Genomic DNA, 72,089 nt, shown 5'->3' on the forward strand with positions numbered 1-72,089 from the left:
GTCCCCCGGTTCACTGCCATCCCTACTTGTCAGGACTCGGAAGAACATTTTAGTCCTAAGATAATAAAGGCCATTTTTTTCCTTCTTTTGAGACAGGAGGGGCCATTCAGTGATTTGCTTAGTGGCAATATGGTAATAAAAGTAGCCAGAGATGTCTTTCCCTAACCGCGGACTCCAAACTTTCATCAAATCTGGTTCAGTATAAGGGGAAAACGAATAAATGGTTGCCGCGTGGCAAGTGCGACCCTCACTTCCGAATCAATTACCGCGAAGAGCCATAACTTCAGTGTAGGAAAATACCAAAGTTGCCCTCTTGCGTTGGCACAATGAATGAACAAAAGAGGGGCCCTGATCTGACAATGATCCCTCACCCTTCAGGTGAATCAGGTGTGCTGCAAATGGGTCGGTATGAGTCCCGTCTCTGGTGAACTTTCACATAACTATATCATTAGTAAAAATAATCTGGTTTAGGTTTAGTTGCCCTGCTGTTAAAATCTCTGTGAATTTTCTCTCTCTCTCTCTCTCTCTCTCTCTCTCTCTCTATATATATATATATATATATATATATATATATATATATATATATATATATGAAAAAGTGGTAGCTGCCTACTGTCATGCCTACTACGATAGAACAGGTGTTTTGGGGTTGTTTTTAGTAAGTCTGATTATGCAAATGTGTTCTACATGATCGATTTGCTAGAAAATGATATTTGAATAATAATAAAAAATATGATTTTTAAGCATTAAATATTTATAAAAATCTTATACCAATAATTTTTAAAACTTATAAAAACCTACCTGTGTATCAGAATATGAATACCATGATTCAAAGAGTTGATTGCTATAAAATCAAACATGTAAAACACATTTGTACAGTTAGATTTAAGAAAAACATAAAAAAAAAACTTTCAAAATCCAATGAGATGGTGATAGGCAGCTACCACCATAGTGACAAATATCGCAAGATTTATGAAAATCTCTTGATAATATTTCAATAAATTACTTAAACATTTTAAATGGTAATTTCTCGTGATATATTCAAAATATCATGATTTTTTCATCAAAACATAATTATTGTGATCTAAACACGGTATTTACATTTTTAATGGCTATTTAACATGAAAATTTGTGAGGTTTTTATTTTTTTATATTTTTAATTATATTTTATTATAAAATTTATTATATTTTTTTATATTTTTTATTGTTGAGATTTTGCCAAAATGCAAGATTTTGAAAAAACATTTAAATTCTAGCGAGGTTTTGACTATTTTGTCATTTTTAACTTTTGTCATTGTGGCTACCACCCAACGTCTCTCTCTCTCTCTCTCTAAAACCTACAAAACCCAAACCTACTAAATAAAACATCTATTGAATTTTCATGAATTTTTTGGTATTTTTCTAAATTCTGACCATACATATGTGATCTATATGCTTGTTTTTATAAAAAACACTTAGAACAATTTTATTTTGATGTATGGATATGTTTTTATAAGGTTTCAAAATTCAACAGACTACCATTTTTATAAATTTTTGAAGCTCTAAATACTATGTTTTCATTCAAAATGCATTATCCAAGTGTCAATTTCTAGTAAATCAATATTGCTGAACACATATATGAGTTCAGAATTTCTAAAAAAAATGCCAAAAATCCACTATCATGTATTATTTAGTAGGCTTTGTATTTTATAGCTTTCCATTTCCCTATTTATACACACGCTAGAGAGGATGTAAGGTTGAACATCAGACACGTGCACTAAATAGGCAGAAAATAAGGCTTTAGCAGCGGTCGCTAAAACGGACATGGGTGCGTGACTGAGGGTGGTTGATGCCTCAGGTGTTCGATGAGACTTGTCTGTGTGTGTTAATTCTTCCTAAACGGTGCTGACTTTTGATATTTCATCAGGCCATGCTTGGTAATTATGTTCTTACATATGTGTTTAGTAGGATACTTTTAGGAATTGATTGTTAGATCATGTTTATTTCAATGAAAAATATGATTTTGTGAGCCTTTAAAATTATGAAAATTTTGAGTTGATTTTTGAAGCCTTGTAAAAGCCTATTGCTACTAAAATAAGACCATGCAGATCACATTGCATGGATTCTTAGAAAAAAATAACACTATCCACACCCTCTTATTGTAAGGAGGAACCACTATATATATATATACACACACGAGAACTGCACATATTAGGTCCCATTTTTCGTTCTGCCTCATAGTTTTGAAGTATTTGATGGTATATCTCAACCATTAGATGTGTTTTAGCATGCTCTATTTAGTGAGAATTGACTCTTGAATCATGTATTTTTTATGAAAAACATGATTTTATAAAAAAATTGATACCTTAATGGCTAGTGATTTTGGATCACCCAAATCTAACATATATATATATATATATATATATATATATATATATATATATATATATATATATATATATATATATATATATATATATATATATATATATATATATATGTTAGATTTGGGTGATCCAAAAGCTGGTTCCCACTAAACAAAACCTCATAGATCACATCTACGGTGTTAGATATGAGAAAAAAATACCAAAAACAATGACTTTTGAGGGGTAGAACGAGAAGGTGAAAGAACTCATCTCTCTCTCTCTCTCTCTCTCTCTCTCTCTATATATATATATATATATATATATATATATATATATATATATATATATATATATAACTCATAATAGTGGATGAGCAAATCGTCTGCTGAACGTGCGGACAAGTTTTAACAGCATTTGCAACAGCCACTAAAACCTAATTTTTCTGCTCAGAGCATTAGTGGCGGTCAAAGACCATGCTAATCCCTCTTTTTAGCTCAAATTCAACATGCCGGGCGCGTTCAACGATAATCCACCCACTGTTTCGTGTGTGTGTATATATATATATATATAAAATGTCAAAAGGCATTCTTTAATTACCATGCTAAAATGAATTGCTAGTTGGTTTACAGGCCATATTTATTAGATGCTGTTATGCTCTTACAAATATGTGGGAAAAAAAACATAGGCTTTTTACTGCAACTGCCTCATCTTACTCTGAATTACACTGCTGTTACAATACTTGGTAACTACAGTCTCCAGTCTGAACCACCTGCAGTACAAGTAGCTATAGATGCCATTCAACCTGACCTTGTAAGCACATTGTACCTACTAAGCCCACAGTGGGTCCAGTTCTGGAATTGTCTACATGGTCTCTGACTGAGGTATGGATTCATAGATACTTTTGTCATACTTCACATGATGCACAGATGTACCCTGAGAGAATAATGCTATTAGTGTCATCAGTGGGGCCCAAGTGTTGGAGTTCATGAACTTGGGCAACCTTCGTTTGGGCACTGATATATTGGATTAGACCGTAGCCCTACTAGAGAAACCGTAGTTAAAGGGATACAACTACATTGCAAAAAGACCACCGTGGGGGTTCCCCAGTGGCGGGGTGGGGGGGTTTGCCAAGGTGTTGGATTTATGATCCTTGATCGAATCCCGCCGATGCATGGGTGTGTCTGTAGCTTTCAGAGGTGCGCCATGTAAAGCAGGGTGGTCGTCGGGCTCACCTAAAGGTTTTCGGCTTCGGTGAGGGTTCCTCATCATAAAAAAAAAACTAAAATGCAAAAATTGATGAATGAGCCAACCATTCCGGCAAATATCACAATATTTATCAAAATTTTGCAGAAAAAAAAATATTTGGATATGTAGTTACTATAATATAAAATGAATACATAAAGCGACCCATGAATTTAAAAATATGTGAAGCAAGAAAGGGGAAAAATTTAAAAAGCCTTAAGAAAAAAACTAGAAATCAAGGATGCATGCAAATGTGAAGGGAGATGTCAATGAATCGGATTTTATCTTATATCCGTTCTAATTTGATTTTATTTAGTTGCATTTGGTAAGCCAAAGGCGTATCCTATTATAATTGAATGTAGATATGGTTTTGATTTTTTGTTATCAAATCTGACAAATATGTTAAATTTGACAGATATTCAAATCAGTGTAGATGTAAAAAAGCCAATCTGGTATGAGCTTTTCACCATTCAAATCCAAATCCAAATCTGAATTCAAATTTGTTTAGCCAATATTGGAGGTATTGGCTACATCTGATCCGAATCTGAACTGTTTACATACCCAAGTGGAAGCAACAAGGATGAGGCAACCCAGACGAAAAAAAAAAGGTCTACCAATCAAAGTTAGACATCTCCAAAGGGGTTTTGGGTAGTGGGATGGGGCTTAGGCCTGCCTAGGCAGGCGGTCTACGTTCAAATATCATGAGCGTCATCCCTTGCACAAGCTGAAGTGTGGTGACTCCTTGGGGAAACGCCCACTGAGTCAGGACAGTTAGCTTAAGTAAGGCAGGCAAAGCCAGCTGACTAGGACTGTTAAATATATAAAAAAAAAATGATGCAAGGATTTGATGAAACTGGCTTCCAATTCGGTAAATCCAAACACAAGACTAGTTGGGACTTTTTTACTCGGTAATAAGTTTTTTTTATGTAATTATTCCATAATACATTACGGTTTTTTGGACCAACAAGTGGATCAAATATATCGGTCAGGATTATGACCCGAGAGGGCTTACCCATCGACCCCAGGGAGTTGCCAAGCTTCGGCTTATGCAGAGGTGGGGTGACGCCCATGGGATTTGAACCAATTTCAATACTTTTGTTAATGGAAACGAAGATAAGTGTGCTTTGGTCCGGCTCCTAGACGCCATTGACTGAAACTGGGTCAATCCTATTCCCTGACCAAAACTTGATAATATCTGAACGATTGATCCTTGAATTTTTCTAGAGGGAAATTTATTTGCTTGTCTTCCCAGAGGGAGAGCCGAACTAAACTGTCTGACTTTTTTTCTTAAGATTTATAACAAAATGATGAATATTATTTCATTGACATTTTGCTAATGATAATCAGTTTATTAATCTTACATAAGATGATTATGTTTCAACAATAAATGTTTTTCAGTAACAAATCCATTTTTTTTGTCTTCTTTGTAACGTCCCAAAATCCTCGAACTTATAAATTTTAAGAAAATTTTAAAATTTTAAAATTTTAATAGTCAATCATTTTTTAAAGTTAAAACATTAGTTCAGCGAAAATAATAATTGCAAAAAACAAGTCGGCAAATCCTAAGCAGATTACAGGCAAAATTTTCAACAACGAATTGGGTCTCCAAATGTCTTAGATTTAAGTCCACATTTTTGTACATAAAAAAAAAACTAGGAAAACATTCAAAGCAAGATTTTATATAAAAATGGATACAAAAATTCTTATACAAAATGTCAAAATGTGCTCAGGAGCAAACAATAGAGAGAGTAGATTCTTGATATCATTATGTCATCATCTGCAACATTCATCTAATTATCACTTGTATCCCATAAAATAAGTCAGACTCATGAAAGCCTGGTAGGTACAATGATATCAGACAAGAGAACAAGACTAATATATGCATTATCATATTTCAAAACATTAGATCATATATGAACGAATTGTAAATTGGTGTAAGTGATGTATCATTCTTAGATTGGAAAAGCCAAGTGAACATCATAACTTTATTTTGATAATTATCTACCTGTGGATACTCACAGGGTAAAATAGTAGAAACAACTTAGTTATTCGAAGGTTTATTATTCTATGTGAATTGATAACTCGAATGGCTAGCTAAGTTTGATCGAAAAGAAACAGTTTTATCGATTTATTTCTTGTTGATGAATATATTATAAAAAATACCTGAAATAATTTTGTATCAATTATGATAAATTCAGAAAATTTGGGGACTTTATATTCTTTGCTCTAGCAAACAAAACCAATCAATTCTTACTTTTCACTTAATAAAGGCCAATTTCCCTTTGTTCTTTATCATGGTTTTGCTAAGGGTAACTCAAATACGTTTACTAGCCAAATTTGTTTATAGGTATGAACGAAAATTTTCATAGGTTTTTTTTTACTTCTTTTTTTTTTGAAAATTTCACTATACAGATGTGATCTAGATGTTTCTTTTTATAGAAATGGTCTCTTGGATCATCCAATTAAGATGTATAAGAATGATATTTTAAGGGTTGAAAATCAATGGCTTAGATTTTTTATAAATATTCGAGCATAAAAAATCACATTTCTTGATCCAACAGTTGATTCCTAAAAAATGGACCATACCCAATGCATCTATAGGACTAGATTTGCAAAAAAAATTATTAAAACATATTCCAATTTCTCGTTTGGTTTATACTATGTTGAGTTAACTTACTGAAAACCGATTGACTTATCATCTATTTACAAAAAAACACCCAACTTTATCAGAATGCATTTTAAATACCCCCTTGAGGAACAAAAGACATTTAAGATGATTACAGAAAAGCTCATCTGATTATATTATGTTATGGTTTCCTGTAAAGCAAATTAACAAATGAGGGCATTTTAATCACTTTATTTGACAAAACTAAAGGTCAGCCGAACGGTTTTAAGACCAAAGGTTGTATTTGAAACATAAATTATAAAAGCAGGCAGCTACACGTAATTGCCAACATATTAAGCAGCTTTTCTGTAATATATGTATGCAGTGTCAATTTTTAAACGCATTAGGTGTAGTTTCGATGTGTTTGTTTATTGTGGTAGAATATAGCAAGGGGATTATGTAATATATTAGGGCTGTCAGCGGGTCGGGTACTCGACCCATTAGGGAATTATGTGAATCCGCCCAAATAATAAATCACTGGGTTTGGGTTTTATTGGGTCATGAAAATGGAATACCAGACCTGGGCCCGCATAATTAAAGAATTTTTAATTAAAAATACATATAAAATATTTGAGTCGGATCAGGTACCCGGTAAAGAAAATGGGTCAAATCGTGTACCTGGAAAAATCATGACCCAAACCTGGCCCACATATTGCTTGGGTGAGGTTCGGGTCGATTGGAGACGTTATTTTTCATGCCGATACCCGAGAATTCGGGTTAAGCTCGATTGGGGTACCCAATACAAATCCGACCCATTGACAGCCCTAAATATATATTATATTTATAGGCATTCCCTTTATGAACTCACAATCGAAAAGCTGTAGGTAAGGTTAATCTTGAAGCTGAGGCATTGATAGATCCCACTCATCCATGCTGAAGATTAGGGCCCACTTTATAAAATGGCCATTAAATAATGTATAACATGTTGGGGAACATAAACTAAGACATAACATGTGGCCTAAACTGGCATTAGGTAAACCAATTGTCTAGATCTAATTCTATAAAAATTTGGTTAACAGTTGAATATAAACAATAGTAATAGATTCAATAAAAAAAGTTTGAATAGGCCCTGCCAGTTATCCACTGATCTAAGACTCTGTTTGGCAGCCGGGCATTGGGATGAAGACACCGTTTCTATGTATTCTCAAAACGGGGACAAAACCTACCCAATAGAAAACCTCCCAAAGCTACCCAATAAAAACTTTTATCTGATTTTCATTGTTCTTTCAAAATTCTGACCTTACAGATGTAATCTGTGCCTTAGTTTTTATAGAAATCAGTTCTTGGAGCATTTGATTCCGATGCATGGATATGTTTTTATAAAGTTTCAAAAATCAATGTTCTACAATAGGTTAGGGTGGTTTTCTATTAAGTTTTCATTTTCCTTGCAAAAACATGGTTTTGCCGCAATGTGGTGTTGAGGATGGAGTTGCCAAAAATATCCTCTTGTGAATGGTGTTGAAATGTGGTGTTGGGGCTGCCACATTTGTTTAAATATCAAGACATAACTCTTTAAATAAACGAAAGTGTGATAATTTTATAACAATATTTTTACATTTTTTATTAGGAAAATTTGGGGAAAATATGGACATTTTAACACTTTGCATAAGTTTGGCATTTTTTTTCTTTTTCTTATATACACATTTGTAATTAATTCGTTTCTGCCAATATTTTCTTGATAAAAACATTTAAAATCTCACATTTTCTTCTCCGAGAAGTTGCCTATCAAAACGTTTGTCACAGTGGTTATATACTTGGGCTTTCCCATATCACAAATTTCTGGTACCTTGTATGCATTTTTCTTTTTCCTTTAATTTTATTGGTTGGAGAGAATAATGTTGTGCACCGCCATATCTTCAATTAGCTAACCACAAACTTGGTGCCAAGTGGGCACAGTGCTACCCACTTCATCTTCACATGAAACTTCATCACATCTTCTTCCCTGTTGCTATAACTTTCTCTCTCAACTCTACTACACTTTGAGAGTAAAAAACAGAGAGAAAGTTAGAGAGAGAGAGAGAGCATAGCAGACAGGCAAATGGCCTCCTCCCTTCTCCCCTCACTGACCCTTAAGCCTTCACCTCTCTCACAGAAGTCCTCCATCAAGGGGCAGCCCTCTCTTGCTAGGGCCCCCTCTTCCTTCAGGGTTGAAGCCAGTGGTGTCAAGAAGATCAAGACTGACACACCATATGGTTTGTCAAAATTTCACATCATCCTTCATTTTTGTTTTCAGAACTATATTCATTAATACATCCATACACATAAAACATATAGGGTTCTCATGGAAAAATACCATGTAGATATGTACATTCATGTATTATATAGGCATAAGCAAGTGGATACATACATTTATGGGCTATACAGATGTAAACAAGTATATACAATAGGATTACACACATATACATACTGGTGGATCTAAGCATATACATTGACCATTATAGTTCAACTAGGCATAGATACAATTGCATGTACATCACATGCATGTTATAACATCCATATATAAAGACGTGTATATGTGAAGGTATGCACATAATTGGTGGAGAGAGAGTTTAAAACTTTAAAACATAAAGAGTTCAAAATGTAAATTAAAGCATACATACATAACTTTATGCACGTAGATAAGGGAAGCAAACGGTTCAGATTCGGATCGGAAGTGGCCAATACTATATTCGATTAATCAGATGTTGGCTAAACAGAGTCGAATTCGGATGGTGAAAATCTCATACCAGATCTACTTTTTTACATATAAACGGATTCGGATATCCATCAAATTTGGATATTTCTCATATTCCGTAGCGAAAAATCAAAACCATATCTGCATATGATTATAGAATTGGATATGGTTTTGGCTTACCAAATGAAACTAAACTAAATCAAATTCTGTCGGATATCCGATAAAATCGGATTCATTGACATCCCTAGATAAAAGACAAGAATAAGATCCATGCAGCACATGCATAGAAAGGCAAGGCAATCAAGCTCCAAACATGTGTACTTTTGCAATTATATAAGTGCGTACATGAATATAAATGCCCATACTGCATGTGTGAGCATTAATTTGCTGTCTGAAATTATGCAGGAATTAGTGGGAGCATGAATTTGAGGGATGGACTGGATGCATCAGGAAGGAAACCAAAGGTTAACATAGTTTCTAAATGGCAATTTCCATTTACATGTATGTAAAACTTTCAATTAACAATGATATACTGAGACTTTTTGAATACTCAGGGAAAGGGAGTATACCAATTTGTCGACAAATATGGTGCCAACGTCGATGGATACAGGTATGTTGTTGTTTCAGATTATAACTGCAGATTTTTAGTGTGTATAAATGCTAGCGATTTTATATGTATTTTGTGCATGTATGATGAATCAATTTATCTATATCTGTAATTATGCATGCACATAAGCATATAGATATGTACTTGTGTGTGCATAAGTATGTTTCTGATTATGCTTTAAATTTTACTGAAATGTATTGCAGTCCTATCTTCACACCAGATGAATGGTCTCCCAGTGGCGATGTATACGTCGGAGGTGAGAATTCTGATACTTAAATTACTTGAGAAAAACAGCATCCTGCTGTTCTTGCTTCCTGTGAAAGATGTTCCCAACTTCCTGATACGTTTACAATATCTAACATACCCGTTGAAATTAGCAATATTTTCATTATTAGGGATGCTATAGTCCTTGGGAAATCATCCTTTGTTGCCATTTGAAATTATTATGTTGGCCATAAAAAGTCTCTCTCTCTCTCTCTCTCTCTCTCTCTCTCTCTCTCTCTCTCTCTCTCTCTCTCTCTCTCTCTCTCTCTCTCACTTGATTTTAAAATGGGTTGCAGGAACCACAGGGCTGTTGATCTGGGCCATAACGCTTGGTGCCCTTCTCCTGGGAGGAGCCCTCCTTGTCTACTACACAAGTGCTCTGGCTTCTTAAATTTCTCAATCTCTTTATTCTTGTTGCCTTCTCTGTGTTAAATTTACATACTTGTAATATTATGGCATTATCCTTAAGTTTATATGTAGATCAACTGATGCATATCTTTTGTGGTTGTAAACATGATTTTGGTTACTGCTGGCTATGGACTTATATAACTTGGGTTGTGGTCATTAAGTTATGCATAGTTCTGTCTTAACCAAAGGATCTTGGATTAAATCCTGAATTCCTTCAAGCCAATATAAACCTTGACCAATTATTCATATCACTGTGATGACTTCCCAAAGTTGACCGAAAAAATGACCATATTATACCACAAATATGACACATTTCTCCAAATTAATGCCTTTAAATTTCAGAAATCTGCCGCTATCCAAACAGCAAATATGCAACTTAATGCAAGATTCTCGCACAGACTTTGCGCTGACCTGACTTAGCTAACCATCCTGATCCTTGGCTTATTTGCCCATCTAATATAATACAACTTAGATTCAAATTGTTGATAGAATCAATAAAAAGAGTCCAAGGAAATTTCAAATATAATTATAATTCAAGTTTTTGAAATCAGGACCAATATGCAAAGAAATGTAACAGGGATCATTTATATGTTCTTTATATGATACTGTAATTTTTTAGGAAAAGCAAATAATATATGATTTATATGATTGGTTACAACGAGTGACCTCCCTCAGTAACGAATGTGTACAATGCATAAGGTACATAAGCGTATCCAGCCCAGCCTAATCTGCTACTGTTTTGATGCCCATATGCGCGACTAGGGATGTAAATGGTTCAGATTCGGATAGGACGTGGCCAATACCATATCCAACTCATCAGATGTTGGCTAACGGAATTCGAATTCAGATGCAGATTCGGATGGTGAAATGCTCATACCAAATCCAGTTTTTTACATGTAAACATATTCTGATATCCATCAAATCTGAATATCTATCAGATTATCAGAGTCGGTAGCAAAAAATCAAAACCATATCCACATCCAAAAATAATCGGATATGATTTCATCTAGCAAATCCGAGTGAATGGAGTTGGATTCAATTGGATATCAGATAAAATCCGATTCATTGGCATCGCTATGCACGATGGCTTAACCATGCCTCAGAAAAGGCGAATCCACATGCGGCTAACATAATGCATGAATGTGGACGTACCACACATTTACTGAACAAAATTGTTCCAAACCAGCATCTATTGGACCAGGTTCTCTTTTGATAAGAAAAAGAATAACGATAAGCCTGGCCAGTGATGCCTTTCATGATTCTATTGTTTGCCAAACGCCATGAGAAAAAATGGCTTTCATGATTCCATGGTTCCTTCTGCAGACAGATCCAACAAGGCCTAATTTTCAATGAGTGCATCAACAGGGTTTGAAAGATTTACAAAGGCTGGTGTGTGTGTGCGCGCGCAACATGGGTTGGATGATCATGAGCAGTCTTTTTTTATTTTTGCTGAAGCGAGGAAAACCCCGAGTGGAGCCCCATGACCACCCTGCCTACATAGCCCACCTCTGAAAGCTACGGACACACCCATGCGCCAGTGGGGTTTGATCCTGTGCCTTCATCTCAGCACCTTAACAACCACCCCACTGGCCACGCTGGCGACCAGGCTGTGGTGATGACCATGAGCAGTCAGCCAAGCTAGTGTGTTGAAAAGATAAATCATCGCATAATATGGATTTGAGGAAGAAGTGATCAGGTAGAACTCCAGAACCAAATCTGGTTAGGTGGTTTTATTTATTTATTTATTTATTTATTTATTTGAAAGGAAAGCTGGGGTTAGGCAGACGGCTACCAGTACATTGATCAATCTGGTTAGGTGATGCCTTTCTGCTGTGCCTCCTGCTCGTCCCTAAGGGGGAGGGGGGGTTCCTGCTGCCTGCAACTCCCCTTCATGCTGTTGCTGCTGCACGGTCCCTTGATTCTGGCTGGCTACATCGTCAATGTCGTTCGAGAGTAGTATCAAGCTATTCACAGACCTCTGCTTTGCCCCCATCCTTCCTTGGCCTTGTGGATTTCCGGGTGACTTTAACCTGGTGCCACCCCTCGGCGTCTATCGGGCCGTTTTCTTCCATCACCGTCGGACGGGTTCGACAACGATCTGATGAGTGGGAGATTGCACCACAATGCGAAGTAGACGTGGCCCCATAACCCAATGTTGGGCGAAAACCCTGTAAATACAACAAGACAGGGAGCGTACCTGGATTCGCCATTGATCGTGTAGGAAGTTCGGCGTTCTCCTCAGCCGGTCGACGCCCACAATGAGCCCAGGCCTAATGTCGACGGTGAGCAGGACCCATTCTGCTGCGCCTGAATGCAGAACAATATTATGGCAGGGAATTGTTACAAAATCTCATCATTTTCGTAACCCCAAACCTCTTTATATAATGGAGAATTGGGCAGTTACGTGAATGTGGTCTCTCCACATTCACGTAACTCCCACCCACTACCTCCATTATTCAGTCACTTACGTGACCCACTAATAGGGTGTCAAACCGGGTCAGACTATGGGTTGGACCCGAAAACCCAAAATGTCCAATAGTGCATGCTACACTCATACACTACCTCTTGATGAATCAATCTCCCATTTTCGACTTCTATATCGGCCATCGGGGTTGGCCGGAAGTTCAGTGGCACTTCAAACTTCATCCGAGCGTATTCAAACGCTCTCTGGTCCTGGTGAACTAATCGATTTCCAAGAAATCCCCTCCCAGCGCATTAGCTATGCCCTCGAAAATGCCCGACGACCACAGCTCTGGGGAGAGCTCCGGTAATCAAATCCAGATCGGCACTGTTGAACAAACCTCTAACTTCACCGGCATGCTTGGTTTCCAGGGGTTCGTGACAAGCGTTCGGCTCTCCAACCTCCATGCTCCCTTTTTTGTTATAAACCATAATTGATCCTCATTTCTAGCCGTAATAAGGAACAAGCCATCCCAGGGTTGAGAACGTCATCCTCTCTTGCTTTTGAGGCCTTAGTGTTGGATTCAAAATCCATCGAAAACTAAAACAAGATTGAATACATATTCTCTTTAAGCCGTAGAAATCAAAACAAAAGCGGAGGTGATACCTGAATCCATAATGCTCTGATTGATATGATCTTTGATAACCTATATATTTGGCTATTTTTTTCTCTAAACCTAATAAGAGGGACTGAATTTTTTTCTAACTTACGGTGAATATGAAGAGTAAGGTTTAGGAGTTTGTCTCCAACTCAACCCATTACAGAGTTGTAGGTAGGGCAAGTTTCTCCACATAGTGTACCATACCATATGAGATATCACAGGGCCCATCTGGATTAGATCACATGAACCAGGTCTGAACCTAGGACAACCTTACAATATGTGGTTCAACGTATGTAAGCCCACACAATTTTCTAACAATCTCCCACTTGGGCCCCATACGTAACCTTATAATCACATTGTAATTGTATGAGCTCAAAAATATTGTCTTATCAATTGATATCTCTACCAATCCGGTCTGTTGATTATATCAACATAGAACCAAAGCAATCTTCATTACAAATAACGTAATTGGACCCATCAATGATCATGCATATTAACACAACCAAATTACATGGATAAAATATGAATGTGAAGCATGAAAATTATATGCAATGTGATCAAACATGTCTATTTCCAACTGGTCCTTCTTGAAAACTTTAGTGAGATCACAACATAATGAGTATAGAATGAAACTAAAACTTTAACTTTATACCAAAGTGGTAAAATAAACTTTATTATATCATAGAATGTCTAAATACAAACTCCCACTAAACCAGTATATCATAAAATGATAAAACACCCATGCGAGCAGTATGCTCGTGAAAGACCTTGTGTGGCAAACCTTTAGTAAGTGGATCCGCAATCATGAAGTTTGTGCCAATATGTTCTATCGATATCTGATTATTTTTCACTCTTTCTTTAACAACAAAGAACTTAATGTCAATATGTTTTGACTTTGAGGAACTCATGTTGTTATTGAAATATGCATTGTTGAATTATTGTCACAAAATAACTTTAGTGATATTTCAATATTATCTAAAATCTGAAGCCCTGTGACAAAATTATGTAGCCATATCTCATGGTTGAATGTCTCATAACAAGCCACGAATTCTGCTGCCATGGTGAAAGAAGCAATGACTCTCTGCTTAGCACTTCTCCAAAAAATAGCTTCCCCGACCAACAGAAAAACATAGCCTGACATGGATCTACGACTGTTTTGGCTTCCCGCAAAGCCAGAATCAGAATACCCAATGATCTCCAACTGACCTGACTTTCTGTATGTGAGCATGTAACCTTTTGTTCTTTACAAATATCGCATAACCCGTTTGGCTGCTTTCCAATGATGCATTCCTAGGTTATTAAGATATTTGCCTAACATCCCAACAATGTACCCTAAATTCGGATGCATACATACTTGAGCATACATGATAGTCCGTACAACAAATGCATAGGGAATGTGTTTCATAACCTTAATTTCATATTGTTGTTTGGGGCATTGAGCGAGGCTAAACTTGTCTCCTTTAGCAACGGGAGTAAACCTTGGTTTGCAATCCTTCATGTCATACAATTCCAGAATCCTTTTGATATAGCTCTTTTGTGATAATCCAGGAATACCCCGAAAATGGTCTCGATGCATTTGGATTCTTAATATAAAAAAGGCATCCCCAAGATCTTTCATTTCAAATTTCTTTATCAGAAATCTCTTGGTTTCGTGCAGTATGCCTATATCATTACTGTCAAGCAATATGTCATCCACATACAAAATCAGAAAAATAAATTTACTCCCACTGAACTTATGGTATATGCATTCATCAATTATATTCGTCTCAAAACCAAATGAGAGGACAACTTAATGAAATTTATGATACCACTGACGAGAAGCTTGCTTAAGTCCGTAGATGAATTTCTTTAGTTTGCAAATTATTTTTTTGGTATCGCTTGAGACAAAATATTTTGGTTGGACCATGTATATTGTCTCATCGATGTTCTCATTAAGGAATAGAATTTTAACATCCATCTAATATAGCTCTAAGTCATAATGAGTCACAAGTGCCATCATAATTCTAAAAGAGTCTTTCGTAGAAACCGAAGACAAAGTCTTTATACAGTCAATGTCTTCCCTTTGAGTAAACCCTTTTTCAACAAGACGGGCTTTATATCTTTTTACATTACCCTTTGAATCTCTTTTTGTTTTAAATATCTATTTGCAACCAATGGGTTTCACACCTTCAGGTAATAGGACAAGATCCCACGCGTCATGCATTGCTTTAATCTACTTTTGAGAATTAGAACTTTGTGTAGCTTAATAGAGGTTGATTGGATGATCTTTCATTAGGCCAGTATCACCCTCATATTTTTGTCGAAAGACAATATCATAATCTAAAATTGTCCTTTTTCTCTCTTTGGTGGATTTCCTTAATGACACTGGTTCTTGATGTGTTTCTTGAGGTTGTTGAGTTTGAACTCTAGAAGTAAAATTCTGATTTTAGATAGGGAGATCTAAAGCATTACTTTGATCCGAATTTGTGAGAACAATGTCTAGAATAAAAATTTGATCATTGTCATTCATACCTGTAGGAAGAGAAAGAGACTCTTCTTTAAAAGTAATGTCTTTTACTTTATCACTCCCCCCAAACTTAGTACCCTCAAAGAAACAAGTATTTTTTATTTTAAAAAATGACTTATTCGCAAGGTCATAAAATTTATAGTCCCTGAACCTTTCAGAATACTCAACAAAATAGCAACTAATCGTTCTGAAATCTAGTTTCTTTTCATATGGCCTATAGGGCCTAGCCTTAGCTGGACATCCCCAAATATGAAAATATTTTAAACTAGGCTTTCGGTCTCTCAACAATTCATATAGGGTCGTAGTTACTGCTTTAGAGGGTACCATGTTCAAAACATAGGTTGCAGCCTTTAATTCTTTTCCTCAGAGAGACTCTGTTATGGTAGAATGAGAAATCATACTCCTTACCATATCTTTAAGAGTTATGTTTCATCTTTCAGCAACATCATTCATGCTAGGAGTATCTGACATGGTATACTGATGGATGATCCCACATTCCTCTAAGAATTTTGCAAAAGGCCCTGGACGTTGTTCACCTGATCTATCATATATGCCATAATACTCACCACCACGATCAGATCTGACAGCCTTAATCCTTTTGCCAAGTTGGTTTTCAACTTCGACCTTATACGATTTGAACACATCGAGGGACTGAGACTTTTTATGAATCAAATATAGGTACCTATAACGAAAATAGTCATCTATAAATATAATAAAATATTGTTGATCATTCCAAGAAGTTGTAGAGAAGGGTCAACAAATATTTGTATGAATTAGTTCTAAGACGTTTGTTCTTCTTTGGGCACCTAATTTCCTTATGTTTGTTCGTTTCTCTTTTATACACTCAACACAAACCTGAAAGTCAGTGAAATCAAGAAAACCAAGAATCACATTTGACACAAGCCTTTCAATTCTTTGTTTAGAAATATGACATAAACGCTTATGCCATAACAAAGCAGAATTCTCATTTATTAATTTTTTTTTTGTACCATGAAAACTTATTTGCAAGGTTTCATTAAATGAGGCAATAGTATCAAGCAAATAAAGGTTATCAACTATAGATAAAGAACTGGTCTCAATAAGATTTGAATCAAGAAATAATTTAAATTCATTATTTTCAAATAAACAAGAATAATTGTATTTGTTCGAAATAAAAATAGAAACCAAATTCTGCTTAAAATACGTCATAATAAATGTTTCTTTCAAATCTAAATAATTTTCAGTCTTTAATAACAACCTAAATATCCCTATTACATCGACTTCAACTATTTTATCATCGTCCACATAGATGAATCTTTCAGCATCAATTGGCAGTCGACAACTTAAGCAACCCTACATAGACACACTTATGTGAATGGTAGCACCAGAATCCATCCACAAAGTGTTTTCGAGCATAGAAGTTAAATTAACTTCAGAACAAACCAAAGTATGGAGCGTATTTTTCTTCTCACTCTAGACATGATACTTGGTACAATCCTTCTTCATGTGACCTCCCATTTACAAAAGAAACAACTAGACTTTGGGTCCTAATGTCTTTTCTGTTTCTTCTATGATTGAGGGTCAACTGAAGCTTCCTTAGTCTTTTTCTTTTTTTTAAACCTATCCTTAGAGGTTACTGTCAGATGAGTACTTTTAGTCTTCTCTTGCTTCATCCTATCATCTTCTTGCACACAGTATGAAATGAGCTCATTAAGAGTTCATTTTTCCTTCTGTCAGTTATAACTGACCTTAAACTGGTTATACTGTGTAGGAAGGGATATCAAAACCAAGTGCACAAGTAAATCCTGAGACAACTCTAACCTTAGTGCCTTGAGTTTTGAAGTAAGATGAGACATCTCCATGATATACTCCTGAATGTTTTCTTTGCCCTTATACCTCATGGAGACAAGACTCAAAAGAATAGTATTTGTCTCAGCCTTTTCATTTTTCGTAAAATATTTTATATTTCTTCAAGAAAATGTTGGCATTTTCCTCTTCAGACATGGTACCCCTGAAGGATTCAGAAATTGCAGATTTTATGATCATGAAACTCATGTGATTAGATCGATCCCACCGCTTGGAGTTCTTTTTATCCTCAACAAAACTTTTATCTGTAAGGGCGGGTGGTTGATTTTCTCGTAGTGCACGATCCAGATTCATACAACCAAGCACAATCATAACAATTTTTTTTCATTTCTTGAAATTAGAATCGCTCAAAGTAGAGATAGAATTAATGTTTGTAAATATCATAGAAGCAGAGGTATTAACTAAATAAAGAACAAACAAACTCACAATTAACATTCATATTTACATGTAATAACATAATATATATATATATATATATATATATTTAAACAATGGTAAACCCCATTACAAGATACTCAGCACAACATTGACACTTAGTCTTTAGAGAGAAGTATCAACTTGTAAGTAGACTCTCAATACAGTAATCAAAATATAGACAGTCAGTCATGTCAAACATTAAGTCTTTCTTTGAACCGACTCGTTATTCACATGAAAAACTGAATGATTGTCCCATATTCATTACTAAAAGTATACATTTGGGTTCGACCAATTAGTAATCTTCCTTTGATCCGATCACTATTTGCATGAACCATAAACATATAATCATCATAATATTCTAAAATAAATTAACCTACACAACAGAGGTTACTTCGACAACATATTGATTCAATTTAAAATATTGGACCCAGAATCAGAAATAATAACAACGTTCAAATATGTCAATGGATGCACATGAACAATAAAACAAGCATAATAATACACATGAGCTGAAAAGTAACCGAATATCGACCCACTTAAGTGACCCATAATGCACACGAAATAGCCCTATAAAATCCTTATTTTTTTTCTTTTTAGGGCTAGAGCACGGGTCTGGCCAATCGGGCCTGACCGAACTCACCAGTAGGGCCCCGAAGTTGATCTGACTCAAAATGGGTCAGACTCAGTATCGCTTCAGTCGGGTTTGAAACTACGTTGTTGGGTCAGGTCCGTATAGGCTGGATCCAAACAGGGCCCCTACATGACTCAATTTAGCCCCTCAACCCGATGGAGTTGAATCAGGTCAGCGAGACCCTTCACTCCTAATGTCGCCTTGGTCGGTCTGGTCCCTTGACTGGGCACCGAACCGACTTAGGTAGCTAGTAAAGACATGGCTCAGCAAGCACAGGACTGATCTGGTCCTGTGCACTGGGACTGAAATATTTAAGCTCGGCTAAAACTGGCTATGTGCACAGGGGGGGCGAGTCAACCAAAACCAAATGGTCGAACCACCTATGTGCACAGGAGGTCGGGCCGGCCAAAATCAAATGACTGAATTGGCTATGACCGAGTCAGCCAAAGGGTTGAACCACTCAAGCATGGCCGGGTCGGCCCGACCAATGACTGAACTGCCCGACCCGACTGTGTCACCGAAAGCACGTCGGATCGGTCTTGAAAACTGAACCGATCATGACTAACCTTAGGTCAAAAATGAGGTTGAGAATGGCAGTCATCGACCTCAAAGCATCCGACGATAGTGGCTGGCGTGAGCCAAATGCCACGCACACCATCGCCGCTCATGGTCGGCTCTGAAAAAACACCGATGGTGGCTTGGGGTGAGCCGTATGCCCCAAGTCATTGTTGGTCATCGACTTCTCGACCGAAAACCCAATTGATCCATCAAACAGAGTGGGGAGTTGCAGCGTCGACCGACGATCCGACCGGCAACCGAACCCGACCGGCAACCGAACTCCTAATGGTAGATGATCAGAACGTATCTAACGATGGTCGAAATCGACCCTGGATGCCAACATACACAGTGCTTAGCAGGTGCTCACCTTCCTGTCGATCGGTGATGACCGAATTCGGCCAGGGTGCCAGCGACTCCAACGAGTCTGGTGGACGCCGAATTCGGCCCTGAATCCATACGATTCCGGCGAATAAACGCACCCAATGGTAAGGATGATGGATCAAGCACATCCGACGATGGCCAAAATTGTCCCCGAATGCCAGAGAGCTCGATTTAATCGATCATCCACCCATCTGTCATTCGACGTTGAGATCCGGTAACAACCCACTCAGCAACCAAAAAAAGGAAAACCCCATTCAACCGGTGGAATCAAGAATGGACATGAGCGCCAACTGTTTGGCGTTCAGACTGGATGACCGTCTGTCTGGTGGTCCGAACAGAGGTAAGCCCCACTCCACCTGATGGCGGTTTGATGATCAAGGAGGATGGCGTCATCGTCCGAACAACAACCTAACATAGGGCACCATGGTCTTTCCTGCTCAGCAATCATAATGGGGACAAAACCCCATGTCACCCGGAAGTGATCTGATAAGGATAATGGATCATCACCGTAAAACAAAAAAATATATATATACAAAATACATGAAATCATTTATTTTCAACGATTCAACGAGAACATAAGCTCTGATACCAATTATTGGATTCAAAATCCATCAAAAACTAATATAGAATCAAATACATGTTCTCGTTAATTCATTAAAATTGAAACAGAATAAAATTAAAAGTAGAAGCGATACCTGAATCCATAGCGCTCTGGTTGATCGTTGATGGTATGATCTTCTAGAACCTATATATTTGGCCATTTTTCTTTCTCTAAACATAATAAGAGGGATTGAATCTCTTTCTGACTTATTTGAAATCTGAAGAGGGAGAGACTATATATAAGGTTTGAGAACCATAACCTAATGTATTTAGGAGTCTGTCTCCAACTCAACCCATTACAGAGTTGTAAATAGGGTAGGACTCTCCACATAGTGTATCATACCATATAAGATACCACAGGGCCCATTTGGATTAGATCACATGAATCGGGCTTGAACCTAGGACAACCTTACAATGTGTGGTTCAACGTATATAGGCCCACATGATTTTCTAACACTTCGATCATGTAACAATACCCCTTCGTTCTTTCATAAAGACCTCCTGGGAATCCCGCTAGCGTTGTGAGACTCATCAGTTGTAAGAGTTGATTATACCTTTCTGCAGGAATGCGGATTCTTGGCCTCAGATTGCTCTGTTTCGCCTGAAACAATTCTAGCACTTGCGTCGGGAAGGAGCTTCCTCTAGCCACTACGTTGGCCCACGAACTTCCTCTTTCAGAGCCTTTCATTCCACCCTCCACTAATTCGACGCCTTTCATACCACCTATCTCCTGCTTCCCTCGATCCAATGGCAGCCATTCTTCTGCTGTTATCGGGATGTTGTTTGTTTCTCTTGCCTCCATGGAAGGCCCCAAATGCAGAGGAGGTTGTTTCGACCAAATTTGACGTAATGGATGTGTTACAACCATCTTACCCTTAGATCATAGTTTTTTTTTTTGGATAACCCAAGGGAACCTCCCCCCTCCCTCCCCACCATCACTGACTGCACATGGCTAGCCTCCTGTTGTTAAAACCCTTGAGGTCCCCCTGCCCACACCTAGCTTTGACCTTGTAGCCATGGGTTTCGAACTTGTGACGTCCTGTGGGCTCATTGAATCATAGTTTTTTTTATATAAATATGTTTTTTTATGGTTTGAAAATCTAACATATACATCAGAAAAACATGATCCAAAGGTTAGTTTATGCTAAACTTAATATGTACATTACATCTAAAGGATCAGATGTGCAAAAAAAAACAATAATAAAAATAAAAACATTATATTTTTTCACTACGGTACCTTACCGCGAGTGTAACCAACATTGCCCCTTTATTCACTGGTAAATGTATTGATTTTTTAGATTAACTGCTTAACTTTGATATTTATGTGAAGAAGCAGACGTATGATCCCTTGTACCACAAACAGAGAGAGTATTACTTGAAAGACATAAAAAAACTCGATGGACCAGATGACGTAGAAATACAACAAAAGTGAACAAAGTGTACTGAATTCCTTTCTTTTCTTTTCTTTTTTTCTTTTTCCAAAAACTTGTATTAAGGATTCAAGTCTGAGGACCAGTTTCATCTCCAACTGCGCACGTTCTTAACCTACGTCTTTTTTTTTTAACGAAAAGAAAATTTATTCATGAATATTGTTAACAATTATCTCGATTTTCCAAGTGTCAATGTTGATCAGCAAATTTGCACCCAACCAATTAGTAGCTTCTAGACAGTTTATCTTCTAAACCTTTCTAGACATTTCCTAAAAACATGCATGTATTATTTGTTTATCCCTACTTATACATGTGTTCATCATTGCTTATTCACTAAAAACCATGTTTTGGATCAATATAATTTAACAAGCAATCTGATTTTCTTTTGTACAATATAAGCCATTTATTTTAAATCGCTTTAAAAACAGATTTAAACGTGAATGTTTTTTGCCAAGTAAGCTATAAAAAATACATTTACAAGTTTCAAGTAAATACTCAAAATTTTGTCCTTTCAAGACATCTTGGATGTGTCCAAGAGTTAAAATGTTTAGAAGCTATATATATGGAAAACATTACCTTCGTGGGTAAGGAACCCCCTAGTGAGAAAACATAATATTACCTTCGTGACTAACGCCACCATCATCCTTTCATTACCATTCTAGGGAGCGAGAGCTTCAAATACGTCAAGGCACAAGCACAAGCTACAAGAGAGATGGGGATTGTGATCCCTAGGCAATACATTTTTTCAGTTGGATACAGTTACGTTGGGTAATCTCAATTAATCCGTCAAGTGATTTTTAACTTGGCAACAATAGCAGGTCGCTCAATGACATTTGACAGCTGCAATCTCTTAATGGCCAAACCTTTATGCTGCTAAAACATTTTGGGATACAATTTATTGAATTATCCTTAAAACATCATCATCTACAAGCAACGCAGAAAAAAAAATCATATTTGTGCAGAGACTGCACAGGCCACAACATGCAAAAGAGAATCAGAACAAAAATGGAAAGAACAAACAAATTCAAGATCAAACCAAGCAGTGGGATAAGACATCTGATACCCAAACCCCTCAAGCCAAATCCAAGAAAATGGCTCAACACCATGAAGCAGAATCTGTTTGATAACTTAGATCAACGTGATATAGCCTATATTACTCAGAAACTGTCAAGGAAGCAAGTCTGGATGCAATCTTGGCCATTTTGTAATCTTCGCGCAACTGCACAAACCTGCCATTACAAGCAAAGCACCACTGCTCAGCACCTCCATTCACCATTCTGCCACTGATTGGTAAAAATTACCCAAGACAATATATTACATGAATACTAGATTTACTGCATACCTGAGAGCATCAGCTCGAATGTTTGGGCTTCCTTCAAACAAGGTGACAATGCTTTCAGGAGCAACAATAAGAACATTGGCCATGCTGAAACCACAGTAAACTCAGTAAGCATTCAGAAATGTCCTCTAACAATTAAGGACTGTAAAATATAAACGACATCAATAACTTACATTCCCAGCATCTCAAAATTTTCATCAACCGCTGGAGCATTGAAGCTCCGCACAAACTCCCCATACTCTGTTATATCACGTTTTAACCGCAGCCCACCGCTGCAAAAGAAAATCAGAGCAAAAATCAAACCTGAACTTGGATATTACAGACCTAATCTGATATACCACAAACACGCAATACAACCCTTGGAATTGACTGGCAAAGAGCAAGGTGAAGGAAATATCTTGAAAGTTGGGATACAAGCATAACCACACAACTTGTCAATCCTTTAGTAACATAATAATAACTCACTGAGGGACAAAGAATATCATATTGCTTAAATGTTTAAAGTGGTATCTCTTGCATGTTGTTATAATTTATATTGTTCAATGGTTAATGCATACTGATTAATTACCATGCATAACACCAAAGCTTATCAAAATAAAACACCAGCTAAATTGAGGAAGGAAAGGAACTTTAGGAGTTTGCACAAGGAGAATTAACAGTTGCAGTTAAAGAAAATGTTCCTCACCTGGGACTGAAAGTAAACCTTTGCCAATGATTAAGAAGCCCCTTATGCAAGCGGTTGCCCTACAGAAATTTTAAGTTCCAGTCATCCCAATAACTAAATAAAATTCATTGCATAATGATATTAAAAAGATAGTGACACATTGGAGGGTTGACAAGAAGAATTGCACTAAAATATTACAAATGAGAGAACAAGAGCTGTAAGAGAACTGCCAAAGCTATTTTTCCTCAACCAAAGATGTGATTTATATTTCCTATAGCATTCACAGGAAGATAAAGCCACAGCAGACATTTAAAGATGGTAAATAAGCAGTACGAACATAAAACTAGGAAATTATCATAGATATATGCCTAAATATCCAGTAATAGGTTCCTTTTTTCTTGGGGCGAAATGACATCCAATAGTAGGCTCATGCCCCTCCCCTTCTCAACAATAGGTGCATCATGGCTATTTCTGCCGTTTGACCTAATACAGTGCAAGTGTGCAACCCTGAATAACAAGTCTACAAACAAACATGTAGACATTCATTACTATCTTGTATCGTAAAGTAGAGTTCTATCAAAAGGTTATTCTGTTTATTATCCAAACTAAGATTTGAGGAAATCTGAGAACTTTTCAGCAATAGAAGATTTCACTGGTGATCTGCATGCACATCTTCCATATTCACTGCTTTAGTTGACAATGTGATGGCAATTCACTAACACCATCTGTAAGGACTGCTAAAAATTAAGAATTGGCATCACAACAACAAACACAAAGGAGGACCAAGCCCATTAATGCCGAGCTACAGCAGTCATTTAAAGATGGTAAACAAACGGTAACATAAAACTAGGACAATATCATAGATATATGCATACATATCCAATAATAGGTTAACTTTTTTTTCATGAAATGAAATTCAATGGTAGGTTTGTGCTCATCCCCTTCTCAACAAAAGGTGCATCATGGCTATTTCTGGAGTTTGACCTAATACAATGCAACCCTGAGCAACAAGTCTGTGAACAAACATGTAGACATCATTACTATTTTGTATGGTATAAGTATATCTTTCTTAAAAAAGCTATTCTTTTTTAATACCCAAACTAGGATTTTAGGAAATCTGACAGAACTTTTCAGCAAGAGAAGCCTTCACTGGTGATCTGCATGTGCATCTTCATATTCACTGCTTATAGCTGACAATGTCATGGCAAATTCACCAACACCATTTGTAAGGACTGCTAAAAATCAAGAATTGGCATCACAACCCAAAGAAGGACCAAGCCCATCAATGTCAAGCTATTTATAAAGGTATAAACAAATTTTCAATTCATAACTTCAAAAGCCACAGGACATTTTACTTGTCTCACTCAAATTTATCAAGGCATTAGAAATTATGTTTTGAGATCAATGATGCGCATTCCTGTAATGAAACTATAAAGAGAGTACAAGTGGGTGCCTCTTATGGGTATACAAGAATACAAAAACATACACAATCACACAAGCCACTTAGAGGCTAAAACAAAGAGTAAAAAATATAGATATTATTGAGAATAAATGCTTGAGAAAGCATTAAGAGGGGGAACACCCCTATTTACACACACACACCATAGAGCCACTGGGACCTTCCCAACGGCTAGAAATAGAGCTGTTGGGGAGGTCCCAAAAACACTATGGGTCTATTACCTAAATGCCCTCAAGTTTACAACTTAAGTACTAAGTTATAAAAATAAAGGAAAAATTTATAAAATACTATTGTGCCCCTAGTGGGGCACAGCCTATTACAATACTGTGAAAAGACCAAAGTACCCTTAATGGGTATTTCCTATTACAACACTATAAATACTATAATATATATATGTACAATGTGAATTATATATATATATATATATATGTTACAACTTAATAATTTTATCCTCTAAGATCAAACTTTTCATGCAATCCACTTTTCCCTTTCTTTTCTATAATTGTTATTTGACCCTCCAGTCATTTTTTGGCTTCATTTTCCGCTTTATGGATAGTGAAACTTTGAATGAACATGTATAGCATGTATGAACTGTATCAGAACATCCTGTTGATTTCCCAAGGCTAATAATGACCCTCAAGTTCCAAAAAAAACATCTGAGATTCTGAAGGATTTAAAGGAAAAGATCTAATCACCTGAGTTTCTTTAAGACCAAAGAAGGGTTGTTGTTCTTTTTGTTTTCAAGAGTTACTTCATAGAACTCTGGATAGACAATCTATTGTGTTACATCATGGACATGTAATGTTCGACAGAATATTGTGGATTACACTGCCATAATGAGTCAATGCAATAATCAACAACTTCTTGTTGAAAAAAATTACAGTCATCCTAAATGAGCTTTGCTAGTTTGTGCATCAAATTCCACCAACTGCTTTATAGATGATCTGCTGCAACTTCTTGAATTTATAACCAAAGCTAATTGAATAATGCTACAGATAAACAGTGTGCGTCCTAGCAGGAAGTTGTAGACAATTCATAACAACTGTAAATGATAAAAATCCAGCATCAATAGTACTTCTAATCTTAGGGTTACAAACGAAGAATATTCAATAAAAGGAAAACAGAAATATACATGAGAGACAACAAGAGATAAGCATGCAATTATTTCAATTCAAATTTCAGTTTCCTTTAAAACGAAACTAGTCTGCCAAGAAGCACTCAACAGCGAATGAATGTGCCCAACATCAAAGAGAGGCAGGCAGTTTACTGGCTCTTAAAGATTCCCTTCCCACCCAAGAACTAATGAAAAATATTAATAGAAAGCATTTTATTCAAAACTGGAAATATACAAAGCTCCTAAATATCACTGAATCAGCATAAATGAAATAAAATGAATGCCAACACAAGCAAATCTTAGGAAAAATACAAAAAGAAATGTATAGCCATTCCAAACATGCATATGGAATTAATGTATATTTGTCACAAAAATTAGGAATTATGACTGCACACTAAATATATGCACCTCAAGCCAGCATGCATGTGTGTGTGTGTGCATGTGTGTGTGTGAGTGTGTGCACACGCGTGCATGCACATGTGTGTGTGTGTGTGTGTGTGTGTGTGTGTGATAGAAAGAGAGAGAGATGCAAAAGAATTGGGAGTCTACGTGTGCACGTGTGTCTATCGCATTCTCACACACATGTCAGCATTCCTATTCTTCTAATTCTATCATTAATCCAGTAGCACAGACAACTTTTAAGATATGCCAAGCAACATGTTAATTCATGGAGAATGGATGCTAGGTTATCCAAGTTGATCATCTTGGCAATTGCCTGACAACCATGCTTGGTGCTTGTGGAGAGCAAGCACAACTGCTTGCACTAAATTCCACCATAAAACTTCTAATTTTCCAAAAACGTAATGTCACTACAAGATTATGTAAAGACAACTGACTAAATTAACGTACCAAATCTGTGAGAAAAGCTTGCTTGTTAAGCCCTTCTAGAGCACTGTATGCAGTATCAAGCACACGAGAGAGGTATGCAACAACTCTGTAAAAAGCTGAGAGAAATGTCAGATTAACAACTACTTTGTTACTTCTTTCTCCTTTCTTTGTTTCCTTAAGCAACCAGCATCACTGTAACAAATCAGCCATTTATAATTGCTTTTTGGAGTTTAAAAACTCTTAATGTAAAAATCTGTACCTTATACAAGCATTAGTAGGTCGATGATCAGGGGCATTCCCATCATCAGGAGTCCGATAATCTGATGCCTTCTGTTCACTGGAAAGAAGTCGTTCTACCTGCATAAATTTTCAAAGTTCAATAAGATACATCATCCTGTATAACAAAAAAAAAAGGAATGGTAAACATCAAAAACAATTAATCATAGAGAAGACCCAAAGACCACTATAACTTGAACACACGCGTGCGTGCACACACACACACATCAACAAGACTGCACATTGAGAAAGTGTTTACATGAACAAAAGCAGCTGCATATGAACACTATGAAAGGAGAAGTTAATGGATCACCATTGCATGTTCAATAATCTTGGAGATGAAAGCATCAAATTTCACATGGCAAATGTGAAAAGAGAGAGAAAAAAAATCAAAACAAAGAACTCCTCAAGAAGCATCTAAAATTACAACTATCACATAAACATATGCAAGCATCAAGCATACTGTTAAGCTCCAGCAATAACAGCATGGCAAGTTGGCAACAAATCAGCGGGAGTTTCAGATTCTGTGAGTAAAAATTTAAAGAAATATATAAAGAAAAGTCTAGCAACTAGATCATACTCACCAATACTGATCTTGTAATAATATTTTTTAAAGGTTTTCCCAGAAGAATTTAAAAACAAATGGCATTTCCCGGAAAAACCTAGGTTTTTTTTAAAACATGTGCAATGGTCATTTCTGGTGGTTTGCAGGCTACAGTCATGTTTTGTAGAGCAGTGAGGAAACTTCACATGGATGGATGATGGACCAAGGTTGCCAGACTAGGAAGCAGAAGCGGGAAACGATACGGGAAGCGAGAAGCGATGCATTTTAAAATGTATAGGAAGCGGAAAGCGAGGAATATTATATATATATATATATATATAAGAATTGAATGGGCAAATAAAAAATAAAATAAAAGTGACAAATTAAATTTCATGTTTTTTTAGTTTAAGAATTAAATTTTTAACAAAATCTAAAAATGATGACTACCAATTTAGAGAAAAAGCACATGGAAGTGAGTGAGAAGAATGAGATAAAACACATAAAAAACAAGAAAAGTTGAGTAAGAGAAAATATACGAAGAATAGATGAAGCGTGTAGAAAGCATAAGAGAAGCGTGGGGGAATCAAGGTTCTCATCAAGTTTCGAAAGCACGGAGTATCGCGCTTCTGAAGCGAGTTTCTGGGAAGCGAGCTTCCCACCTATCTGAAAAGCTTCTGGTAACTCTATGATGGACTAGCCTTCCACCTTCAAACATGCTTTATGGTTTTGCAAGTCTTGGACTGTGGAGAGTTCAAAGACAAGCCCTATGAATCTTTACCATAAATAGTGTGGCCACCTAGAGTACTTCCATCCTTAGATGGTTGATTAAACAAAAGGATGACCATGGCAGCCAACTACATTCCCTTCATACCTGTGCTTCGGTTTTGCAAGTTTCATATGGTGGTAAATGTTGAGATGTGTATCATGAACATTTTTTTTTGTGCAAGCCCGTTGCCATACATGAAGTCTCCTTCTTGAGATGGTCTTTGATAACTCATGGCAATGGGTTTAGAAAGGGAAAACATGGGAGTTCCTTGAGTGTTAAGGTAAAGAAAAAAGGAAAGAAAATGGGTTGCTTTCTTTTGGAGCAGTAAATAAGAGAGAAAAAGAGGTAATCTTTCTTGGAGGAGATGAGTTTCTTTGGAGGGAATATCAGGTAGGCTCTCTCTTGGGTGTTGAGAGAGAGAGGGTAGGTCTCTCTTGGGTTTGAGAGAAAGTGGTATATCTTAGGTTTAGAGAGGGTGAAGATAGATCCAGCATAGTGAACAGGTTTGATGGATCGGTGGTTGGACTACATGCATCAGCATCTTTCTGGTGTTTTAAGACGACTGAGGTTCAAGGTGCAGTTGGTTTGGTGCTCTCTTTGTTTGTTTTGCCTCTCTCATGCATTTGCATGTGGCTTGGTTATTCATGATAAAAGCTCTCGGTACTCTGGCCATGGAGGTAGGCACATCACTGAACCTCGTAAAATCCTTATTCTTGTGAATGATTTATTTCTTTGTCGATTATATTGTGTTTGTGTGTGTTCCCTAGTTGTATCAATATCGGATCCGACCTACCGTGATCCTGGGCATGAGACCCAAAATCACAACAAAGAATTGTTTTAAAAACTCGCTAAGTCAACCCAGTGACTCAATTCGACTCGGCCATTTACTAGGTCAACCTAGTGAATGACCTAGAATTTAACAATAACTCCTGAGTCTGTTTTAGCACGACCCATCCCAGTCATACATACATATAACATATTTTTGTATATATCTATGTTATATATAGGGATGTAAACGGTTTGGGTGCAACCTGAATCCGATTCCATTAAGCGGGTATGGTAGCCAAATATGGATCCGATTAATAATTGGATATCCGGGTTTGGTATTAAGTTTTGCATTCAAACCGGAACCCGAATCCGACAAAAAACCCGACCCGATTAAGTGTAAATACCGGGTTTTAAGCTAGTCGGATCCGGGTTTGGTTTTATCTTTTTCCATTTGAATCCGACTCTGAACGCGATTAGGCCAAACCCGATTAAGTCGGACTTGGTAATGCCCAAATCCAACCCGAATCTGAACCGTTTACATCCCTAGTTATATACAATAATAAAACATATATAACATTAATATGCATATTATGTATTTATATATGTAAGGATAAATATACATATATTAATAATATAATATATAATAAACATGTTATAAAAATATTACTTTGTATACACATGTATATTGTCATACATATTACATATAATATTATGAAATAATGTTCCTTTATAGTTCACTATTGGATCTGACCTGGAAAACCAAAAGTGTTTAAAGTTTAAACTCCTTTAGTAATCCACATTAAGGAAATGTATCGAGCTATGTCGCTGGCTACTTTAGATATACCTTAGCAGTTAGCACTGTCGATAAGGTAGTGACTTTAGGAATCACCTTTCTGCTACCATATGTACATTTTCACAATGAGATAAAATTCATTGATGCAAGTACACATCAATGTATACTCCACCATCCATCAGAGTCAATTTCATTCTCCAATTTGCTCCAAGACTAGCAGTCTAGCATAAATCCAGAGCATCTACCTGACTAGAAACATTAAAAACATGGATATGCCTTGCCTCCTTCAGAGAAACATGCACAATATCAAGGCCAGAATTAATCATTGGGTGGCTAAGACCACCATCTACAAACTGACAAGCTCTTCTAGATAACTTTTTCATCCACTTATCATGAACTTGGATACATTCTAATTCATTTACTACTTTAAAATGCCAAAGTAGTCACTCAGAAGGCTCCTCCATGGGTTATGATGTGCACTTTTTATTCCCAATAAAATTATTACTGAAGAGAAAAAACTTAAGGATTATGCCCTTGCAAGCTTATGTATTATGTGCTTTAAAGACATTGAATCAGCCTCATACCTCTTCTTGAGTTTGGAATTTTCTTGGGTTCTTGGATTAGAAGACACGAAAGTGGCAGCTGAATGCTAGTAGATGATGTGTGAAAGCTGCTGGTGCATTTTATGGTGGAAAAGGGGTGCTATCTTTTATGAATAAACCATGTTTTAGAGATGTTTTAATAAAGATCGACAGAGAAATTTTGGTCTACACTTTTTAAGCTGCCTGGCTAAGGCTAGTGTGATCAGGTCTTCAAGTATAATTTTTCTCTTGCCATTTTCAAGAAAAGAGAATTAAGAGGCAGGGGAACCTAAGGCACATAATGCTGAGTGTGATACTCAGCAATCAAAATATACAACTAGAAAAATGAGAGTTTCTGGCTGGTCCACCAATCAACCATCAATAACCACAACTAACATTTATTGGTTGGACACAATCCTGTAACATGGAAAAGTAAAAAAAACCACTACTTCTTTAGTACAGTGTCACTGCATCATATCTAGTGAAGCCAAAAGGAATACAAGGACACTGGTTTCTACTTGCACACCAATTATGCATGTCTTATGTTAAACATGACAGAAGATCGTGCGCATGCATGAGAGTAGCCCTTCTATAATCAAGCCTAATGGTCAAACATCAGGAACGAATTGGCAGAACACTAACATAGACAGAAAGTATTCGACTTCAATCACAAAGTGGGTCAACTCACTGAAGAAAAAGGTCTAACAGAGTAGTAACCAGCAAATGCTTAACCTACCTTAAAGGTAAAATTTGGTTTTCAATGCTAATCCATGCAAACTAAAAGAAAAGTGCCGCAAAAAGTTCATTTTTCTAATGGGTTGTGTTTGCTTCCCACCTAAAACAGCAGTCAAGTTTTCACACATAATTTCTAACCGTCCATGCTACTATTACTATTTGCACTTGTATACAAAACAGCAGCATAGCTTTCAACAGAGAAAACCATTGATACTACAAGCCCTATGGACATGTACTCGGACAAAAATGCCATCATCTATATAACTTTCCACCTAATTCTCCATGAGTAAAAGTTTAAATTAGTAGGATGCCATGACTTAGGTGGGCAACAAAAAATCCTGTATAACAGCCAAGATAATAGTTCCCTGAATCCCTGTTCAGCCTCTGATAGTCAATTACTATCAAAGTTTATATTATTCACAACTCCTTGGATAAAGGATTTCTTTAACTATTTTAATTTAGATTCAAGGCAGTCTGAGAGATAATGCAATAATATAGATCCAAAACTCTTGACCCTTTCCAATCATTCTTCTTTTTTCCCGTACAAAAAAATTCACTCTAAGTTGAGCAAGATATACACTTCTGGGAAGCAATTAAGCATCATATTGCTAAATTGCTACTCGATAATACCAAATGAAAGCATATGAACAATCACATACACAAAAATCTGAAGATTTGATATTATACAAATAGTAATATCTTTATCAACTTGTGAATCTCAATCAAATGATAAGCCTTTCACATTGATATGGCGATGGAGACAAAATCAAAGAGGTTGAACAATGAGGTATCAGTAGAACTAACATGAAAGACTGCCAGGTATATTTACAACCAGGTGGATATACCAGCGCCAACAAACTCAAAATTACCATGGTACTAAAACAGAAATTTACAAACAAGTCCAATGTATACCTGTGTATATGATCAACACTTTGGGTGCAAACCCACTAAAATGTATCAATATAATTAAATATTATTAAAAATTAATTGGAATAGTATCCAATGGATAAATGATGTGATTATGGAACTGATTTAGTATTCATGAATATGAAGAAATGCAACCAATTGAAAAAGCAAACCTCAGCCATCACAGTGTCAATACACTGCTGGAGACCCTTCATTGCAGCACTCTCTGCACTAGACATGGCTGTTGCCATTTCTTCACAAGAGGCAGCATGAGCACCATCAACAGGTAGCAAAAGCCTAGAAATTGTGTTTGTGAAGTACTGCAGAGAGCAGATAAAAGTAAAGAGAAAAATATAATTAAACAAAAAAAACAGTTAATTGTATAGCATATAGATAACATAAGAAGTAATTCTGAAACCAACATACTTGTTGAACAACAGCAGCATTGCTGGCTGCACGCTGCACAGCCACCATAAAAGATTTGATACTGCTTTCACCAGCTGCTGCAGCAGCCTCTGCCTGTAACCAAATAAAACCAATCCATCTAAGTTTTCAGCTGGATCATTTACGTAAAGAAACGAAAAATTGTAAAACATAGAGCAATGAGAAAGCAAGTAGCCCTAGCACTAGAAAATCCAGTCCCCCTGGTGAAAATTACAAAGCACACAAAGCAGCAAAAGTTTCCCATGAAAGATGGTGAAAACTGAAAACATTATTCAGTTGGCACTTTATGCATATGTAATGCAGAAGCATATACCATAAATCTTCATACAGCACTGACCAAACAGAGACAGGAATAAGAAACAAAAGTGTCCTGAAGATAATTCTTACAGCAGAAGCAGCTGCAGCAGCAACCCTACGACTGACACTTGTTCCAATAACAAATCTGTCCCTTAAGGCTGTGGCATCATTAAGACCTTCTCTAGTCTTCTCCAGGCCTTCAGTTGTATATTGACTTACCTACAAACATTAATCAATGAAAATCAGCTTTCAGCTATGTTGTGAAACCAATATCTAGAGACAACTAAAAATTCTTTTGACTTACTTGATCAAGCAAGCAGGTGAAAATTGTCCTGACATTATTTGCAAGGATAGATGGCTGGACAGAAAGCACAAAAGATTTACTTCAATCACCATTCTTCAATTGATTGAATAATAACTATTGCAATTGCATTGAACTTTTCAATCTCAATGACTATATGCAATGTATGCTTGCAGCGAGCAGTTTCAAGTAAAAACTTAGTGAATTTTCAACGAGAAACAGCATGACAAGAAGATGATCAAACATAAATTCATCCCAAAGAAATTGCCCAAAGTGAGTGTTAACAGTTCACACACTGTAAATATCATAAATCTTATTTTCAGCAGGCACACAAGCCAGGCATGATATGTTTTTGTTAAATAAACAATAGGACAAACTTTATTTAAATCACAACTATTAATCTTATAAGCTTGGTAATTCAGCTCAACAGGCTTGTACATGGCCATGTATGAGTTGAACTAGGAAGCTCAATGCAATAACCAGCCCTGAGAATTCTTAGATGCTTAATTACATTTTAAGGAAGAAAAAAGATCCATTTCCAGAAGGATCATGAGATGAAATCTGCAGCATCTCCAGAAAATAAATATTACCTTGCTTTTTGGTACAAATAGACTCTCATCAATATCAAATATATACTATGTGCTCGTTCAATTCAGAAAAATATGATTTTAGTCACTGGTTAAGGTAATAGATACACAGTTGGAATACATAAAAGGCACAATAACATTAATAGAGTGCTACAATGTTGTAGGTGATCTTGTCAATCAGTTGCAGGTTTTTCGATTGGCATGTCAGTATGTACCACATGCACGTATCTATCTATCACATATTTAAACTGCAATAGAATTGCATTAAATTCATGACACAGAAAATGCTAGGAACTGATTTACTGTGACACAACCTTACCATGAGATACAAGTGTCATACATGACTAGACATAGCCTTGGCACAGTAAAATTTCCAACAGATATACAATGAGGTATCCAACTCTGAACACTTCCGTTCATAAGTTCGCTGCTCTGAAGTGTCAATCATTACTTCTTTATGTCATGACACAACATCAGATATGCACAAATACACAAGACAGAGATTTATGTCTCTTTTCCCCTTTGTTGCTTGAACAACAATTTACGCAGCTGAAGAGTACATAGATGCTTACAGTGCTTGACACTCTGTAATGTTTTGAATTGAAACATACAATATCTGGTTGTCTGTTCAGAATCACAAGTATATCAGTAATTTATTTTTTGTAATTTTATGCTCATATTTCATATGAACCATCAACATCAAAGAAGCATCTAATAAAATTATGAATATTATTAGTCTTTTTGTGTGTGGGTATTACCAATTTAATAGCATTGTTACTTTATAATTAAAAATTCAAAGTTATTCATCCAGATATGTATAGTTATCCATTTATTTACATTCATATTTATGTTATACTTTTACGAAATATCTTTCTACTTGTCTAGTTTTTATATGAGAAAAGACAACTAAAAGAGCTAATTTCACCTGAGCAGAAAATAATATGCATCTACTGATTGCCTCCTCATTCCATCGCACTATCTCAGTCACAACAGTAACCGAGATCTGCTGCTGTGAAGGTGGCACAGCCGCTGCTTTTGAACGTGAAAGAGAACCACTGCTTGATTCAGACTGTTGTTGCATCCCAGCACGCAATTCTTCCATCTACCAGAAAACAAAACAAAGTAGGTTAGAAAACCAGTCATTTTAATCAGAAATTCAAACAATGTTTTTCATAAACATTAATTGAGTTGAGTATACCTTTGCTTGATATAGCTGTCTTAGAGAAGCTTGCTCGTATTCAGGATACTCATCTTTATGGGCAGTAAACAGAGATTCAGTGAGACCTGAATGAAGTAGTAAAGTGAGGAAGATCTTTAGCAATGAACATGTGGCACACCAAATATGTTAAACAATTTATCTATCACTACAACCAAACTGATGCGGCTTTATCTTACTAGCAAACTCTTAACCAAACTGTAGCATCATGTGACACAAAACTCATGCCGTCAGTTTGTTTAGTAGAAAATGGGTTGTGATTGTGACATGCAAGCAGGTTTTTTAGGAACCTCAAAAATCAACGGTCCACAATGTACCAAAATTTCACAACTCAAAAAATCATATTTTTACATTGACAAAACATAATCCAAGGTTTGACCCTCAGCAAACAAACCACGTTGAACACATCTACAGAGTTTCAACTGGATTAGACCATAGAAAAAAAAGAAAGAGTACATCAATACATATCTAATATGAACAAAATGAATATAAAAAAATTTGGTATCATAACATCATAAGTCATATAATGAATCTTTTGAAGAAATCTGTCATACAGCAAGTTGGTGGGCATAATGAAGAATCATTAGTAGGATCACTGTTGTGCAAATAAAGTGGAAGCAAACTAGTGATGTGCAGTAATTAAGTAACTATATAATATGAAAGGCTATGACAACTTCATACTAACTTCAAATAGGAAAGAATGAAAAAATAGACTGTTGTGGCCAACCAATGTATATTGATCAAGGAATGATGATGATGTGATATATGTGCATATGCATGTGTCTGAATGCGGGTATTACCAAACCACCTCAAATAAGTAAAGTTCTGTAATGCTATAACCACAAGAAAAAGTGGATAAATCACCTTCAACATCCAAGTCACCACATCCCACTGCACGCAACTCCTTAGAAAGTTCCAGGGTCTTCTCATATGCAACTGCAAAGATTCTAAGATACTGCACCAATGTCATCACAGAATGAAAGACATAAGAAAACAAAAAAAAATAGAGTAAAAATACAAAGGTGGAAAATTAGACACAACAAATTGAACCCACCAGCAAAAGGCCACCCTCGTCAATGGGAGGTAAGTTTACCAATGATGGTTTCACCAATAATTTATCAAGAATAGTTGCTACCCTCTGCTCCAAGACTCGCTGCATGCAATAGGCATGGTTAACAACCAAGCAATACCTTTTCTATTATTACCAAAACAATATTTCCCTACCATGTGTATGCTTGGTAATATAAATGGCTAAAGCTTGTTGATACCTGAACCAGGATTGACATGACATCGTCAGGGGCAGGGAAAACAGCCATTATAGTTGCAGCCTCCTTTCTAACAGTTTCTGTAAATTAATGATTTCCTGTCAACATATGTATAATCATCCCCTTGGCATTACCAAACATGTGGAAGACTATGGTTGACTGAATAAAACCTATAATTTCTTTGTAGAATGTTGAGAGACCACGTGCGATGTTGCTCGGGCTAGCCTGCAAGCCCTGATCTCCAAGTACCAACCTGGTGTCTGCAGTCATTACTTCTAAATCAATGAACATTGGTCGAGATGCAACATAATGTTGCATTGCACTGCTACCCCTGTTAAACTGCACATCACAAAAGTAAATCCAGATTAATTAATGGCCAAATAAAAAATATAACAATAGGAACTTATGGAAATGTAATTAAAGAGAAGGGACATGCCCCAAATAAATATCCTTTTAAATTACCAATATCCTAGCAAACCAAATTTAACAGAATTTGTTGCACTATGATAAGATAAGTAAATATCAGAGGGCACTAAATAAGGATAACCAACTCAACACTTGACCAAACTAGCCCAAAATTGGGTTATGAGCTCTAGAATGATTCTTTGGCTTGGCTGACCAGCACAAAAAGTTAGGGTGACACCCGCTTAAATAAAGGCTCAAACTAAATGTGTTTCACAATAGTGAAAAATAGCCATTTAGGAGGAAGCATTGATATCTAGGTTCTTCAAGGCATAAGAAAACCGATATGAAATAATGAACCACCACTACATCATCCAAAAGAGCTACTTAAAACAACAGATGGAATGAGAGCTCCAATATACTAAACCCGATCGAAGATTTTGTTTCTAAGATTCCCAATCGATTGTTAACAAATCATTCCCTCTTTTGTACATCAAATGGATCTTTTTTTATTTGTGTTTTTACAATGCCTCCTAGAATAATTAAAAATGCCGTGATCAAAATTTCTTAAGTAAAGCTGTCAACATCATTTGAGGAATTAGGACATGTGGAGTTAAGGTGGTCTTAGAAGCACGTTTATCCTACTAATACAGATCATGCGTCCACTTCCTATGAAATTTTTTAGCAATCGGAGAGCAAAATATTCAACAAAAATGCTTTTATTGCAGCTCCCACTCTCACACCTTGCTAGGTTGAATAACAACAAATCATATAGTTGTTTCTTTACTGAAAAAAAAATCTACACTTCACACTACTTTTTTTCTTCTAGAAGACAGGTTTTTTCCAGAAACTCAAAAATAAAAGTTCACAGAAAACAGAAAGGACATTAGGAGAAGAGACCTGATGATAATTTGTATGACAAGGAACAGAACACGTCTTTAAATCAGACTGGTGATATATGAATGAGGAAACCCGGTCCTAAAGTGGGAGGCTGGGCAGTAAATATATCATATTGTGATAGCAACAACCCATCATCCAAAGGTAGACTTGTAAAAAGCATTGATAATGTTGATCACAATCAGCATTGTAGAAAATGCAACAGCTCGTATAATAGGTTACACTACAGCTCTGTACTAGTAGCAAACCATTAAGATACACCCTACATCTAGTTGTGGCAACTGACCATAATTATACAAGAGACATGCGACAAAGGTGCATGATGCACCCACAACCCCAACCATCACCACCACCACCAAACCAACCCCCTTCCCCCAAAAAAAAATAAAAGAAAGGGCAGAAATGTGCCAGATGTTTGAAGTTAAATTGTGATCCTAGTTACAGAGAGAGAGAGAGAGAGAGAGAGAGATTAGCAAAGTGTCAGCTAATAGCAAAGGATGAAAGTAATTGGTAATCCCTAGCACAAACACCCAAATATGGATCTTGATCTCTCTATGTTCATCAAAATATAATTGCAGTTAGTCTAGATCATGGTTTATAGAAGGCTGGAACAAAATTCTCTGCAAATTTCTAAACAGTAAACATACAAAAGCAAAAATGCAATAATGGTAATGGGACACAGACCAGATCCCATGGCAGTGATCCAATTGTTAGAGAATGCAGCAGAAACTGATTCAACATAGCAGAAGCCAGAAGGTTTCAGGAACAACCAGGGGCATTGGCATGTTGGTAATTTGCCCACGAGGGGCATCTAGGACAGGCATTGTGCAATGGCAGATAGTTTCCTAACATTGTATTTGTGCAAAAATTATGTTGATATTGTATTTTTAAACTAATTTATATGCATGTACATGATGTATTACCATAAGGACATCTTTGTGATTGTACTAAACTTAAGACACACACACATAAATATATATGAGAAAAGTATTGGTATCCTCGTGAGTAAGGAACCTCCTAGCCGGAACTCATAGTGAGAGACTGCTTTGACCAAATCTAACCCCATGGATGTGTTCAGCATTGTCAAAATAGTAGGAATCGACTCTTGGATCGGATTTTTATGACGTAAAAATATGGTCCTATGAGGGTAGAAAATTTGGTACACTGTAGACCATTGATTTTTCAACCCTTGAAAAATCTTACATACACATTGGTCTGTAACATGATCCGAGCACTGATTTCTACTAACCCAAATATGTAGATCACATCTTTTTTTGGATTTATAACCCGAAGAAACCGCACCCAGCACGAAGACCTAGTCACGCTGGCTCAGCCTGCCATACCTATGGTCGTCATACCGGTGGCATAAAACTCTGAGGCTCAGACCCCTGCCCCTGAGGCTTATGTTAAACATGTAGATCACATCTGCAGGGCAAGATGTGCAAAAATATTAAACAATTAAAAATAATACAATTTTTTACTAAGGGTTTCCTTACCCATGAGGGTAGCAAACATTAGACATATATATATTTGCTACAGCCGTTTGTATATACAATCTAGAAGAAAACACCATTTTTTCAACTTTTTTGATATTTTTCTGCGGATCAAAACTCATAGATTCAACTTTTTGATATTTTTCTGTGGATCAAAACTCATAGATGTGATCTACATAATTTGTTTAGTAGAAAAGAGGTTTTGGATCATGTATTTGCAACCTGTAAGTAGATTTTTCCAAGGGCTTCAAAAATCAATGACCCACAATGTGAAAAATTTTGATAAATAAAAAAAACCATATTTTTACGTTGAAAAAATATGATCCAAGGTGTGCTTCCTAGCAAACAAAACATATTGAACACGTCTATGAGGTTAGATTGAGTGGAAACCAATTGCACCTATGATTTTTCAACTAGATTGTACATACTGTACACAATAGCAAATATTTATCTTATATATATGGGATAACATTTGGTAATGGGCCTAATGGCACAATTATGTACAAACGCCTCTAGATCTCCATGGTATAGGTTGTTTTGATCCATTCGGACTTTGTAGATGTGTTCAACATGTTCCAAATAGCAGGTACGAGCTTTTGAATCATGTTTTTTCTAGCAAAAAACACTATTTTATGACCCAAGAAAGTATTGCACATTGTAGGCCATTGATTTTTGAAGTCTTATGAAAACATGCCTACATGTCGTAATTGGACGATTCAAGAGCCAATTCCCACTAAGAAAAACATGTAGATCACATTTGTAAGGTTAGTTTCATGAAAAACAACCAAAAAATGGAAGAAAAAAGCCATTTGTACCTTATGTCACCATTACCAAATTTATCCCTCTATATATATATAGAAGGGGGTAGATGCCTATTCCAATCCGTGCCTACTGAGCTTCTGAAGATTCTTTTCATGTTTTTTTCAAATCCGGGTCATCTGATTATATAAATGTGTTATAGGAATGGACTCCTGGATCTTCTTAGGGTAGGTTTTTATAAGGTTTGAAAATCGACAGTCTATAATTTTCATAAATATTCAAGCTGAAAAAATCACATTATTTCATCCAAAAATGTGATCCAAGTGTCATTTTCTAGCAAATCGATCATGCTGAATGCATCTGCGCAGTCAGATTTGCAAAAAAATGCCCTAAAAATCCCCATTCACTGGTGGTAGGCACCTACTCTCTCACTATATATATATATATATATAAGATAGCATTTTCTACCGTCGTGGGTAAGGAACTCCTTAGTTATAACCATGGTTGCCAGTTGAGGAAGCGGGAGCGGGAAGCGATACGGGAAGCGGGAGTGGGAAGCGAGGCACTTTCAAAATTTTAGGAAGCGGGGAAGCGTGGGACCACTTAGGAGCGATTCGGGAAGTGTCTCGGAAGCGACCTAGGAAGCGTCTCGGAAGCGACCTAGGAAGCGTCTCGGAAGCGAGGGGGAAGCGAAAAAATAAAAAATAAAAAATAAAAAATACAAAAAAATTGAAAAAAACAGGGGAAGCAAGGGGGAAGCGTGGGGGAATCGAGGGGGAAGCGTGGGGGAAGCGAGGGGGAAGCGTGATGGGAAGCGCGCTTCCCATTAAAGGGAAGTGTGTCCCCCATTAAAGGGAAACGCGTCCCCCATTAAAGGGAAGCGCACTTCCCAAAAAAAGGGGGACGCTTCCCCCCACGCTTCGGAAGCGCGACGTTTCGCGCTTTCGAAGCGCGCTTCCCCTTTTAGCTAGGCGCTTCCGGTAACCCTGGTTATAACACATAGAGGAAGGTTGTTTTGACCAAATCTGATCTCATAGATGTGTTTGGCGTGGTCAAAATAGCAGGAATCGACCCTTGGATCATAGTTTTTATACATAAAAACATGTTTTTTTGAGGTTTAAAAATTTGGTACATTGCAAGTCGTTAATTTTTCAACCCTCATAAAATCTGACATATTAGTCTAAAAAATATGATCCAAAGGCCAGTTTCTCCTAGACTTAATATGTAGATCACATAGGGCCAGATGTGCAAAAAAATGTAAAAAAATAAAAAAATATTATATTTTTTCACTAGGGGGTTTTTTACCCACAAGGGTAGCAAACATTATCCCTATATATATATATATATATAGAGAGAGAGAGAGAGAGAAGATATGATGGTTATATACCATGATACCACATATAGGGAAAAATAATCAATGTCACAATAACTCTCTGTTTATGTCCTCAAGATCTGAAGGAAGTGTTATCATTCTTTTATATGTAGCTGACATGATTATTACGAGCAGCTCTGACAAACTTACTAAGATCTAAAGTGTCTCCTGTAAAACATATAAGATAAAACACTTGGATAGTTTGTGTTATTTATTATTTATATGAAGTGGAGATAGGCAAGAACCATATCAAGTTGTTACAACAAAAATAGGCATATGATATGCTTTATGCTTCAAAGGTATAATATGCAATTATGCATATTTGTGAACAAATTGACACCCAAGCTGTTATTATAAAAGCTTATTAAAGAAGATGGAGAGTTATATAAGGATATAAAAAGATATAAGAGCATGGCTGGCGCATTACAATACTTAACTATCACAAAATTCAAATATATATACGGTAAACCAGGTATGTTAGTTTGTGCATAACCTTGCAGTGGTTCACATGAAAGCCTTGAAGAGAATCGTATTTAATATGTTAAAGGCACATAGGGCAATGATCTCAAACATTTATAAGAATATTCTTTTTTTCAATGTCACATTTCCAGTTCATTGTTGGTTCTTCTAATTCAGACTGGGTAGGTGATCCAGACACAAGAATATCTATTCCAGAGCATTGAGTTTTCTTACAAGAAACCTCACAACCAGACGGAGTAAGAAGAAAAAAATGTCATACACAAAGATTGAATATAAAGCATTAGCCAGTTTTGTTGTAGAGATGATATAGGCAAGGAGTTTGCTGACAGCCTTGAAAATGAAACCACAAAAGTCAACAATAATTTGCGATAATATAAGTGCAATTGCTTTATTCTCTAATCCCATTTTACATGATAGGTCCAAGCATTTTCAGATAAATTATTGCTTCTCGCATAAAAGGGATCAAGTAGAAGCAGTAAGATTATCAAAACTGGTCAAGTTGTAGATATTTTCACAAAATGAAGTATCTAGACCTCAGCATAGCTATTTGAAGGATAAGTTCTGCATGTTCAAGCACAATGTACAACTTCAGGGAGGAGTTAAACAGTGGAGGTTTTGTATGTTTGTGTCTTTTACTTTATTAATGGCATCACTAATTGGTGGCAGATATTGTAATTCACTCACAATCAGCATAGCTATTTGAAGGATAAGTTCTTCATGTTCAAGCATGATGTACATCTTAAGAGGTAGTGTTAAGCAGTTGCAGTTTTGTAATTTTAGTCATCCTTTGTGTCGTTTACTTTATTATTGATGACACTTATTGGTCACAGATATTGTAATTCACTCACAATTAATTGTTAACACACCTCTTATGAGTTCAATCTTGTAATTTATAATAAATGTAGAATTTATGTTATTCTAGGGTTTCTATATAAATCAAAACATTATAGGAACAGCCCACACCTAAGAGAGAATTTCCTAAAAGGCCACAGCTGCAACTCCTAACCTCTTTTACCGCCATCAAACTTGTAATTTCACTTCTTTGATGTCAACAGTAAGTTAAGGTCAAGGTGACATTCTGATTGGTACCTTGATCAGATCAAATGTAAAACAAGCTTCAAATATTGCATCTGATGATGACAGAAGGTATATCATGGATGTGAGTATATAACATATTAACCAGCACTCTATCCATTTCCATGCAAGTAATGTGAGAATTGAAGCCTGATGCTGCTTGTGTATTCAATTACTTGTATTTTTGGTTTGCATGTCAGTACCATAAATTCTAAAGAAAAATGTTAAGCAAGTTTCCCTTTCCAAAGAAGTAAGTTGACAACTTATAACAGCCATGCAATCATAACCAATTTTATCATAATAGCAAACTCCAACACCACTAAGTGCATATACCAGATTGTTTCCCAAGAATTTTTTGTAATAAAGAACTAAGAAATTAATGGACAACAGTGGCGGTAATGGCAGGACCTGCAGTGTGCGTAAAGCTTATAATATTGCAAGTGTTTATTTTTATTTTCTAAATTAAAAAGTGAGATTAATAATAGGAAATTTTCAAATCTACCAATATTTGAATCATTTTCATGTTAATAAAGAGAACAGAAGACTATCACAATGAACCACCTGTGACAAAATTTTTGCACATTCCGCCATTGTGGGCAATTCCCGTCTCTGTGATGCTGCATCAAATCGTGCAAGCAATCTATTCTCAAGTTCTACAACACAAAATAACAACAAGCAAGGCTTAGTTAAGTGCATAAACAAATAGCATAAAGAAAGTCATTTAGTTCATCCTATACCATTGCAGTAATCCTGAAGATTTGCAACAGCAGTTTCAAGCCCCCTGCTTGCATTTGCAGCACCAACAACAGACGTTGCAGCCATACCATGTCGTCCAATGTCCTCCTCAGCAAATGCACCTGAAATGATGATTTGGGTATTCAATAAATAGCTAAGCACAAAACCAAAAGCACAAGTAACAATGCCTGTTTCATTCATAATGAAATCTAAGAAGAGAACACAACACAAGAAGAAAATGAAAGGAGCATATCTGCTTTGTTCATTAGGATAACAAAAATTTTACCCCAGATGATACTTGACCTCTCAAAATATTTATTGGGAGTTGCATAAACTATTATTCCCAAAAGAAAATTTTAGATATTTAGACCCTATATTCATATTAATAATGCTGAAGTAAATGAGAGTATAAGAATTTGATAGTGTTTAGCTAGATATCAAGACTTGGTTCGGAAACAAGGACACAAGCCAGAAAAATACAAGTTTTGATGATGAAAAGGTTGTAATCTTTATGTAAGGGAAACAAAAGGGTATAACTTATTTTGACAGAAAATAACAATTAACAAACCATTACCAGCCCCAACATTACAATGATTGAAGTTTGACTTTGAACACAATGAGATAAATGTTTGTTTTATCATTGGTCAGTCCACAGAAGCATAAGATTACTGTCACCTTCTAATCTTTTTGCATAGAGGTAGGTATATCTGGAAAATTATGTATATGTTTACATGATACCAATTATAGTGCAGAGATTACAATGAATGATACGTAGAGTAATGATTAACCATCTGTTACAACCTTGTTCAGATCTCACAAAATGAAGCAAGACTAAGTTCATTGGCTGGCTCGGCCTCCCAATAGTTTGATAACTTTAAAAACTCATGTCCATCACAAGTAACCATCTTTTAATAAAAAATAGGCAATATCAGACCTGCAATTGCTTCATGTAGTTCTTTTGCTCAGCAATTCATGCCCCTATATAGATGGATGCATGATAGAGTTTCCATATTAATAGAAACTGCATGTTTGATACCAGCATTGCTGATATTCAATGATAAAAAGGTTACAAGGAAATTTTTAAACAAAATGAACTTGAATCGCTGAAAGACCTAATCTGGAAGCAGTTACCACTATAACTCATTTGTGCAACTTCAAGAGATGTTAAGGTGAATCCTCAAAGCAATCATTTCTTTCTAATATCTCTTTCCAATTGCCAATCAACAACAGGTAGATCTATCAGATGTACAGGAACACATGCTTCACAAAGCAATGCATTTATCAAATTCAAAGGGGATTCAGTGACTGAAATGTCAGAATGAGCTCTTTAAAGCTATTCGGGACAAGATGGCAATGATACCTACGTAATTTTTGTGCAACAGATGCAGCCTCAGCAACACGGCTATCATCGGAAAATAGAGGTGACAGTTCAATTAGATCGCCCGGACTGCTGTTGAACTCCATCAAATACTGCAAATTCAAAGAGTATGTAAAATGTAATAATTTTCAGAAAAAAACAGATGCCCCATGAAAAATCAAGACGTACTAATACCTTTATCAGATCTATTGTTTGACTAGCAGTTTCTCTTTGAGAATCAGCACTCTGCATAATAGGCCCTAAATATATTTAGGTAACATGCAGCAGTTGAATCCTCCATGTTTATGGAAATAGTATTCTAAAACAATTACAAAATTGATGGTGCATCCTTGTACACAAGATAACCTGTAAGTGGTCTCCAATTTTAGCTGCAGTCTGCCCTACACTGGAGATGCGAGAGTCCAACCTAGCAAAACTATCAAAGAGACCATCCACACCTCTTTCCAACTATCAAAAACAAACACATCAAACAAATATCAAGCTCATGCCATTGCCTAATCCTTACAACCTACAAGAAAAGATAGATTCAAACTTTCATGTTTTACGACTTTCAACTATAGCACTAAAAATTATGACCAGAATTTTAGATGATTCTGCCGAAAATATTTAGTTATGCCGCAGTACAGATAAATGTCTCTTCAAAGTTCTCTTGAAGATTTTTCAACATCGCCTACATCATTTTTCCTATGTTCATGCCATTATAGAAAGTCCAAAAAAGATAAAAGATATGGAATAAATGAATCAAAAAAATAATTGTTTAGCAGGTTTACAATTTTTATTTTGCACATGTTATACTAACCTCAGAAAGAGTCTTGCGGTGCTTAGAATCTTGAACAGACACCTCCTTCTTGAGATTGTCAAGTCGTGCATCAATCTTCAAAAACAAAAGGTACAGATAGCTGATAACAGAATGCAGCATATAAACTTCAACACCAAACAGCTTAATGATATACCTGGCGGCGCAGATCAGCCAACTCCCTGCAGGAATCTTTGAAAAGAGATAAAAGTGCGTCAGCTTCGGGAAACAAAGGAGCGACAGGTTTTTGTGCAGATTTTGTGGGTTCTGGTTGGCCACGTGGATGTCCATTTGGAATAACATCTATACCACTGGCATTACTATGATCCTCTGATGGATCTTGATCTTCATCTTGAAAGGTCGGAAGCAATTCATTTACCAAGTTTCCAAATAATGCATCAAATGAGAATTCTCCCTGTAAAAATTTGGCAAAGGTACATTCAGTTGAAATAAAACTTTGCAACTAATAACTGAACTTGATGAGTGACTTAATTCACTCAAATTCTGAGAGAAGGTGTGTAATCAGATAAAATAATGCGGAAAAAAGAATCCTTCTATGGTCATGCAAAAAACTATTGAACTACAGAAGAAGCAATAACTGTATTTCAGTAGAGGAGAAAGCATAAAGACAAGCACACAACCACAGAAACTGTATCAACACCAGCACCTTAAAGTCCTCTATGTCCAATATAAGTGGAAGTGAGCTGACAGATGAAGCCTTGGAAGAGGGGGCAGTTCTTCGAGCCTTAGGTGCCCGTAATCCATCTTTAGCATCTTTCATCTGTTTACAAACAAAATTCAATAGGTCAATCAATCTAATAGAAAGCAATCAGTCAATGTGTTCCATATAACATGTATAAAGCTGCTAACTGCACCCACCATCATTGAAGGACGTGCTTTGTCATCAAGCCTTAACTCATAATTCAGAAGGGCAATCAACTGTACTTGGGTGAGTCAATTTTTTCTAGAGATTACAGATAGAAATTTAAAAATTGTTGGATAATGGTTAGAAAAAAAATCAAAACTGAAGAAAAAATTGAATTAACATGAGCTGGGAAACAAGAAAACAAAGTTAGAAAAAAAGAACAGAAATTTTCATATTCCAGTGGAAACCCTTTTTGTGCCATTTGATATCCCATGAGTAGAAAGGAATGAGGGGTGTTGGCTACCAGAAGCATGCAGTAGAGAACCTAAGCATCTAGTTCGTCATAGTGACGGAAATGTCTTAGAGCCTTAGAGGAAATACCAACTATGGTTCTGGACAGAACAATTTACATCTAGTCTAGGAAAATCAACAGTTACCAAACAGACAATAAGATACAACAAGAAGCATGGGAAGCTAGAAAAGGGCTCTCATAACAAAACGATGCAGGGCAGCCTGGTCCTTGGAGATTCGTACTGAATCAAGAACAGGTATAAAACCACCTTATTCAACTCTTGCATATGAACCATGAATAAAGCAATTAATGGTGAAACAAAACACTGGAGTAATTAACAACTCACATCATTGCTTGTTTCTACAGGGAAGAAGAGAAAATCCATGGAACAGTGTGATTCTATACCATTTGAGATCTAACTTTGATATAGAGAACAAAGCTCATGACTCTTTCCATGACATACATTCTATTTGTGTCATTATTTCTCTCAACAACAAAACAAAACAAATTTCACCAAAAAGAGTGCACAATATACTTCTTAATATTCAATTCATTTTCATTCTCCTTGGAAAGCTTAACAATAAAAAAGCATAGTTACTCAAATATCTTTCCAACCAAACTAGAGAACTCTCAGATTCCAAAAACATAGAGCTTACCATTCTACCCTAATGTAAAGCAGGAGAACCTAGATCATAGTCACAAATATGGACAATATTTTGAATTTATCATGATAAACTATCATGCCAAAAAAATAAATGTTTTAAATGTGGTATCTTAGAAGTACTGCCATATTTTCATTTCTCACAATTTTATCACAATTTTTATTATAAAATACAATAATATTGCCGATAATTATAGAAAACATGAAAGCTATTTATCTAGTGCCCTCTTATGTGGAAGAAGAGAATTTGTAGTTAGCAACATAGCATGAGGGGTACCTTTGTAATAACACTTATGCTTCACACATCACAGTTCTCAATAAAGAGAATCAACCCTTATATGTAGGGGTGTCAATGTGTCGGGTTTGGTTCAGACCCAGGTGGAACCAAACCCAGAACCGATTTGAGATTATGGTACCAGGTCCAGACCCTGGTCTAATCAGACTCACCATAAGAGAAACCATGCCCGGATCCTTTAAGGATTCCATGAACCAGACCCAGACCATACACGGTAAAATAATATTTTTTATCTTTTTTACATTGAAAAATTGTGGATCTTAGTCAGAACTCGGATTTGGCCCGGGTTTGGTATGAAATTTCACAAACCATACCCAGCTCCATATATTAATCGGACCCTTCGGGTCCGACCTAGATTCTAATCGAACCTTTTTGTTCATCACCAAACCTTGACCCTATAGGGTATGGTGCGGGTCGGGTCTGGGTCAAACCCAACCCATTGACACCCCTACTTATATGCAGTTCCCAAGGAAACCAACTCTGTACACAAGATGAAATGGGGGAAAAGGAGACCCTTTGTATAACCACCCTATAGGGCCAATACACCTTTCCACGACCGATATGGGACTACCTTTGTCCCCATAACGTGGATAACAAGTTTAGGCTGTCAACTTATTAAATCTATAACAAACACAAACAGGCATGACTCTATCAATCGTTTTCTCATATTTCTTTTAAACTATGAATTTGCTGATATTTTTCAAGAAAAGCAACATTTTCAAATTATGACGAGATTTTCACATTGAAGAAATCCCAAGAACAAGATTTGTGACTGTTATATATATATATATACCTATGTCAAATGGGTACGGGTACGGGTGCGGGTACGACATGGCAATTCCACAAAATGTGGATACGGAGACATGGTGGTATATAATATATATATTAAATATTACATAAATATAAAATAATTTCCAAAAAATCAAAATCTATTATTCCAACAAGACAACATAAATTAATTTAACATTTAACAACCAACTAAAGTAGTAACAAAACAGGCTAACAACTTTTATTCAAAGAATCAAAATTCAATAACAAGTAAAGCTACAACTACAACTGAAAATATCTAAATAATATATGAAGTCTGAAAATATCTAGATTATTAGATATATTCAGTAGAAAATATCTAATAATCTATATTTTGTCTGAAAATAGACAATCTATATTCGGTCTGAATATCTAATAATATATATATAGGTATAACTGAAAAACACCTTAAAAAAAAAAACTGAAAGAGGGAAATCGAGAGGGAGACACAGAGATGGGGAAGACGAGAGCAAGAGAGAGGGAGACAAAGAGGAGGGGGGGGGGGGGGGGGGGGGGAACGAAAGAGAGAGAGAGAGAGACAGATAAAAAATCTAGAGGAAGAGAGATGAGAGAGGCGAGTGGAGAGGGAGACAAAGATGAGAGAGGCAAGAGGGAGACAAAGACGAGAGTACCGGAGCTGCGCAGAGAGGGCGACATTGTGAGGGGCGAAGCAACGCTGCGAGGAGCTGAGAGAGGCGGTGCTGTGAGGGGTGAAGAGAGCGAGTCAGGGGGTTAGGGCAAAGAGAGCCGAGAGTGAGAGGGAGTTGGGGATCTTTAAAAAAAATGATACAGGTCGGGGGGTTTTGGACCCGACCTGAGCGGGACCCGATCCGAGGCATACTCGCACTGCATCCGATGGCGGTACCCATGTCAACACGGGTATGACACCCTAAATGGAGTGTTTGTGTTACATAGATATGTACATATATATATATATATATATATATATATATATATATATATATATATATATATATATATATATATATATATATATATATATATATATATATATACTCTTTTATTTTCAGATATGCATCTAAAAAGAAAAGGAGTACATATGTTTTTTTTTAAGAAAAGGAGAATATATATATTCTCCTTTTCTTTTTAGATGTATATCTGAAAATAAAAGAGTAGATATATATAGCCATAGATATCGGGAATATTTTCAAAATACTGCGATGTTATTGTTGTATTTTCAGCACAGTCACAGATATCGGTGATATTTTCAAAATATTGTGATATTATTGTTGTAAATTCAGCAAACAATAATATAGGTAAAATATTGCAATATTTTGAAAATATCGCCAATTTGATAATATAGCGATATTCTCGTGATATTATCACGATATTATCAATTTGTTTTATTGTTTTTGTTTATTTTTTACATTTTAAATATGTTTTCTTCTTTATTTTACATTTTTTACTTATTTCTTTTATTATTTATGTATTTTTAGTCTAAACATGATATTTTCTTACTTATTTTTGTTATTCTTTAGATTTTTTAAGCCCCGAGATTTTTCCAAGATTCATCACCGAGCCTATAATATCGCGAGAAATAGCCTTGCCGAGATATAAACAATACCAATATTTGTGACTATAATTTTCAGCGAATGATATAAAGGTAAAATATCATGATATTTTGAAAATATTACCAATTTAATTATATCGCAATATTATCATGACAATATCACAATATTTTCACAATAATATCGCGATATATATCAATTATTTTTATTGTTTATATTTATTTTCTATATCTTAGATATTTTCTTCTTTCTTTTACATTTTTTACATGCTTTTTTATTATATATGTATTTTATCATCTAAACATGATATTTTCTACTTATTTTTGTTATTTTATATTTTTTAAGCCCCGAGATTTTCCCGAGACTTATCACCAAACCTATAATATCACGAGAAATAGCCGATACTCGTATTTATGGCAGTGATATATATAGGGGAATAAAAACCTCCCCAATGAAAACGGTCTCAAACCTCTCAAATGAATTTTTTTTGATGTTTTTTTTTTTAATTCTGACAGTACAGATGTGATTATCATAATTGATTTACTAGATATCGACACTTGGATCATGAATTTTGGATAGGAAAAGGGGTATTTGGAGCCTCAAAAATTTATGAAAATTGTATGCCGTTGATTTTTGAAACTTATAAAAACCTATCTATGCATCGGAACCAAATGATCCAAGAACTTATTCCTATAAAAACAAGCATACAGATCACATTTGTACAATCGGAATTTGGAAAAAAACACCAAAAATCTAATAAAACGTCCATTTGGGAGGGTTTTCCATTGGGGAGGTTTTCAAAATTATATATATATATATATATATATATATATATATATATATATATATATATATATATATATATATATATATATATATATATATAATGATAAGGTGCTCCCGGAGTACCTACTCCCACCTAATAGAATCTTTAGATTTTCAAATTTCTTAAAGCTCTTTTGTTGATCAGACCCTATATATGTGATCTATAAGTATTATTTCGTAGAAAACAAGTTTTGGATCATGTGATTATAGCATACATGTAAGTTTTTTAAGACCTTTAAAAATCAATAGCTCACAATGTATCAAAATTTCATAATTTAAAAAATCTTATTTTTATGTCTAAAAAGCATGATCCAAAAAACAAATTCTATCAAATAAACTATGTTGAGTACATCCATAAGGTTGGTTATATTGAGAAGATACAATCTGCAACCATGATTTCTAGTATGTGAGAGTACGTAATCCCAGAGCACCATAGCTGTGTAGCATTACTCTCTCTCTCTCTCTCTCTCTCTCTCTCTCTCTCTCTCTCTCTCTCTCTCTCTCTCTCTCTCTCTCTATATATATATATATATATATATATATATATATATATATATATATATATATATATATATGGGTTAATGTTTGCTACCCTCATGGTTAACGAATCTCCTAGTAAAACACTGCAATATAAGTTTATAATGTCTTTTGCACATCTAACACTCCAAATGTGATCTACATGTTTGGGTTAGTAGAAATAGGTGTTTTGATCATGTTATTCCACCGTGTATGTAAGATTTTGTTGGGGTTGAAAAATCATCGGCTTACAATGTACCAAATCTTCAACCCTCATAAAATTGTATTTCTACGACGAAAAAATACGATCTAAGATTTGATTCATACTATTTTTTACCATTCTGAACATTTCCATGGGGTTAGATTTGGTCAAAACAACCTCACACTATGAGTTCCAACTAGGAGGTCCCTTACCCATGAGGGTACCAAATACTTTCCATATATATGTATATAATATTGAATCTTATATAATTATATATATTGTATATTATGTGCTTTTCTTATTTTTTTTGTTTTGTCTCGCTTAGGACGACTAGTCCTGACTAGGCCTCTTAAAGGTCCATCACCTAGGCACCACCTAGCGCTCTTGACTATATAGAGGGGTGGACATTGGATCGGGCCAGCCCGATCTGGACCCTATTAGAGCCGACAAGAGCAACATGAATGCCAACCCGACAATTATTTGGTTAGGCACAGCCCAATATTGTTGGGGCTCATGTATCAATAACTGGACCGATACCTACCGAGTAGGATACTTATTTCGAGTGGGGTCGGAGCAAGGCAACCCAAGAGCCACAAAAAGTCCAATGTTTTTTTGCAAGTACCCTCAATTTGTAGTTTTTTGAAAGGTCTTCCATCTCCTCCCTAATCAATATGGGACCAACCCAAGCCAACAAACTTTTTTAATGCTATGTTTAAAAAGTCAAAGAAACATGTGAATGCTCCTTCCTTTCTAAGAAAGAGAGAGAAGATGAATTTATATGAGAGAGAGCATTCATAGTAATCCTTTATAAAGGAAACTTTACATTTTCTCATGCAAACCATGCATGATGAATGCATGCAAATCGAACCTCACGAGAAAATAGTCCATATCGATGGGTTGAAGGGAGTTGAGAGCTCTCCATTGACTATAAAAAAGAGATATAAAATATAAAATTCAAATATATAATCAGGTATAAGGGCCCAACTCGAGACAACTTTGATACTCGAGCTTGACCTGATAAGATTAGGGATGGCAATGGACCGGGGCGGAGGCGGGGTACAAGGTCTCCACCCCCGCCCCGTCTCAAAATTCTGCCCTCCATCCCCGGCTTCATCCCTGCGTGTGTCTTGATTTTAACCTTCATCCCTGCCTCCATCCTCGTTTCATGTCTTCCATCCCCGGTCCAAATAGGGTGGGGCCCCGTTTCTCCCCGGTCCACTGCCATCCATAAGGGTATTTTAGTTATTTTACTAATGGGGATCAGAATCGAGGCGGGGTGGGCGGGGAAAAGTGTAAGTCCATCCCCGCACAAGTTTTGATTTTAACCTCCATCTCCGCTTCATGTCCTCCATCCCCGGTCCAAACAGGGCAAGGCAGGGTGGGACCCCATTTTCCCCCGATCCATTGTCATCCCTAGATAAGATATCAGGTCGATCAGAGACCAACATTTATTGGGCTTGGCTTTCATATTGAAGACTGAGCCCGACCCATTATTCACTGAGTACCTGAAAACCCTACATGTATTCATCCCAATGTCCACCCCTAATTAACACTGATGGGAATTTGATACTTCCTAAAAGCCACCAACAATATGATCTATAATAGGATGATGATCATATTGGCTTAGGTTATTTTTCACTTTACCTTTTCGTAGCGACATTTGTTCCTCCAACCAAATGGGATTCTAACCTGCAATCCATTGGTTAAGATAGTACATCTCCAACAGTTCCAACTATTCCAACTATCTTATTCAGTTCACATCAGGGATGCAGATCTCCACCCATGGATGTCATGATTTTGCCTATCCATGACCAGATTCCTTAATAATCGGTTCTTAATATTCAAAATTGTTAGAACCAGCAACATTATGAGGTTTCAATAAATTTCATTACTTCTAAACATAAAGAATGAAGTTTTTTTTATATGCATACTCTGGCTTAGGTACGAAAAATACTGCATTGTGCCATTCAGCATCGTACAGATATAGATCAACCAATAACAAACTAATGGTTGAAATAAAACCAACTAGTTAGTTAACAAGGCAGACATGTCATATGAAATTGAATATGTTTCCCTATTGAAACTCAATTCTAATCACATATGCAATTCTATAAAGTGAATGTGTATCACTGCTTCAACCTTATGCTGCAACAGTTACTACTAAATTATCCTAAAGAAGGTGTCAGATCAAATGAGAAAACTGAACCATTATAAAAATAATCATTTAAACATGCACTAGAATTAAACCTTTAGGGAGAGAAAAAAAGAAAATCTCAAGGAAAAACTCAAATGATTTACAGCAGCAACAAAAAAAGAAAAGAAAAATCGCTCTGCTTTTTCCCAAATCAAATACGAAAAAAACTTTGCATTCAGATTACCATATAGAGAAAGCAACAACAATTTTAATAAGCAATTACACTTTATCGCCTAAAACCAGAATTTTAGAAGAAACAAAAACTCTCTCCGATTCAAATCCCCTCTTAACCCAAATTTCATCTCAAGATTAAAGGCCAAAGACAAGGCACGAGAAAGAAAATCAATAGAGAAGACCGATACAAAACCTAACCCTAATCCAACACTGGCCCTAAGCATTTAGAGGTTGGGTCCTTGGCAGAGAAGACAGACCCAGAGGCATCCCTGAAACTTAAGGACATGATCCAGCCGTTCTAGCCACAATCAGGATGGCAATTGCTTCTCTGGCGAGGGCAGAAACAAGTGAAGAGAGCGAGAGGTGATAACTTTATGATAGAGATCGCTGGGTCCTGGTTGTGGCTGCACCGGATTCCAGTGAGGAACGAGAACGGGAAGGAGTGGTTGGGAAATAGTGCAGAGGGGCATTGCCAGTTGGGTGTACTGAAGGTTCCACATATCCAAAAGAAGACGGCTCGGATCCTGATCCTACCAAAGTCGGACATTCTAAAGGCGGCAAGCGACCGGAACCCGAGCTGAGCTGCTGATCCTGGGCTGTTCAAGCTCGGCTCAACTAGTTGAACCTTTGCTTAGGCTCCAGCCAGACTCGAGCTTCACAAGCCATGCACGAGCTCAGCTTGTTAAGTTACAGAGAAGCCCGAGCACGGTTTCTCGGCTCAGCACGGCAACTCAAACAAGCCGAGCTAAATCAAGCAAGTATCGCAGAAACCAATTCGAGAACAACATAAATTCACACCAAGTTATTGCACAGAGGTCCAGCTGAATCAAGCACGAAATTTTCCAATAAACAAAAAAAAAAAACTTTTCTCTTAATCTAGGTAAAAGAGACCGCGGCATAATCAAATCCCTAGATGGTGAAAAGCATCTCGCAAAACCAGAAAAATTACAGATCTTCCCGAAAATGACGAAGAAGGAAACCCTTCTTCTCCAAGGCAGAACGAATTAAACCAAAACACATAAAATCTACGTCCATTCACATGCACTCGCGTACAAAAATCAAATAAATTATTAAATCAAACAAGATTTTCCCCAGTAACAACGATCAAATGAGATACATTTCCCTCCCCCCAAAGGAAAAACGAAATTAGGATAAAAGAAGATCCCCGGGTTCCTCTATGAACAATAACACACCAGAAGAAATCCGACGCAATAAGAGAGGCCAGGAACTCAAATCGCTACAAAACCCAACCGAGAGAGAGAGAAGGAGCTCACCGTAACGTTCCCGGCGTTGCCGTTGCTGCGAAGGAAGGAGAGAGAGAGAGAATGCTATAAATTTTTTATTTGGTATTACGAAAACAGCCCCAAGTTTTCTGTAAAGACATTTTAGGACCCATGTTTGCCGATGAAACCGTCATATGAGAAATTGGTTGGGAGGTGAGAAAAAAAATCTCATAAGAAAATAAAATGTTGCATATGAGATCAGTTGAAAATTCTTCACACTCGAAAACTTTCCCCATATTTGCATGACCTTAGGCAATTGCGATGGAAAAATGTCGGATCAAATTGTCCCTCGCTTGTGTGACATGAGAGAAATGAATTGAGAAAAAGTGAGAAAATTGTTCACTATTGGCATTATAAACCATATTTGTCACTATCGGCATCATGCACCGTGTCTCAAAATAAACGGATGAACATATTGGCAGTAGAAAACGAGTATAACAGAGGACAAATTTGACGGTAGATAGACATCTACCACCGTGATCAATCAATCAGACGCTGCAATTTCAGATCAACTATTACATGAAGTCCTTATCAAACTGCTAGGATTAACTCTTTTCAACGTAGCTCATGAGAGAGAATCCTGTTTGATAATAATCGGTCACTGGTTTTCTCCATTGCTCATACATGGGAACGACGCCCCACTCTCTTCCCATCAAGAGATGCATACACACACACACACACACACACACACACACACACACAGAGAGACCTTGGATCTGTGGGTTAACGGCAGCCCTCTTCTGGAAATACAAGATGTCCTGTGGTGGAATGACGAAGGGAAAGGATGGTTGGCAAACGGAGAGGATGCAGATGGGGGGAAGGGAGAACGGGTGGGTGGGATTAGGAAGTGGGTAGGAACGAACAAAATATGATTTTTTTTTCTACGAAATTTTTCTCCTTCTTAAGAGGGCGTCCGTTGCACTGAGCCTCTTTACTTTGAAAAAGAGCCACTTTGGAGGGAAGTGCTTTCCCATGGTAGTGGTGCGAACCTAGGAAAACTGTTTTTTTTTTCATTTCTTATGTGGGTCCAGCATATATTTCTCAGAGACATGTCTGTTTGGGAGTTATGTTTGCTGCTCCCATCGGTAAGAAACCCTCTAGTTAATATATTTTTGTTTTCGGGCATTTGTGTCATATTTTTATGAGAGCTCAAAATTCAAAGGGATACCGAGTTTAAACTCATGGGGAAACTCGCTTTCTTGAAAGCGCGCTTCCTAAGCTAAAACCTTTTCACTTCTCCAAAAAGAGGAGAAGCTCTGAGAAACCCGCTTTCAAAATATGAGAAACTTGAGTCTCTTTCGTAGGAGGGCCACTTCTTCATTTTTAAAATTGATTATTTGTCTACGCCTCTTACCTAAAGAGGCTTAATCCTCTATAAAAATGTAGAAACCTTTAAAAACTGAATTATTTGAAAGTTATTTGTACAATTTACTTATTTCTTAAGTTTTTTTTAATTGAAATAAAGTTATTTAGGAAATAAAAAATCATGATGTAATTGTAAATTTGTGTTGATAAAAACTCATAATGTAATCGTAATTTGCTGTGTCCTGTATCAAATACTACAATGTTTAAATGGGTTACTTAAATGAATCAATTCCCCAAATGAGTCTGCATACACAAAAGTCAAAACTAAAAGTAAATCTTACTAGTTGGAAAGAATATTAGGTTACAAAAGTTGTTACTATCCTAATTCATTCACGGGTTGCATCTCAGATTCTTGGGTCCTTTATTAAACTTGACATGATAATCATAAGCAATAAAGATCTTTTTTTGTGGTAAAATATTTGTCTTTGGTGGTGATTTTCATCAAACATTGTTAGTAATTCAAAAATGCACAAATTGTTAATGCACTTTTAATGAAATTTTATGTTCAGAGGGATATAATCATCTTGCAGCTTTGCCAAAACATGTGTGCTATTCAAGATAGAGCCAACTATAAATATTGACTTGATTGAACTCGCTTCAGAAATGGTCATTCATCATGTTATTAATGCTGAAGAAAATTTAGCATTAATCAATGCAGTGTTTCCTTCTATTACAATGTATGCATGTGATGATAAATTATACAATTTTAACAACAATAAATTATTGTGATGATGTTTTAAACTTGAAAGTACTCAAATTATTTCTTAGACAGGAGGTTGAATGCTTTAGTTATGATTCAGTTTCAAAAGATAAGTAATACTTATATCAACAAGAGTTGCTAAATTTTGTAACTTCAAGTGGCATGTCATCTGATATACTTAAGCTTAAATGTGGTTGTCCTATTATGCTGTTAAAAAAGAGTTGCTAAATTTTGTAACTTCGAGTGGCATGTCATCTGATATACTTTAGCTTAAATGTGGTTGTTTTATTATGCTGTTAAAAAAATATCAATTCATCAATTTGTCCATGTAATAGTACAAGACAAATATGTCGAGATTTTAAGACTAACATCGTAGTTGCATATATAGCTACTAGGTAGCACAAAACAACATAGATTTTCTTAGTACACATTTCTTTGTTTCCACCTAAAGTAAATTGTTTTTCAAGTTAAAAAGAAAATAATTTATAGTTAACTTGTTTTTGCAATGATCATCAATAAAGCACAAAGATAAACACTCCAAAATATTGAAGTACATCTTTAAGAACCCAGGTTTTTCACATGACCAACTTTATGTAGATTTATCAAGAGGAATGTGTGATTCTTCATAAAAAATCCTTGTAAAAAATAGAAAATTTCAAGGTAGAAATGACACTTTCACAAGAAATACGGTGTATCATGAATTCTTGAACTTATTGATTATTTGTTACATTGTTCATATGGTAACATAAATCATTCTTAATGTTTTGAATATATTTTATGTTCCATGATTTTTTTATTGTAAATATTGTAGTTTTTATAGGTATGGAGTGAATCACAAGATACACAAATATTCATACAATCATTGACAAGTTATTACATAAAAGGTCTTGTTATAAGAGACCGAATAGGAAAATTCATCATGTGTTTTTGAAGATAATGAGGTATACCTAAACAAAAATATGTGTTTTTTAAGATAATGAGGTATGCCTAAACAAAACTATTGTACACTTTTTAAGAATAATGCATCTATTTTCTGTTATTATACGATCTAGTTGTATGGTACCATTATAGAAGGTGTTTGCTTTAATAATAATATAAATAAATATACGATGAGTTGTCATAAGAGAAAGTTTACTTTGAATCTAACTTTGAAGTTAGAGAAACAAAGGACTTCAGAATTATTGATAATACTTATGAATTAAAGTTTACATCTAAAACAATCACTAAAAAAATTAAAAGTAGTTGTATGAGTTTTATATATCCAAAATATAATTTGGTAAAGATAAATTTCATTCCTCCATATTCTTTGAAGTATTTAGGTATGTATAAACTAAAATATATTGTTATTTTTATTTTTCTTAACATTTACATGTTATAATGTATTTCATCTTTTTAACCACAAACTAATTTTTAGTTTCCCTTATATGCATATTTGATTGGTATAATAATATCAATTGGTTTGGAAAGATCTATGTCAAATGATAGAGCTTTTAGAAAAATATCATTGATATATGAATCAAATGTTAAATTCATTCAAATGCAGTTTATTTTCTTTTATTGTCCCATGTTTTCTTAAAAATATTAATTTTGATTCATTAGTTTTATTTTATTTTACTGAGACAACAATTAAAGTTACTTTAAAAGGATATTTGATTTGTATCAATGTCTTGCCAAACATGCTAGATGATAGACAATTGTGGTCATTTTAATATACATCAAGATTAAAAAAAACTAATGATACAATCTTACTCAAAATAATTCACTAATTTATTTTTAAAAAAATACAACTATATTTTTTGAAACAACTATGCTAAGTACAATGGTAGAACATCTTGAGTATTGAAACTGGGATAGTATATAAATAATAATGTAAAGTTCACAAATTTTCTGAGATTTACAAGTTCATAATTGATTTACTCTAGTGAATTATGAATATTTAACAATTCATTGTCTCTTGCAATTATTTTGAAAATTAAATTGAGAATTTCATGAGAAAATGATTAAATAATAATAATATGTTATTTTGGGGGAAATAAGACTTTTATGAGAATTTTAGGGAAATGATTAAATAATAATAATAAATTATTTCAAGAAAAAAATAAGGTCTTTATAGGAGTACAACACTATTTGGGTCAAATTTGAGGTCCTTTGGATCCGTTGTTAGTAGACCCAACCCAAACTTAGTTTTGGATCTAAGAATGGATTCAAAAACCAAGTGATGGGTTGGGATTCATTTGGATCCCATTACCTATCACTCGGCACCTCACAACTCCTTCCTTTTCCTCTCTCTTTTTCTTCTCCTTTTCATCGCTCTTTTTCTCCTTCGTTCCCTCCCTCTCTTTTTTCCTAAAACCCTCACTAAATCCTCTCACATCCCCTAAAATCTTCACCTACCCACATTACTATCCCCTAAATCTCTCCTTTCTTTTTCTTATTTTCCCCTTATAAATACTCCTAATTGCAACCCCTTTTTCTCTCATTGCAATACTTTCTCTTCTCTCTCTTGCAAAAAAGAATTGGTGGCAGCCACCACTTCCACCACCACCTCCATCTTACCTTGCACTACCTCTACAACCACACTATACCCGACTACGAGTTTAGTTTTTTTTGCGATAAAATTGTATTGCCTGTCAGCTATCTCCAACACCCACTTAAATATAGAATCACAAGTTTTTTATGCAAATTTAGACCTCACAAACATTGCATAAATTTATTTATAAAATTTTGGTGAAACTAAAACCACCAAAATTTCAAATATCTTACTATTTCACATATATGTCAATATTTTGCATAAATATATTTGTGAAACACCTCTCACAAATATCCTACGTTTTGTATATACTTTTCAAAATCACATAAATTTATGTATGAAACTCCACTTAAAGGAAACCAATAAGATCACAAATATGATACTTAAATATTTGCAAAATTTTTATTATATGCATTTTTTCTTAATATTTGCAATTTTGTTGAATCATATATAAACTTGTTTTTGTTCGAGGGTTTATTCTTTTCGTTTGTGTCTGCAAAAAACTTTTTTGTAGAACCCTTGTGATGATTCTTGCATTCTGAGGAGGTTGTGGTATCATCTTTGTCATTGACTTCTCTATCTCCATATTCAAAAGGTGAGTTACATATAATATATATGTGGGTATCCTCATGCGTATTTTTATTTAATATGATAGCCTACAATTAAGGGTGTGAATAGATTCAGCTCGTAATCATTGAATATCCCCATTCATATTTATGTTTAGTTGTTGCTATGGATGTTTTTTGTATATTTTTTTGTATTGTCATCGATGTTCCCAGTCATTAGATTTAGCGTTTAGGGTTTACTATGTTTATGATTTTTTGCATACAAATTTAGATATTATTGTAGATGATTTATTATTATTTGCTTGTCCTTTAGTTAATATTTGTTGTTCGTGTGTTGGTGTAAAGGGGTTAGGGTTCAATGTGCACAATCATTAGAAGGGCTAAAGTACATTATTGTGGTTGTTGTACGCAGTCAATAATGGCATCTGAAAGGGTAGAAGTATACTATCATAGGTCTGATTACACTAATCAAAAATCTTTATCGGTCTTCAAAAGTAGTACCGTTATAGAATTTACGACTTTGATATTTCATAAAACTAAATATGATGTAGACTTATTGAGCCTCCAGTATAGTTGTTCTCCAAACAGCATAGATATTGAGAAGAATGCTGATGATGTAGAATTGATGTTAACCAGAAGTAATGTTTACTTCAAAATATTCAAGTAGTTAAACTAGGAGTAGTTGATCAATAGAATGTTGTGAATTTCATGGAAAATGTGCATGTATCTCAGGTACCATCTATCGAGTTGAGTCTTTTGCCGATTACCCAAATAGTGGATGGCACTTATGTTGTATGTGGGAAAAAAAGTGCTAGTGATCTTCATCACAATAATTTGAATGGCATGCAACCTTCTGAGACATACGACAATGCTATGTACAAGTTATAATTTTGATGTAATTTATTATTGAGATGTAAGTGTGATGATGAATGTAATATTTTGATGGTTAATCTTGAATGTTGAAAAAATAAAAAATGTTGCATGTATAGAAATAAATTAAGTAATAAATATAATAAATTTTGATTTAGTTATTTCAATCAAATAATTAATCAGTGATAACAGTGGTCATGTTGACAATGCATAATCAGATGATATCGATAATGATTAGTATATCATGTTGATAGGAGATGATAAAGACATTGATAATATTAGACAAATAAGGAAGGGTGAAAGCAATGCACAAATGGTATTGGAGAATGCAAACCCTTGGTTCTCATTCAATGGGTTCTCATATAATGAAGAGTAATTGGAAATCATTGAAGCAGAGATATCTTATTTGTATGAGCAATTACATAATGAAACGCTTAATGATTGTGAATAATTTTAATGGCTATCAACACACTCAAACGATCGATAAATTGCTTTGGGCAAAATATTTAATGATCTCCAGCACTACTGAGAGTTATTGAAAAATCATGTGATTAAGAATCACTATAAAACAAGATTCTTAAAGAGTTGCAACAACAGAGTCACTGTCGTGTGCATGAAGAAGAACACTTGTATGATGATTGATTGCCCTTAGAAGATCCATTACATAAAGGTACACAAAACAAGTTTCTTTCAAGTGAAGATGTATGATAACGAGCATACATGTGTTGGATCACTGGGCAACTATGTAGTAGAGAAAGTGCCTTCCAAATGAATTTAAAGTATTATTTACAAGGACATGCATGATAATCCAAAGATAACTCCAAGAGAAATCATGAATGACATTAGTCGCGATAAAGGTGTAAAAGTTACGTACAAACAAACATGGCATGAACGAGAACACACTAAGACTGCATTATGTGGTCATTTGAACAGTCCTTTAAGATGCTTTCTGCCTAGTCATATGATGAATGTTAATCGAGGATCACTAGGGTATATTCAAACTTATTAGAAAGATCGATTGAAGTACATGTTATTATCCTTTCGGCCAACCATCGATGGGTTTTTGAAAGGATTATTGAGACATGCGATCACATGCATTTTGTATGAAGGCAACCTATCAGAGGATTACTACGATAGGTTATTCAAAATTGAATCAAATCGAGCTGCATATAATTAATATTCATTCTTTTTTATGGTAGATAATGTCTCACACATCATTCCACCTACTCTTATGGCTATCTATCCAACAGAAGTGGCTCACAAAGTAGGGTGACCTAAGGTTAATAAACAAATAATGAAACATAGAGATATTGTGCCATACAAGTGCAGTGTAGGTGATGAGGTTGGCCACAACAAGCGACACCACGAATAACAATATGTATATATCTAGTGTTGTTTAATGAATTGCTTTTTTATGTGTATATTCATTATTATTATTTTTTTGTATATCCATTATTTTTTAATTAATTGCTTATTTGTGTGTATATCTAGGTTGTTTGAGATGTATGGTTATACACATTCTTATAAAAGAAAGTGATTCAAAGGGCTCTGAGTTTCGAAGATAAAAGAACATTCGATCATATATGAGGTATAAGCAATTTTTCAAATCATGTGTGTATATTTAATATTAATTATATACAATTTATTTTTATTGTTAAGAATAAGTTAATGAGAAATAAAAAGCTATACAAGAGAACACACTCCAGAGCCGAAAGAGTATGAGTTTGGCAAAGAATCTCTCTTCACAAGTGACATAAGTATTAGTTTTGCTTATTAATTTGTTTATTCTTTTGTTACCACACTAGATTTACTATATAGTATTTAGCAAGATTTGTAGAAAAACTTCAAGTGGCTCACAACGAAGACAAAGAAAAAGACAAATTGTAGAAGACCCTTTACCTTATCTTATATTTATCTGCGAGTTATAAAAGCAAAATTTATATTATTTTACTATCGATTAATGAAAACTAACTCATAAACCGTGCATGTTTACAACAAATGGTTGCAACTAAAGGGCAGCAAGGTGGGGCAACTAACTGCATAGAGAACAATGACTTGTATAATTTTCTTGATGCTGACAAGATATGTTTTTACACAACTTTGCATACTTACAAATAAATTTCCGCATGCATACTAACTTTACACTAGATTTATGTTGCAACTCTTAATTCCTTTCAACTGGGACAATGAGCACTGAGTTCTTTAAAAAATAAACATGAAGAAAAATGACTTCAGACTATACAATTTTATGTTAAACACATATTTAACTGACAAAAGCTTCAAAAATTGGTATGATAACATAAGTTAATAATGTACTCATTTTTTGTGTATGCTTGTTATCTCATTTTCTTGCATATCTATTGTAGGTTCATTTTTTTATTGTAATTTGTATTCGATTGTTACAAAGATTGAACAATGCAGAGGATGGTGGGTATTCTTCAACAAGAGAATGAATAATTACTTTATATTTGTTTGTTAACTCACTGCATATATGTACATGTTTTTCACTTGATATTTTTTCATTTTAAAGGTATGATAGTGGTATATTTGTCATACAGTATATGCAGTACTTGAGCAAAAACTAGTGATTGAATTTCATGCATGTATATGCTTATATGTCGGTTGTTCACTAGTTTGAGATGTTCGTTGTAGTTAATTGTTTACTAATAAAAAATTATTTACAACAAAATGTCACATATATAAAGAATCTTATGATTAAGTTCTACTAGCACATAAAGAAAATGGCTTTTAAGAGTGCAAAAGATAATGAAAAGACGGATATATTGGTTACTAGCTAAGCAGTGGACAATTATGCACTTTTGTAATAGATCAAGTTAAACTTACATTTATAATTGGATGGATCAAGTTAAACTTTGTAATTGAATAAATTAAGTTAAACTTTGCAATAAAGCCCATGTATTGAATGCAACTTTGTAATTGTTAAACTTCGAGTTATCTGATTTAGTGTAAACCAACTGTATTTAGTTCTATGTTAATCATATTGACTTGTTTATACATGGAGAAACAATTTTGCAAAACTGTTTAATTATTGCCGATCAGTAGGATTTTCACAAATATACTTCATGAGATTTCAGAATGTATATGTGAACAAGTATGATTCCAGAAATTCATAAAAAATAAGAAATATTGTATATTTGTCATAGTTTCACAAATATTTAAGTACCATATTTGCGATATCTTGAGATTCACAAATAACTTCACGTAGTATATGCAAAAAAGTAAGTTATTTGCAAAATTAGTGGTAAGTGTTTCACACATAAGTTTATGCGATTTTAGGTAATATATGCAAAAAAGTAGGATATTTGTGAGATGTGCTTTATAAACATATTTATGCGAAATATTGACGTATATGCAAAACAATAAGATATTTGCAATTTTGGTGGTTATGTTTTACCAAAATTTCGCAAATAAATTTATGTGATGTTCATAAGGTCTAAATTCACATAAAAACCTATGATTTTGTATTTAAGTAGGGGTTGGAGATAGCTTATGAGCAGTATAATTTTATCATAAAAAAACTTAAATTCATAGTTGTGAAAGGGTAAAAAGGTCCTAGTGATGTTAGATATTTGAGATTTGGACATCAGGACAATATAAAAAATTATAAGGTTTTTACATAATCGGGTCAAATTAGTCATACACCGTCAATTTTCGCCCAAATAAAGTGTGCCCATAACCAAATGCAATCCTAGATCCTATTGTTTCTGGTTTGGGTATAGTTTTCAAACTGATGAAACCTAAGCAAGGCCAATCCATTTACAGCTCCATTTCCAGTAACATCACTTTATTTATTTTGAAAAGCAAGCTGGGGCAGACCCCTACCAGTTATACAACTATACCATTGGGTTTTGAACATGTAACATCCCCACACAAGGTGACATGCACTAGCTCCTCCTACCATACAAGCGAAGCCCCCTTGGTAGTAACATCACTTTATTATTTTGATAATTTGGTTAAGTTTTCATTCAAGGCCCACGAAGGGGTACAGGCGACATATGAACATCACTAATCTGAAGAGACATCACATGTTCAAAACTCACGGTGCATCATCTGCGTCAAGGTCAAAGCTGGGTGTACTCTTTGGTGGGCAAACAACACCTCAAGGGTTTTACCAACCGGAGGCTTGTCAATGTGCAGTCGATGTTGCGGGTTTTTACCCTTAACCTAGAAAAAACAAAATCCGTTAACTTGAAAGATCCAATTCTATATATACAAACATGTGGCTTTGGTCTTGTTTCCCACTAGGGACTACTGTTGTAGGTTGAAGTCCATTAACTTGGTTTGGATCTAACCAAGGGCAGATCCAGGGGGGGGTGAGGAATTGCTCGAGCCCCTCCTAAAGTTTTAAAATTTTTTTCGACTATTTTATTTTATTTTATTATAAAATTTTTTGCCCCCCTTTAAGCAAAATCCTGGATCCGATTTGTATTGGAAAGAAAAGCCTCCTGATTGGTCTCTTAAGCATGAGATCATAATTTTTTAGTGCTTGAAACTTGTAATTGCTTTTATCAATCGACGCCTTTATGTACTTTAAAGATTATCATATATGTTAAGACAAAAAGCCTTTATGTACTTCAAAGATTAATACAAGGAACTAACCAGGTTTAGGTCCGGATCCAACCAGAACTGACATCATGGTGACCTCACCCGACCCAGATCCAATATGGGATGGACTAATTTGCTATTTTGGGTGCCCTGCCTATTAATGCATAGGAAAGGTTGGGCCAATACCTAGACCAAACCAATTCAAATTTTTTTTTTACTACTTTGTTTTATTCTTTAGTAGATCACCAGGTCGGTTTCAGCTGGCAATCAGCAGGTTGGCCTTTGATCCTGCTCTCTCATAAATTCCCTGGAAAATTGTTGATGATATGATGATAAAAAGATATAGGATCCAGCTTCCCCCAAGGGCTCCACTCCAAGTTGGTGGAGTGTCATGAGTTCAAAACCTATAGGGGGCATCCTTTGACAGAGTCAACTCCTCAAGGGTTTCACTAACAGGAAGTCAGCTAATGTGTCAGGGGGTGATGGGTGGAAGGGTTTTCTTTGGCTTATAAATAATTTTATTTTGGATTATTTTATTTTATTATAAAGAATTTTTGCCCCCCTTTTAAGCAAAATTTTGAAACTGCCACTGGATTTAATGGTAGTTCCTCGCGAACCAGGCAGATCCTAATTTAGTGGAGTTGACTAGACCTGCTAACTATAACCAACCAATATAATAACTAATAAGGCTCGATGATGTGATCGTGGCAGTGATGATGTTAAGATGACAGCAATGGTTCCTAGTGTGGACCTAGTGATGCAAAACAAGAGCCCGTTCACCAACGGGTTCTGCTTGGTTGGTAGGAGCTGTTAGTGCACGTCACCTTGTGTTGGGACATTGCAAGTTCAAAACCCAATGATACCTTGTATAAGCGGTGGGGTCCGACTAACCCCAGCTTGCCTGTAAAAAAACAATTAGGTTCACAAAAACCAATGAGACTTTTCTTATTGTTTCTTTGTAGGCACACGTTTTGCCGGGCCCTCCAAACATGCACATGATGTTGCCAAATCATCAAGCTTGGAAACTTTGGGATATTTGAAATTCCGAGGTCAAATCTGAATCCAAGATCACAACCTAAATTTCAATTATGGAGCCCTACCCACATCAAGGAACAATTTGGCGAAGAATAGTAGAAAAGAAACGTGCATACACACACAAGCTTTTGCAGGTGAAGGGGTGCAAATGGATCTGATTCCATATGCACATTTTTTTGGACATGGGTCTCAAAATAGTCTGAATTTGTCTTTGAATAGCATTCAAACTTATATGATCAAAATTGACTTGCATATGGATCAGCAATTTTTGTTGATTATCTTACAATTCAGTTTAAAACTAATATATTTCGGTTTTTTGCATGTAAAATGCATGTTCTTCACAGTTTTTTATTGGATCTGGTATCACCACATCAAATTCAAATCTAGATGCAATCCTACTTCATTGGACCTTGTTCCTATTGAATCCAGACTCGAGACTTACTGCTCAAAAAATAGATTCTTATTTGGATAAACTTGGATTCGATCCATACCCCACCCCTTAGATAAAGTTTTTCTGATATTTACATGGAGAAACCGCTACTAAGATCAAAAGACCTAACCGTGTTGGCTTTGCTTGCCGTACTTACTATCACTGTCGTGGCAACGTTGGCTTATCACGACAGCAAAACTATGGGCCCTACTTCCACGAACCTCATTCATCCTTCGAAACCAAAGTGGCCCACTTCATTGAATTCCAAATTTAGCTTTGAACGATCGTTCTCCCCTTTGAGTATTCTTGTTTGAAAGCCGCCCTGCGTTTGGCAGATTTGCCCCAAAATCTTTTAATCCTCTCTCTCTCTCTATATATATATATATATATATATATATATATATACGAGGTTTATGCCCTTCATGGGATCAATGCAATCCATTGGTCCTGTTCTTACATGAAGGTACCCAACAATTTTTCTCTCTCTGTACGTTGTCTGGTATCGTTCTTGGGCGTTCTTCTTTGTTCTTGGAAGTTTCTGCGATGAGGCGGTATAGGAATGGGGAGATGTGGGATTTCGAGCGGGAAATGCCGATAAGGGCAGATGGGTGGGAAGAGGGGGTCGTCCTCGGCGTGGATGGGGGCACGACGTCGACGGTTTGTATCTGTATGGGGATTCCCCTCTCTAACCAATTGCCCGACCCCATCCCCGTGCTCGCTAGAGTCGCTGCCGGCTGCTCGAATCACAACAGCGTTGGAGGTAAGACCACCGGTCTTGTTAGTTGCATTTTGTATCATGACATATTTTCGTGAAGGAGGAAGCGAAGTCGCGGCGTTGGTTTTTGTAATCTTCATCTGTTACTGATTGTTGGTTATGGATTCTGCCATAAAATTGATTGTTGGTTATCGGATTTTAGTAGCTATACATCCAATTTTTCGGATTCATGTAAAAAAATGAGCAAAATCGGGCTGTTGGACATTGCAAAATTTGTATTGGTTGCGATGTACGTGGTGACATTTTTGTTGGTCCTGATTTTCTTGACTCCACTTGGACCTTTTTGGTTATTCTTAAGAAGGAATCAAAATTGGGCCGTGGGTTATTGTCCTTGTAGTCTATGACATTGTGAACTGGATTGCTTACAATGTAAAGATGAAATTCTTTGGTTGGTGTATCACATTTTATGTCCTCCAATTGGCTTTTTTTTTGCTTAATTTTGAGAAGAAAACAAAAGCTGGCTTGCACATTGTTTTGATTCTTTGGTCCTTTGCATTGCACATTTGCATGCGTGGATTGGTGATAATACGGAAATGATTCTTTTAGTGGGGTTTTGTTATTATTCTAATATACAATGCACGTGTTATTTCAAGATTTTTTTCATCTGTTACATTGTTATCAATTTGTTGGAATTGTATATGTAGATGGTTTATCGCTGACGTGGATAAATAGCATCCTACATCGCCATTTTAGTCAATCTATCGACGATAGACCAAATTGCAATGATTTGAATTTCGTATCTGACTTGACATAGGCCATATTTCAAAATTCCAAAATTTGAAATTCTTCTTGGAAGCATGTATGTTGTGCATTTAGCTATGAAGTGTTACCAAATATGATAATCTTGTTTACTCATGCAGAAGCTGCATCAAGAGACACTCTGGAACGAGTTATGGCAGATGCACTAATGAATTCCCACTCTAATAGGTCTGCTGTGCGAGCTGTTTGTTTGGCCGTATCTGGTGTTAACCATCCAACTGATCAGCAAAGGATATTAAAGTGGCTTAGGTTTGGTCCATCATAATCCTTTGCTAGACTACCTATTGTTATCGTTGCTGTTATTGCATATGCAATATCATTTCAAATATTTCCTTCGTGAGTAATAACTTGGATGTTCTAAGTGCTTTAGAGTTCAAAATGTTCCATCATTCATTCCATTTGGTTCCATTTATTTACAAAGTAGCTATGACTGAATCTTAGGTGCTGTTTTTTCTGTTTGTGAAGCTGCTTGTAGGAGTTGTGTTGCATTTACTGATCTTCTCCATCATATGCGGCAACAGTACTATTAGTTGTATTTCCAAATTCTTGCCTGAATATGGAGGCTGGACTCTGGAGACAGACCATGCCATGTTAGCATTGCATGCTTAATATGGTTTTCCTCCTTCATGTTATACCTGTAGATGCATACCTTGAGGTAGTAGTCCCGTTGGTTTACACTTTACACAAGAAAACCAGAAGAACAGCATTGCAATTTCTAACCAATAAAAGGCTTTTACCTCTGTGAAAAGGTTGCATATGCAACTTATATGCAGAACCATTGCGTAATGTGTAGCTGGAGTTTTCAGGACTTTGTCTCATACATCTGATTAGAAACAGTTCTTATGTTGCTTACATAGGGGAAAGTGAATGCACACCAATATTGAACTTGTTTCTGTCCAAAAAGTCGTAATCCATCTTTTCTTCCCAACCTCCCTCTTCCCCCTTTTCTATTCATTTTATTTTGTTTTAGTCATTAGAAGAATTTCTGCACGCTCAGTTGCTATATTTAAGTTATTTATTATTATTTTGGTATAGCCTGCTGTTTTTTTCTCATCTATTTATATTGTGTTTTGTATGTGTTTTTTCTTACAAGGTTTAAACTTCAAGTTGTTTCATCCTTTTTTACATTTTTTTCCATGGTGTTGAAATAGAGCCCTAGCTTTTATGAAGGATTCATCTGAATGCTCTTGTTATATACTAGGTCATTGTTCCAAAGAAGTGTTGGTTCAGGTCTGTGTGTAACCAATTGAAACCATAGCATTGAATATTTTTACTCCATCGTGTCTATCCTTGCTTCTTTAATGCATTTTTATCTTTGTTATTTCAAATGTCTACATTAGCATGCACATCAGATATTGATTAATTTTCACACCTCATTTTGTATAGTTTACTCAGTAGATCTTATATGGGCATATTATGATCTATTTTGGCAGTTTTGCTAGAATGACATTTGAATTTCTGCATGAACATCATCCTGAGGACTTTCAAAAGAAGGATTAAGTGCTTTTTCACTAGTTTGTAACTTCTCTTTCTACATGAATATTTTCAAGTTTTTAGTCAACGTTTGTTTCTTATAGCTTTAGGTCCATGTTTCACCAGACTCACCACCACGTGTCAACTGTCAAGGTTTTTGCTTAATGCTGGAAGATACCTGACTGTAGGCTTAAAATAATATCCTTGTTGTCAACTGCATGCTGTATTCATTAACATCTATGGGAAATTTTATTGATTTCTATCTCCTTTGGTGTGTGCAGAGGCATCTTCCCCAATCATGTTAAGCTCTTTGTTCGAAATGATGCTCTGGCAGCTTTGGCAAGTGGAACAATGGGAAACCTCCATGGATGTGTACTTATCGCAGGTACTGGGAGCATAGCTTATGGCTTCTCTGAAGATGGAAGAGAAGCTCATGCTGCAGGTGCAGGACCTATCTTGGGTGATTGGGGGAGGTGAGTCACATCTGCAGTGATAAAAAAAATTAATTTGAGAACAAGTCTGTCAGTGGATATTCATGTATCAATACACAAGCTCTTTTTCATTAATTTTTACGATGTCTTCATCAAAGACAAAAAATAAAGAATTATGAACATTTAAAACCTGAAAAAACTGGTCAGTAAGATATAAGGAATTGGAAACACTCTTGGTTCTATGTTCTTGAACTCATCTCAAATTATCTTAATGTTATGCCAAAATCACTTATCAGACATATTAAATAAACCTCCTTGAAGTACTAATTTATCATCACTAAACAACTCCAAGATTATCATTTTATCCACAAAACTGCAGTGATGCAATACAGAGTGATGAAACAAGCTCTGAACTTAATTCATAGTGATTCTTATTGGGCTCGGAGCATGTTTTTCTTATGCCAAGTTCATTTGTCTTCGTAATTTGATTAATTCTTTAAACATGCATTCAATGTTTGAAGGATTGTGAAAATAGCTGGGCTGGACAAAACATTTCTCAACATTCTTGAAAAGTTGAAAAATGCGTTGTAAGCTGAGATGGAGAGCAAAATTGGTAATAAATTATCATGACCCAAATTTACAATGATATTCTTATAGTTTCTTTACCCCTCTTGGATGTATTTATAAATAGCTGCTTTCTATTATATTTGTTTTAAACAATTATTTTTATGTTTGATAGTTCTATTTTTATTTATTTATAACAAGTTTTGACAAAAAAATAAAACCACCATATTTTTTAAAACAAGGGGTATCTACTTTTTTGTTCTTCGTTTCTATTTCTATTCTCTCACCACAATCACCACCACCACCACCACCACCACCATAGCCCCATTCTTCACCCTGATCGCCACCATCACCACCCTCCCTCCTTTACCACTGTCACTATCCCACCACTGCTATACTGCCATCAGCACTGTCACTGCCACTACCACCATTGCCGTTCTTCACCTCCATCTAGGGGTGTCAATGGGCCGGACCAGCT

At 35.7% G+C, this 72,089-nt stretch overlaps 3 protein-coding genes across 5 annotated transcripts in view; 2 read left to right on the top strand and 1 right to left on the bottom strand.

Moving 5' to 3' along the window:
- The first annotated feature begins 8,157 nt into the window (after positions 1-8,157).
- Positions 8,158-10,346, top strand: LOC149831232 (photosystem II 10 kDa polypeptide, chloroplastic-like). Its single transcript, XM_090013759.1, has 5 exons — positions 8,158-8,444; positions 9,332-9,390; positions 9,481-9,536; positions 9,737-9,789; positions 10,094-10,346. The coding sequence occupies exons 1-5, from the start codon at positions 8,291-8,293 to the stop codon at positions 10,186-10,188; spliced, it is 417 nt and encodes a 138-aa protein (XP_089869885.1). The 5' UTR covers positions 8,158-8,290; the 3' UTR covers positions 10,189-10,346.
- A 12,170-nt stretch (positions 10,347-22,516) lies between these two features.
- LOC149831233 (exocyst complex component SEC10b-like) lies at positions 22,517-56,377 on the bottom strand. 3 transcript variants are annotated; one of them, XM_090013756.1, is made up of 25 exons: positions 56,257-56,377; positions 46,572-46,685; positions 46,062-46,319; positions 45,908-45,982; positions 45,454-45,555; positions 45,283-45,333; positions 45,095-45,200; positions 43,733-43,852; positions 43,557-43,648; positions 36,689-36,857; positions 36,522-36,598; positions 36,308-36,406; positions 36,118-36,208; positions 35,236-35,321; positions 34,963-35,139; positions 33,454-33,507; positions 33,240-33,368; positions 32,835-32,927; positions 32,582-32,728; positions 27,299-27,396; positions 27,061-27,145; positions 23,660-23,718; positions 23,148-23,246; positions 22,978-23,061; positions 22,517-22,864 (listed from the first exon to the last, which is right to left on the bottom strand). In XM_090013756.1, exons 2-25 carry the CDS (start codon positions 46,683-46,685, stop codon positions 22,789-22,791), a joined length of 2,541 nt encoding a protein of 846 aa, XP_089869882.1. In that variant the 5' UTR covers positions 56,257-56,377; the 3' UTR covers positions 22,517-22,788. The 3 variants fall into 3 exon arrangements, with proteins under 3 accessions (XP_089869882.1, XP_089869881.1, XP_089869879.1); XM_090013755.1 differs by lacking the exon at positions 56,257-56,377 and adding an exon at positions 55,539-55,637; XM_090013753.1 differs by lacking the exon at positions 56,257-56,377 and adding an exon at positions 46,784-46,869.
- Positions 56,378-68,036: 11,659 nt separating this feature from the next.
- Positions 68,037-72,089, top strand: part of LOC149831234 (uncharacterized) — a 12,464-nt gene continuing 8,411 nt past the window's right edge. The window contains exons 1-3 of the mRNA XM_090013758.1: positions 68,037-68,369; positions 69,245-69,392; positions 70,898-71,089. Coding sequence (XP_089869884.1) covers positions 68,153-68,369; positions 69,245-69,392; positions 70,898-71,089 — 557 coding nt within the window. The 5' untranslated portion in view covers positions 68,037-68,152. The remainder of the gene's footprint in view (positions 68,370-69,244; positions 69,393-70,897; positions 71,090-72,089) is intronic.

The sequence above is a fragment of the Nuphar pumila genome, chromosome 7, assembly GCF_984573655.1.
Source record: "Nuphar pumila chromosome 7, dmNupPumi1.hap1.1, whole genome shotgun sequence".
Taxonomy (NCBI): domain Eukaryota; kingdom Viridiplantae; phylum Streptophyta; class Magnoliopsida; order Nymphaeales; family Nymphaeaceae; genus Nuphar; species Nuphar pumila.

Bases quoted from the DNA above. Each gene is read 5' to 3' on its own strand.
- LOC149831233 (XM_090013753.1), bottom strand. The intron at 33,369-33,453 runs GTAAGTCAAAAG...TAATGTTTGTAG, and splicing joins TCACCTGCTTGCTTGATCAA to GTAAGTCAATATACAACTGA. The intron at 23,719-27,060 runs GTACGTTAATTT...AAATTTCTGTAG, and splicing joins AAGCTTTTCTCACAGATTTG to GGCAACCGCTTGCATAAGGG.
- LOC149831232 (XM_090013759.1), top strand. From the start codon at position 8,291: ATGGCCTCCTCCCTTCTCCCCTCACTGACCCTTAAGCCTTCACCTCTC. The intron at 9,391-9,480 runs GTTAACATAGTT...TTGAATACTCAG, and splicing joins CATCAGGAAGGAAACCAAAG to GGAAAGGGAGTATACCAATT. The intron at 9,790-10,093 runs GTGAGAATTCTG...AATGGGTTGCAG, and splicing joins TGGCGATGTATACGTCGGAG to GAACCACAGGGCTGTTGATC.